Here is a 72,089-nt window from a genome sequence, read left to right as displayed (position 1 = left end):
GTATTTAAGTACAAACCCTTCTGCTCAGGTTCAAGAGTGCTACTTACTGAGCCACAGCAGCACACAGCCAGGAATATGAACTGAGAGGGTGGCATGAAGGAGATTCTCAGTATCAGGAAAGGATTTTCTATGTTTTCCATCCTGGTGACACCTGACCTCAAACTGGTAACGATTGTCACTAATATATCTAATGGAGCACTCAGGAAAAAACACAGTTAGGATGTGGAGCAAGCTGACACAGGAAATACCTGAGGCAAAAAAAAAATTAATTTGAGGAATACTTGTAAATGAATATAATAATATAGCATTTATAATTAATATAATAATAATTATACAGACATGCTTGACAGAGAAAGAAATAGAAGGACGTGTCTGTAGGTCAGGTAGCATCTGTGAAAAAATTAATACAGTTAATGTTTCAGGTTGAAAATTCTTCAAGGGTCTTCAACGTGAAACATAAGCTTGTTGCTGTGTTATAAGTAGTTGCTATTGTTACTATATGTAGTTGCTATTAGGAAGGGGAAAGTTCTTGGGAAGCTAAAAGGTCTGAAGTTAAATAAGACTTCTTGACCAGATGGACTATACCCCAGAGTTCTGAAAGGGGTAGCTGAAGAGATTGTGGAGGCACTAGTCATGATCTTTCAAGAGTCCATAGACTCTGGAATGGTTCCAGAGGACAGGAAAATTGCAAATGTCATTTTGCTCTTTAAGAAGAGTGGGAGGCAAATAACAGAAAATGAAGGCCAGTTAACCTGACTTCAGTAATTGGTAAGATGTCAGAGTTCATTCTTAAGGATGAGGTTTTGGAGTACTTGGAGGCACATGATAAAATAGGCCCAAGTCAGTATGGTTTCCTTAATGGGAAATTTTGCTTGACAAAACTGTTGGAATTCTTTGAAGATGTTACAGCCAGGATAGACAAAGCAAAGTCAGTGGATGCTGTTTACTTGGATTTCCAGAAGACCTTTTTACAAGGTGCCTTACATGAGGCTGCTAAACAAGATAAAAACCCTTGGTACTGCAGGAAAGATACTAGTATGGGTAGAAGAGTAACTGGCAGGGAGCACAATGGGAATAAAGGGGGCATTTCTGGTAGGATGCTGGTGACTAGTGGTGTTCGGTCAGGGTCAGTGTTGGGACTGATTCTTTTCACATTATATGCCAATCATTTGCATAATGGAATTGATGGCTTTGTGGCCAAGTTTGCAGACAATGTGAAGATAGGTGGAGGGGCAGATAGTGTTGAGAAAACAGGGAATCTGCAGAAGGGTTTAGACAAATTAGGAGAATGGGCAAAGAAATAGCAGATGGAGTACTGTGTAGAGAAGTACTTCGTCATGCCCTTTGGTATAAGGAATAAAGGCATACAGTATTTTTGAAATGGGAAGCAAATTCAGAAACTAGAGGTGCAAAGAAAGAACCTCATGCAGGACTCACTGAAGGTTAACGTGCAGGTTGAGTCAGTGGTAAGGAAGGCAAGTGTAAGGCAAATGGACTCATTCCTCCGAGATGCAGCACAGGGCGTCATAGGAAGTCTTTCCTGCCTGTGGCCATCAAACTTTACAACTCCTCCCTTGGAGGGTCAGACACCCTGAGCCAATAGGCAGGTCCTGGACTTATTTCATAATTTATTGGCATAATTTACATATTATTATTTAACTATTTATTACTATTTTCTATTACTATTCTATTACTATTTACTAATAGTAATATTACTATTACTATTTCTATTACTATTTATTATCTATGGTGCAACTGTAACGAAAACCAATTTCCCCCGGGATCAATAAAGTATGACTATGACTAATGTTAGCATTCATTTCAAGACGGTAGAATGTAAAAGCAAGGATATAATGTTGAGACTTTATAAGGCACTGGTCAGATTGTACTTGGATTATTGTGAACAGTCTTTACCTCTTATCTAAGAAAGGATATGCTGGCATTGGAGTGGGTCCAGAGGAGGTTCATGAGAATGATTGGAATGGAAGTGTTAATTTTTGATAAGCATTTGATGATTCTGGCCATATAGTCACTGAAGTTTAAAAGAATAAGGGGGTATCTCATTGAAACATTAAATTTAGAAGGGCCTAGATAGAGTGGATGTGGAGAGGCTGTTTCCTATGGTGGAAGAGTCTAGGACCGGAGGGCACAGCTTCAGAATAGAATGTCATCCCTTTAGAACAGAGATGAGGAGGAATTTCTTTAGCGAAAGGGTTGTGAATCTGTGGAATTCACTGCTACAGATAACTGTGGAGGTCAGGTCACTGTGTAAATTTAAAGCGGAGGTTGGTCGGTTCTTGACTAGTAAGGGTGTCAAAGGTTATGGAGAGAAGGCAAGTGAATGAGGCTGAGAGGAATAATAGATCAGCCACAAAGGAATGGCAAAGCAGATTTGATCGGGCAAATGACCTAATTCTGCTCCTATATCTTATGATCTTATGGTCTAACAAGCTGTTTCTCTACGCACAGATGTTGAGTATTTGTGACTCTTATTTCAAATTTCCAACACCTTTCAGTTCTTATTTACATTTGTCTGTAGGGTTGGTTCGATGAAAGGCCTAAAAGGAAAGCCAAGCAAGAACCTTGTTGCTCAATTGGTTGAATGTATCATAAAAACGGCATTCCACAATGAAGTGACTTCATGCAGACTGAGTGGATCCACAGTGGTCTTCATAAGGTAGCTTTCAACTTTAGACTGTTGGTAAACAAGAACCATTGAATCAAGGACTGATATATATCTTTTTAAATCTTCACTAACTTCATAGAAAGAGAAAGTTGTAAGGGACAAATATTGGGAAGTAAATCCTATTAAATTGATATTACCATGCCATCTTCTTTTTTCTCTGGCAGCATATCTTACAGTGTGTGATAAATTGTTTGACCATCCTACCTATGCTATTTAAATTGACCCATTCCCTGCTCTTTCCCTGAAGGTCTGTAGACCTCTCCTTTACATACCAAATCTACTCCCGATTTAGTATTGAATCTGCTTTCCTGGTCCTTCCAAGCTTTGCAAGTCATCATAACTTGTTATATAAAGAAAATACCCCACTAGGAATAGGGTTCCCCTGGTCCTCACCTACCACCCCACCAGCCTTTGGGTCCAACATATTATTCTCCGCAACTTCTGCCACCTCCAACGGGATCCCACCACTAAGCACATCTTTCCCTTCCCCCCCTGCTTTCCGCAGGGATCGCTCCCTACGTGACTCCCTTGTCCATTCGTCCCCCCCATCCCTCCCCACTGATCTCCCTCCTGGCACTTATCCTTGTAAGCGGAACAAGTGCTACACATGCCCTTACACTTCCTCCCTTACCACCATTCAGGGCCCCAGACAGTCCTTCCAGGTGAGGCAACACTTCACCTGTGAGTCGGCTGGGGCGATATACTGCGTCCGGTGCTCCCGATGTGGCCTTCTATATATTGGCTAGACCCGACACAGACTGGGAGACCGCTTTGCTGAACATCTACGCTCTGTCCGCCAGAGAAAGCAGGATCTCCCAGTGGCCACACATTTTAATTCCACATCCCATTCCCATTCTGACATGTCTATCCACGGCCTCCTCTACTGTAAAGATGAAGCCACACTCAGGTTGGAGGAACAACACCTTATATTCCGTCTGGGTAGTCTCCAACCTGATGGCATGAACATCGACTTCTCTAACTTCCGCTAATGCCCCACCTCCCCCTCGTACCCCATCCATTATTTATTTTTATACACACATTCTTTCTCTCACTCTCCTTTTTCTCCCTCTGTCCCTCTGACTATACCCTTTGCCTATCCTCTGGATTCCCCCCCCCCTTGTCTTTCTCCCCAGACCTCCTGTCCCATGATCCTCTCATATCCCCTTTGCCAATCACCTGTCCAGCTCTTGGCTCCATCCCTCCCCCTCCTGTCTTCTCCTATCATTTTGGATCTCCCCCTCCCCCTCCCACTTTCAAATCCCTTACTAACTCTTCCTTCAGTTAGTCCTGACGAAGGGTCTCAGCCTGAAACGTCTACTGTACCTCTTCCTAGAGATGCTGCCTGGCCTGCTGCATTCACCAGCAACTTTGATGTGTGTTCCTCCTTGATTTCTTTTTCGTTATTTTTTCCATTAATTCACAATCTTTAATTTGTTTAAAATAATGCTCTCCTATAAAACTACCTCCCCAGGTTTAGTTTAAAATTTTGTTTTAACTTTTTAAGGTGAATATTTTACAAGGCTTGTTCAATACAAGGATTCCTGGTTTCTAACAAGGGGCTTGGCAGGAAACATATAATGTCTACAACTGAACAGAATGGCTTTAGATTCTGTTACTCCAAGTAATGAATAAGTGGATATTAAGGATATTATGTTCTGCATTCACCACAACCTGGAGATAGTTTTGGCTTATGCACTATATGAGTGCAAGTTCTGAGGGTTTGCACATTATGGCACTTGCAAATGACTATCCAGCCTCTATCCACAACTATGATAGATCATTCAAGAAAAAGTATATGTAAGGATGTGGTGCTGGGCCTGGCTAATTTAGCCAGTTGCCATAAAATAAATGGATCATAATAAGTGAGTTTTTTTAGTGTTGATAATCTAATTGCCCAATATCTAATTTTAGAGCCAGCAGCAATGGGAAGATTCTCAATGTATGCATCGGTTGCTCTGATCTGAAATGTGATAAAAGTTCATTCCTCCCATTTTTGGAAGGCAAACATTTGAGACAAGGCTAGATTGCATTGTATCAAATGAAAGATATGACACAATGGAATTATATAATATGCATAGACCCAGCATCAATAATCACAATTCAACTATCAATAATTTTATAAGGGGGGTATTGTCTACCTTTATGCTTGAATCCAAATGTCCCCACACTTACAAATAAAATTAGTGAAGTCCAAAGAGCTGATTATTGACTACAGGAGGAAGAAGGTTAGGGAATGGAAGTGGAGAGGTTCAGTAGCTTTAAATTCCTTGGCGTTAACATGTCAAAGGCTCTGTCCTGGGACCAGCATGTAAGTGTCATCACAAAGAAGACACAACAGCACATCTACTTAGATGATTCTACTATGTAGATTCACATGTCACCAAAATCTTTGACAGAATTCTATAGATACACAGTGGAGTTTATTCTAACTTGTTGCATCAGATTTTGGTATGGAAGCACAGATACCCAGGAATGAAAAAGGATACAGGAAGTAGTGCATACAGCCTAGTCTATCACAGTCAAAGCCCTCCCCAACTTTCGGTACATATATATGGAGCGCTGCCAGGTGAAAGCAGCATCCATCATCAAAGACCCCACTGTCCAGGACATGCTATCTTCTTGCTATTACCATTGGGCAAGAGATACAGAAACCGTAGGTTCCACACCATCAGGTTTCAAGTTCAACTTCAAAATTCAGGTTCAAGTTTAATTATCATTCATTTGTATATGAATATAACCAAATTAAACAGCGTTCTTCTGGGGAGTAGTTGGAAATGCAAGGTTATTACCCTACAAAATTTAGGCAATTGAACTTGCATGGATAACTTCAATCACCACTAATGTGAACTGATTCTATGACCTACAGACTCACTTTCAATGGTTCTTTGCAGCTCACGTTCTTAGTATTATTTTATTCGCATAGTTTGTCCACGTTCTTAGTATTATTTTATTCGCATAGTTTGTCTTTTTTTGCATATTGGTTATCTGTCAGTCTTTGCTGATGTATATTCTGTTGTATGTTTTATAAATTCTATTGCATTTCTTTTTTCCTCTGTGAACAGCTGCAAGAAATTGAATCTCATGGTAGTATATGGTAACATGTAAATACTTTGATAATAAATTTGCTTTGAACTTTTGTCTTTCTCCCACACAAAAACAAAGATCCAGTTCAGACTTTTACAATCATGCCCTACACAGCATCCAGAGAAAGAACACATCAAAATTAACATGCCAACTGCAACATGCGCACCATCTGCCTGTGTGCACTGCAGTGGGGGAGGTAAAGAATTCAAAGAATACTAAAGAAAGAAGACCCAGGGAATTTATTTATTCATTGTTTATGTACTTAGTGATGCAATGTGGAGTGGGACATTCTGGCTCTTTGAGCCATGCTCCTCCAACCTGATTAACATTAACCTAATCACAGGACAATTTACAATGACCAGTTAACTTACCTAGTACGTCTTTGGACTGTGGGAAGAAAGCAGAGCACCTGGGAAAGCCTACATATTCTATGAGGAGGACATACAGACCCCTTACAAACAGCAACAGAATTCACCTCTGAGCATCCAGAATGCCCCAAGCTGCAATAGCATTGCACTAACCTCCACACTACCATGGTGTGAGAAGTTTCAATCCATTTCCCAAAGGTTAAAGTCAAGCTCCAGAAGACAGTAATAATAGATGCTGATGTTATAACTTGCCCCAGCTGCGACACAACTCGCTCAGTAAAGCCAGACATGACTGCTTTCTGACTACATACTCCCAATGAGTGGGTTGTGCTAGTTCAGCCTACAGCACTCTGCAGCCCCTTGTGATCCTATGCGTTGGAACCTCCATATCAGGCTGTGATGCAACTGGTCAAAATCCTCTCCGCTGTACATCTGCAGAAATTTGTAAGGGTTTTTGGTGATATACGTGCCAGCTCTTAATGAAGCAAAGCTGCTGGTATGACTTCTTTGTGATTGCATCAGTGTGTCAGGTCTAGGTAGCATGCAGCAGCATGGTCTCCATTCAGGTCAGCTCTTCTGAACCGAATCTGGCTTCTCCTGCGGACCGACGGCCTGACTTGAATCTCCCAGCATGACAGCCCGGATCGAATCTCCTAGTCTGATGGCCCAGCTCGAATCCCCCAACCCAGCGACCTGGCCTGAATCCCTCTGCCCAACGATCCCCAGCCCAGTTTGACATCCCTGGTCTGATGGGCTGACTCGCCTTCTCCGAACCACCAGCCGGCACTTACAACATCCTGGCCATCTACTCTGAATAATGAGCAGCTCACTGATGCAATGGACCTGCTGTACAGGTAGTTATTGGAGACAAGAATAGTCTTACTGTGTATAAAAACACAGCTGATGAGGGAAAAAGCGCCTTTGGTTCGCCCCGAGAGGCTGCTGTGTGTATATGCACCGACATCTTTCCAGAAGATGGTGCTTGATTCAGGGATTCAAAGATAATGAAATCTGTGATGTGAGAGGCAAATGGGAGAGGGGTAGAGTGGGATTGTTTGGAAATAAGCAGTGGGCAAAGGCACTCAGTTTATGTGTGTACGTATGTAATTGTGTGTACGTACGTGTGTTTGAGGGAGAGAGGCAAAGGAAACAAAGTCTGTACATGTTTAGTGTCACAATAGGCAAAGTGAAGAATCGGGAGCAATGGCATAATTTAATGTGGTTCTCACATTGAAAGCTTTTAACCAAAGCAGCCCACTTGAAAAATTATGAAAATCGCTGATGCAGGCAGGGACGGAGTTGAGGGATATGCAGTCTGTGCAAGAATAAAGAGCTGAATCAGTTTCAGTAGTTGATCCACAAATGAGCTGGGTCCATCCCAAAAGTGAGTCACTGCCAGCTCACTCCTGCACAAAGTTATACAGTTTGTAGCTCTACTTGACTTCACAAAGTTGTCCAGTACATACTTTTTAAAAAATGACTTAAGTTGCTGTACTTAACTTTTGATAATGTTATTGGGAATGATTGTTACAAGTGCCTGTTATTATTCCAGTTATCCTGGCAATTATTGCAAATGATCTCCTACATCAAAGCGTGGCACAGATGTGTTTGACTTCTTTCCCTTCCTGTTCGGGTTAAAGTTTAGTGGAGTCAAGCTGTATTTTCCCTTGCTGCCCACCTTCCACATCTGTTGGATAGCGATAGTTCACTTTGCACAATGTTCAAAGTGAAGCAGCTCATCTTTCCTCATATTGCAACAGCTTCCCTCCTGCTTCATGCTAACAATTTTCTTTTAAGTGAAAAGTTCCCACATGATGCTGAAAGGGTTAGGGTACAAAGTATTTACAGCACTCATTTCCCTCTTCCATGGCTACAATGACAAATTGAGGAACTCAAACTTGAATAGCTAAATAGTCCTACTTTGAAAAGGTATGGTGCCATTGATTGGGTTTTCTTTTTCCAGAGTTTTAAATTACATTCTCAGAAGACTGGTGGAAAGAGATAGCCCCTCGATCTTTGGTGTAGCGACAATCGAAGGATGTTGGGAATTAAGGAAACTACACTGTGTGCCTTTGAAGACATAATGTGTTCATATATAACAGATACCTTTCAAAGGCATTGTGCCATGGTGCAGACAGTTAAGGTTATGTAATGACCAAATTTTAAAACCAAGCAAAGTTCCCTGCAGACTGCTCACATTTCAGTGCCGACCATCAGACACCATATATCTTTTTTATTTGCATGGGTTCCGTAACATCCCCCTGGCATTTTCTGACTGGAGAGGGTTACACAATTAGTGACAGACAGTGTCCTCCTGACTCCAGATGCCCTCCAGGTATGTTACATGCCTAAGGATGGAAGCGAGTCCAGAAACCAATTATTTACAAAGAGGAAACTTTTGTTTTGAACAGGACCTCATGAGGCAGACTGTAACAACTTCAGCCTGCACAAGGGATGGGCAGTAATTTAAACTGTCTCCAAGGAGCCTACCTTTCTCCATCGTCTGCTTCTGCTTATAGATTAACAACTCACGGAGTATTTTGTGTATTTGTTATGAAAGGTAGAGCAAGTAGTTTCTAATAGAAAATTGATCAATATAGAAGTATTGCTCTAGAGCAGTGGACCCAAACCTGGGCTTAAGAAATACTGTGAGCTAAGGGAGGGTCTGAAAATGGACATCAAGATTACAAGGGATCTGTGAAGTTTTAATGATATTGAGATAAATCAGAAAGTTTGCAATAAAAATAAATTTACACAATAGGTTGGACTGAAGTGCTTTTTGTGCTGTATATTTCTATAATTTTATGATTCTAACACAGAAAGAGATCATCAGGAGGCTGGCCCCCCCAGCCACAACAATCCAATCCATTCCTCTCACATCCATCCATCTGCCTTTTGATTAAAGAATACAACCAGATGCTTTATTAATAACACTTTCTGTAGTAAAATTTCTGGCAAACAATGGAGAGGTGAGTGCAGGGGAGGCAGAGTCGAGGCAAGGCCTGTCCACCAAAGCCGACAGTGAGGAAAGACCCAACGTTTGATCAATTGAAGTGCCAGGCTGATTTGGAAGGGTCGGGTATGGGCCGCAATGTGGCGGTGAGGTCCAGGCCCAAAGCATATCGAAGCAACAGTGCCCAGGTCCTAGAACGAGGAACAACCTGATGTTTGGATGATTTAAACGCCGGGCTGGGCCAGATTGAAAAGGCAGGGTGCTGGGACCAGAGGTGAAGCTTGGGCTGGTTCTGCTTACTGCTCTGTGACACTTACTTGGCTCTGCACTGAACGAGGGTTGTGGCCTAGTCCAGCTGCAATGAAGCCTGGCTTCGAGTCTGCAGACTCACTTTCGTTCTGAATGTTATTTGCTTACTTTTATTGTTTGCACCATTTTCTCTCTGCACTTTGAGTGTTCAATGGTCTTCTTTTTAATGGGTTCTTCTGGATTTCTTTGTTTTGTGGCTGCTTGTAAGCAGATGAATCTCAAGGTTGTATAATGTATACATACTTTGATAATAAATGTACATTGAACTTTGACCTTTGCAATTTATTGTAGCCAATGCCTTTGGGATGTGGTGGAAAGTGGAGCAGCAATGGAAAATATTTCTTTAATATTTTAAGCAAGATTACTTTTTTATTTCCATCTTTTACAGTTTCAAAATAACAAAAAAGGAAAAGGGCCGGAAGCAAAACTTTGGGCACCCTGCATGGTCAGTACTTAGAAACACCCCCTTTAACAAGTATCACAGCTTGTAAAAGCTTTCTGTAGCCAGCTAAGAGTCTTTCAATTCTTCTTTGGGGGATTTTCGCCCATTCCTCCTTGCAAAAGTCTTCTAGTTCTGTGAGATTCTTGGGCTGTCTTGTATGCACTGCTCTTTTGAGGTCTATCCACAGATTTTCAATGATGTTTAGGTTGGGGGAATGTGAGAGCCATGGCAAAACCTTCAGCTTGCACCTCTTGAGGTCGTCTATTGTGGATTTTGAGGTGTGCTTTGGATCATTATCCTGTTGTAGAAGCCATCCTCTTTTCACCTTCAGCTTTTTTACAGATGGTGTGATGTTTGCTTCCAGAATTTGCTGATCTTTAATTGAATTCATTCTTCCCTCTGCCAGTGAAATGTTCTCCATGCCACTGGCTGCAACACAAGCCCAAAGCATGATCGATCCACCCCCGTGCTTAACAGTTGGAGAGGTGTTCTTTTCATGAAATTCTGCGCCCTTTTTTCTCCAAATATACCTTTGCCCATTGCGGCCAAAAAGTTCTATTTTAACTTCATCAGTCCACAGGACTTGTTTCCAAAATGCATCAGGCTTGTTTAGACATTCCTTTGCAAACTTCTAATGCTGAATTTTGTGGTGAGGACGCAGGAAGGGTTTTCTTCTGATGACTCTTTCATGAAGGTCATATATGTGCAGGTGTCACTGCACAGTAGAACAGTGCCCCACCACTCCAGAGTCTGCTAAATCTTCCTGAAGGTCTCTTGCAGTCAAACGGGGGTTTTGATTTGCCTTTCTAGCAATCCTATGAGCGGTTCTCTCAGAAAGTTTTCTTGGTCTTCCAGACCTTAACTTGAGCTCCACCATTCCTGTTAACTGCCATTTCTTAATCACATTATGAACTGAGGAAACGGCTACCTGAAAATGCTTTGCTATCTTCTTATAGCCTTCTCCTGCTTTGTGGGCATCAATTATTTTAATTTTCAGAGTGCTAGGCAGCTGCTTAGAGGAGCCCATGGCTGCTGATTGTTGGGACAAGGTTTGAAGAGTCAAGGTATTTATAAAACTTTGAAATTTGCATCACCTGGCCTTTCCTAATGATGACTGTGAATAAGCCATAGCCCTAAAAAGCTAATTAAGGTCTGAGACCTTGTAAAAGTTATCCGAAAGCTCAAATCTCCTGGGGTGCCCAAACATTTGCATGGCGTCCCTTCCTTTTTTTTTCACTCTAAAATTGTACAAAACAAAAATAATACACTAATCTTGCTTAAAATGTTGAAAAGAATGTTTCATCTTTAACTTTATGACTTTTGGAGATCAGTTCACCTTCTACTCACTTCACTATTCATAGTAACAGAAATCTTGATCAAGAGTGCCCAAACTTTTGCATGCCACTGTATATTTAAGTACAGGTGTAATATGTCTGATGTGGTTTTAAGAGTCATTTAATGCCATGCTCAAAGCTTATTAGGCTGTTTCTCATTATTTGTACCATATTTCTAAAATTTGCAACTTAATTCAGTTTGAAAACACTTTTTATTTATGGGTTTATTTCAAATAAATTTATCAATGGAGCATGAAACCACCAGACTTATTCCATTTTGGTTATTCTGGCTGCCGAACATGGTGCTTATTTCTTATTTTCTGTAGTTATGTGCTTAATTACAGTATATCAATTAAATACATCTTTTGTGATTAGCAAGACTGGTGCATGGTTAAGGGAAATAGAAGCAAAGACTGTTTCTCAAAGGTGGAGGACATGTTTCTTGACGTGTCAGTAAACAGATGGAACCACCAGTACCACTAGAAGACCAACTGAAGAAATAAATGGGCAGCCTATTATTTAGATGGGGAGAAAATTCAAAATGCAGAGATGCAAAGCAACTTGGGAGTCCTCGTGCAGGATACCCTAAAGGTTAACCTCCAGGTTGAGTCGGTGGTGAAGAAGGCGAATGCAATGTTGGCATTCATTTCTATGGGTATAGAATATAAGAGCAGGGATGTGATGTTGAGGCTCTATAAGGCACTTGTGAGACCACACTTGGATTATTGTGTGCAGTTTTGGGCTCCTTATTTTAAAAAGTATATACTGACATTGGAGAGGGTTCAGAGAAGATTCATGAGAATGATTCCAGGAATGAAAGGGTTACTATATGAGGAACATCTGGCAGCTCTTGGGCTGTATTCCCTAGAGTTCAGGAGAATGAGGGGATATCTCATAGAAACATTCTGGATGTTAAAAGGCCTGAACAAATTAGATATGGCAAAATTATTTCCCATGGTAGGGGGTTCTAGGGCAAGAGGGCACAACTTTAGGATTGAATGGCGTTCATTTAGAACAGAGATGTGGAGAAATTACTTTAGTCAGAGGGTGGTAAATCTGTGGAATTTGTTGCCATGAGCGGTTGTGGAGGCCAAGTCATTGTGTGCATTTAAGGCAGAGATAGATAGGTTCTTGATTGCTGAGAGTGGGGATGCCTGGAAGAATTGGATCAGCCCATGATTGAATGGTGGAGCAGACTTGATGAGCCAAATGGCCTACTTCTGCTCCTATATCTTATGGTTTTTTGGTCTTATGAAGTGCTAGTATTAGAGGGAATAGTCAAAACTGCAGGTGGAATTGTGTGAGTGGTTGTTGAGGTCGGAGCAAAAGTTCAAAGTTCAAAGTACAAAATAAATATGTCACCATATACTTACCTGAGATTCAGTTTATTCATTTAGAGATACAGTACGCAATAGGCGCTTCCGACCCTTCGAGCCACACTGCCCAGCAACACCCACCAACCCTGATTGACCCTAACCTAATCTCTGGGCAATTTGCAATGACCGGTATGACTTTGAATTGTGGAGGAAACTAGAGGACCTAGAGAAAACCCACACATCCCACAGGGAGGATGTACAGAGGCTCCGTACAGAGGATGCTGAGACTGAATTCTGAACTCCAATGCCCCAAGCTGTAATAGCATCATGTTAACCGCCATGCTGCCGTATTTCTCGCAATTTTCCTTCAGGCATTTGCAACAGAACAAAGAAATACAATAGATCAATGAAAAACTGCACAAAGACTGATAAGCAGCCAATGTGCAAACAAAGACAAACTATGCAAATACAAATAAATAAACAAACAAACAAACAAATCTGAGAACAGGAGTTGTAGAGTCCTTGTAAGTGAGTCCACAGGTTGTGTTTAGTAATCAGTTCAGTGTTGAGGTGAGTGACATTATCGACACTAGTTCAGAAGCCTGACAGTTGAAAGGAAATAACCTGGTGGTGTGGGATCTAAGTACAGGAGCATTGCTCAAAATTACCAGTGCTGCTCAGTTAATTGGTGAAAGTCATTAAAACTACAAAGTGAATCATCAAAGTATTGCCAAGAAACAGGTGACAGTTGTCAACAGTTTTACCAAGAGACCAGTCATATTTACCAGAGCTACCAACAGGTTGTGATTTGGTCAAGTTCCTGAAATACTCTTTCTGCCTCAGCAAGGGTATTATAGGCAAATAGTAATCTGACGTACTAGCCAAAAAAAAATTCAGAAATTGAGGCTAGTTCCTTGCTGCTTGTGTCTGGGCCTATGATGCCTTTACTTTCCAATAAAAATAGGAGAACTGGGTTAACACTTCTGCAAATATACGACACATCACAAGTACTGGTCTAGCCAAACAACTCTCCTGTATCTGCTGAAGTTAGGGAAGGTGTTATATAAGTATTTTTATATGTAAAGAAGAAAAGCATTAATACATTTAAGATTTTAAAACTACTTGGCACAAAGTATTGTCTATTGCAAGACATTAAATTTATTAGACTTCAGTTTAAAATGCAGTAATTATTACAATGTGTCCAATCTGTATTACAAGACTCAGGAACCAAAAGGGTACTCTAGTATCTGCTATCTTAATCATCAGATTGCAATTTATATATAATTCCACTTCCTACTTGATTTAATGGGAAACAGATAGCTCTGACTGAAAAAAAGGTCAGCACTGATTAGTGGATCAGCGATCTCCAACTAGGAAAGGTTAATCCCAGGGATACTTCCATTCAAGACATAAGCATTCTAACCTATGGAGATCACACCCATGTTGGCTTCATTGCTGCACCAAAAAATTTCATTGGGCCAACTTCCAGCTGTCATTGTTTGCCATCCTCCTAGTCCTGGAGATATGCTGAAAAACTATCGTGGCTTCCATTTCATCTAAACGTAATTTGTCAACTGTGACAGAACTAACATCTCATGCTTCCCAGAAGCAACTAATACATCCACCCACCCCTAGCCCCAGCATTACTCCATTCACCTAAAACTTCCAGACATTGAGGATATTTTCCAACTTTTAAACTTTAACAATTGTCGAGTATATTAAAAGGCTGAATAAAAGTTTAGATGAATTCCTTTCAAACTGTTATAAACCAGGTTCATTAGTAAGGAGTTCCCACCAGCTATTCTCTGAAGGTGTGTAGAATACCCCTGGTCAGGTGTCCATTGGTGTAATAGAGTTATATAGCCATAAAATTATATAGAAGAAGAATAGATCCTTTGGCCCACCATGCCCATGCCAAACTTTTTGCTTATCTATTTTGCCTGCATTAGATTGGCATCCTTCAATTCCTTTCCTACCCAAGTGCATGTCTAAATGTCTCTTTAACATAGTGATTTTATCTGACTCTATCACATCTTCTGGCAGTTAGTTCCAGATATCAACCACCCTCTGTATAAGAAAACTTTCCTCTCAGATCTTTAAAACTGTTTCTTTTCACCTCACATCTATGCCCTATCGCTTTTGATAACCCTACTACCCAAAAAAAAAAATACCCTATCCATAGCAACACACACAAAATGCTGCAGAAGCAAAGCAGGTCAGGCAGCATCTATGTAAATCAATAAACAGTCAACGTTTGGGCCGAGACTCTTCTTCAGGACTGGGAAGGAAGGGGAGAAGACTACAGAATAGAACGATTGGCGGAGGGAAAGGAAAATAGTTAGAAGATGATAGGTGAAGCCAGGTGAGCAGGAAAGGTAAAGGGCTGGAGAAGGAGGAATCTGATAGGAGAGGAGAGTGAACCATAGGAGAAAGGGACCATTGGAAGGTGATAGGCAGATGAGAAAAGGTAAGGGGTCAAAGTGGGAATAGAAGAAATAGGGAGGAAGAGGAAATTCTTTTTACCAGAAGGAGAAATTGATATTCATACCATCAGGTTAGAGGATACCCCGATGGAATATAAGGGGTTGTTTCTCCACCCTGAGGCCTCATTGTGGCAAAAGAGGAGGCCATGGACTAACATGCCAGAATGGGAATGGGAATTGCATTTAAAATGTTTGGCTGCCACGAATTTCTGATTTTGCAAGATGGAGCAGAGGTGCTCAATGAAACAGTCCCCCATTTACGACAGGTCTCACCAATATAGAGGAGGCCACATCAGTAGCATTGGACACAATAGTCAACCCCAACAGATTTGCAGGTGAAGTGTTGCCTCACGTGGAAGGACTGTTTGGGCACTGATTGGAGGTGAGGGAAGAGGTGAATGAATACCTGAACCATTTCTCTTATAACTTGGAAAGCGGCCAGAGTGTGAGTGGGCCAGTGAAGGAGTGGAGATTTGAGGCTTTGATTCGAGAGGCTTCGACGAGAAGAGGCGGAGGACAAGCTAGCTTGCAGTTAGTTTTTACAATGTCCCCTGAGACGGTGATGTGCCTCTCATGTGAGATGTGGCAGTCTTGGGGGAACGCCCCTCTCCCGCAGAGTCACATCTGCCAGAAGTGCAAATGGCTGGGCAATCTGGAAGACCGTGTAAGGAATCTGGAGCAGCAGCTGGATGACCTTCGACACATAAGAGAGAATGAGGCAGTCATAGTTGAGAGCTACCGGGAGGTAGTCACACCTAGGCTGTCGGAAGCAGGTCGTTGGGTGACAGTCAGAGAGGGGAAAGCGAAGGTGAGCAGACAGGTAGTGCAGAGCACCCCTGTGGCCATTCCCCTGAATATTAAGTTTACTGTCCTGGATACTGTTGGCGGGGACGACCGACCAGGTGTGAGACACGGTGGCAGGGCCTCCGGCACTGAGTCTGACCCTGTGGTGCAGAAGGGTGGGACGGAGAAGAGCAGAGCTGTCATCATTGGAGACTCTATAGACAGGGGAGTAGACAGGAGATTTTGTGGACATGAAAAGGACACCCGCATGGTTTGTTGCCTCCCGGGTGCCAGGGTCCGGGATGTCTCTGACTGGGTGCACGGCATCCTGGTACGAGAGGGAAAGCAACCAGAAGTCGTGATACATGTTGGGACCAACAACATAGGCAGGAAGAGGGATGAGGTCCTGAAGTGTGAGTTTCAAGAATTAGGCAGAAGGCTGAAGAACAGGACCTCAAGGGTGACGTTCTCAGGATTGCTGCCAGTGCTATGTGACAGAGATGGTAAGAATTGGAGGAGATGGCAGTTGAATGCGTGGCTGAGGAGTTGGTGCAGGGAGCAGGGTTTTAGATTTTTACATCATTGGGATCTCTTCTGGGAAAGGTGGGACCTGTACAGATTGGATGGGTTGCACCTGAACTCGAGGGGGAGAAATATCCTTGCAGGTAGGTTTGCCAGCATGGTTGGGGATGGTTTAAACTAATTTGCGAGGGGGTGGGACCCAGAGCGATAGAGCAGTGAAAGAAGTGCATGGAGTAAAGCCAGATCTAACATACAGAGAGGCTTTGAGGAAAGAGAAGCAGAATAAACGGTGTAAAGACAGTAAGGTAGAAGGGCTGAAATGTGTGTACCTCAATGCAAGAAGCATCAGGAACAAAGGGGATGAACTGAGAGCTTGGATATATACATGGAATTATGATGTAGTGGCCATTACAGAGACTTGGCTGGCACCAGGGCAGGAATGGATTCTCAATATTCCTGGATTTCAGTGCTTTAAAAGGGATAGAGAGGACGGAAAAAGGGGAGGAGGGGTGGCATTACTGGTCAGGGATACCATTACAGCTACAGAAAGGGTGGGTAATGTAGCAGGATCCTCTTTTGAGTCAATATGGGTGGAAGTCAGGAACAGGAAGGGAGCAGTTACTCTACTGGGAGTATTCTATAGGCCCCCTGGTAGCAGCAGAGATACAGAGGAGCAGATTGGGAGGCAGATTTTGGAAAGGTGCAAAAATAACAGGGTTGTTATCATGGGTGACTTTAACTTCCCTAATATTGATTGGCACCTGATTAGTTCCAAGGGTTTAGATGGGGCAGAATTTGTTAAGTGTGTCCAGGATGGATTCCTGTCACAGTATGTGGACAGGCCGACCAGGGGGAATGCCATACTAGATCTAGTACTAGGTAATGAACCGGGCCAGGTCACAGATCTCTCAGTGGGTGAGCATCTGGGGGACAGTGACCACCGCCCCCTGGCCTTTATAATTATCATGGAAAAGGATAGAATCAAAGAGGACAGGAAAATTTTTAATTGGGGAAAGGCAAATTATGAGGCTATAAGGCTAGAACTTGCGGGTGTGAATTGGGATGATGTTTTTGCAGGGAAATGTACTATGGACATGTGGTCGATGTTTAGAGATCTCTTGCGGGATGTAAGGGATAAATTTGTCCCGGTGAGGAAGATAAAGAATGGTAGGGTGAAGGAACCATGGGTGACAAGTGAGGTGGAAAATCTAGTCAGGAGGAAGAAGGTAGCATACATGAGGTTTAGGAAGCAAGGATCAGCTGGGTCTATTGAAGAATATAAGGAAGCAAGAAAGGAGCTTTAGAAAGGGCTGGGAACAGCAAGAAGGGGGCATGAGAAGGCCTTGGCGAGTAGGGTAAAGGAAAACCCCAAGGCATTCTTCAATTATGTGAAGAAAAAAAGGATGACAGGAGTGAAGGTAGGACCGATTAGAGATAAAGGTGGGAAGATGTGCCTGGAGGCTGTGGAAGTGAGCGAGGCCCTCAATGAATACTTCTCTTCGGTATTCACCAATGAGAGGGAACTTGATGATGGTGAGGACAATACGAGTGAGGTTGATGTTCTGGAGTATGTTGATATTAAGGGAGAGGAGGTGTTGGAGTTGTTAAAATATATTAGGACAGATAAGTCCCCGGGGCCTGACAGAATATTCCCCAGGCTGCTCCACGAGGCGAGAGAAGAGATTGCTGAGCCTCTGGCTAGGATCTTCATGTCCTCATTGTCCACGGGAATGGTACTGGAGGATTAGAGGGAGGCGAATGTTATTCCCTTGTTCAAAAAAGGTAGTAGGGATAGTCCGGGTAATTATAGACCAGTGAGCCTTATATTTGTGGTGGGAAAGCTGTTGGAAAAGATTCTTAGAGATAGGATTTATAGGCATTTAGAGAATCATGGTCTGATCAGGGACAGTCAGCATGGCTTTGTGAAGGGCAGATCATGTCTAACAAGACTGATAGAGTTCTTTGAGGAGGTGACCAGGCATATAGATGAGGGTAGTGCAGTGGATGTGATCTATATGGATTTTAGTAAGGCATTTGACAAGGTTCCACACGGTAGGCTTATTCAGAAAGTTAGAAGGCATGGGAGCCAGGGAAGTTTGGCCAGGTGGATTCAGAATTGGCTTGCCTGCAGAAGGCAGAGGGTGGTGGTGGAGGGAGTACATTCAGATTGGAGGATTTTGACTAGTGGTGTCCCACAAGGATCTGTTCTGGGACCTCTACTTTTCATGATTTTTATTAACGACCTGGATGTGGGGGTAGAAGGGTGGGTTGGCAAGTTTGCAGACGACACAAAGGTTGGTGGTGTTGTAGATAGTGTAGATGATTGTCAAAGATTGCAGAGAGACATTGATAGGATGCAGAAGTGGGCTGAGAAGTGGCAGATGGAGTTCAACCCGGAGAAGTGTGAGGTGGTACACTTTGGAAGGACAAACTCCAAGGCAGAGTACAAAGTAAATGGCAGGATACTTGGTAGTGTGGAGGAGCAGAGGGATCTTGGGGTACATGTCCACAGATCCCTGAAAGTTGCCTCACAGGTGGATAGGGTAGTTAAGAAAGCTTATGGAGTGTTAGCTTTCATAACTCGAGGGATAGAGTTTAAGAGTCGCGATGTAATGATGCAGCTCTATAAAACTCTGGTTAGGCCACACTTGGAGTATTGTGTCCAGTTCTGGTCACCTCACTATAGGAAGGATGTGGAAGCATTGGAAAGGGTACAGAGGAGATTTACCAGGATGCTGCCTGGTTTAGAAAGTATGCATTATGATCAGCGATTACGGGAGCTAGGGCTTTACTCTTTGGAGAGAAGGAGGATGAGAGGAGACATGATAGAGGTGTACAAGATAATAAGAGGAATAGATAGAGTGGATAGCCAGCGCCTCTTCCCCAGGGCACCACTGCTCAATACAAGAGGACATGGCTTTAAGGTAAGGGGTGGGAAGTTCAAGGGGGATATTAGAAGGAGGTTTTTTACTCAGAGAGTGGTTGGTGCGTGGAATGCACTGCCTGAGTCAGTGGTGGAGGCAGATACACTAGTGAAGTTTAAGAGAGTACTAGACAGGTATATGGAGGAATCTAAGGTGGGGGCTTATATGGGAGGCAGGGTTTGAGGGTCGGCACAACATTGTGGACCGAAGGGCCTGTACTGTGCTGTACTATTCTATGTTCTATGTTCTATGTTTACAAACTTTTATCAGGACTTCCCTTAGCCTCCTTTGCTCGAGGAAAGCAAATTCGATCTTCCTCCTTAATAAACCTGATTCGGATTCTGATCTCTGCATTCTCTCCACCACAAATGCATCTTTCTTATTATGCGCTGACCAGAATTGCACACAACATGACATCCCAACATTTATATTCTATATTCAAGCATGCTAAACATCATTACTACCTTATCTCCCTGTTATGCCCCCTTCAATAAACTATGTACTTGAACTCTAAGGTCGCTCTGTTTATCAAGCTTTCTTAGTGCCCTGCCATTTATAGTGTATGTCTTACTCCTTCTTGACTTCCCAAAGTGCACCATCTTGCACTTAAATTCCATTTGTCAATGTTCCACTCAAATATCCATCTGCTTCCTCGCTATCCACAATAATTCCAACCTTCGTTGCATCTGCAACCTTTAAAATCATACTTCACACATTCACATCCAAATTGTTAATAAATATCACAAAAAAAAGAACTGAGCCCTATAGTCACGGACTTTCAATCAGAAAAGTATCTTTCCACCACTATCCTCTGCCTCCTGTCTTAACCAAGCCAAATTTTGGATCTAAGTAGGCATCTCACCTGAGATCATATGTGTCTTAATCTTCAGAATCAGCCTATTATTCAGGACCTTGTCAAATGGCTTACAAATGGGTGAAACCCATCTTCCTTCAGTGTTCTTGCCGCAGGATAATGGTTAGCTAATTTGAATAATAGCAACAGTTTCTCAACTTTGTGACATATTTAACTGAGAAACATCAACCTTTTTTGATTTAAATGTTTTCACTATTTTATCGTAAGCACCTCATATTCATTTTTGAATGCTATTTCCTGTCTTAGAAGATGATTCTAGAAAGCTGGACCAAGAATACTGGCTCACTCTTCTGTGTTTCTATCATTTGGGCGAGACGTTAAACAAACCTAATTTTTCAAGTCTACATGCCCAGAAATTCATCCCTATTCACTAGCGTTAACATCAAATATAAGTCACTTTCAAAAATTGGATACAGTTGACAGAACTGAATTCTGCAGCAAGAGCCAAATGTACAGCAGTATATGAGATGTTTAGGGTCATTGATTCGGCATTGAAATATTAGACAATGTTTCATGACGTTATTATCTCAGTGCTATTTGTGGGAGCTCTGTGTGTCCAAATTGGCTGCAACATTTCCCATAGCACCAAAGGTTATGCTTCAAATTATCTTAGAATTCTGATATCCTAAAAATGTGGAAATTTTTAAATATAATTGGCAGTTCTTCCTTTCATACACTCACTGGTCACAGAACTGTTGCTCACTGGAACTTTTTTTTGTTTCTCACACCATTCTCTGTAAAATCTAGAAACTGTTATGTTTGAAAATCGCAGGAGATCAGCTGTTTCTGAGATACTCAAACCACCCCATCTGGTACAAACAATCATTCCACAGTCAAAGTCATTTAGATTACAGTTCTTCCCCATTCTGATGTTTGGTCTCAACAACTGAATCTCTTGACCGCATCTGCATGATTTTACGCTTTGAGTTGCTGCCACGTGATTGGCTGATTTGATATTAGCATTAATGAGCAGGTGTACCTAATAAAGTGGCCACTGAATACAAATATGAGAATGACATACGTGTATCTGCTCCTAAATGACCATTAAATGTCAATCAGTAAATTAGGAAGTTTAGATATAAGTTGACCTTCCGATGAAAGGTTGACATTGTGGTTCTGCCTCCACAGACGCTGCCTGACAGCTGAGATTCATAGTTCTTTTTTTGTAGCTTGGATTTACGTTTATGTCAATGGTTGTTGGAGAACAGACAGTGAATATTTGAATAAATCAAACAACTTTTCAGTGGAGGACCTGAGATAAGAGGATCAGTTTTGTTTCACTCTGCCACAAATCTAAGGCAGACGTAATGCACTGAGTGGTCTCACACAGAGTTATGAACTTCAATGGTATTAAAGCCACAGGGAACAACTGTACTTAGGTTCTATTCCAACATCTGTCCTGGCCTGTCCCAAATATTACAAGGAATTTTGGCCCCTTTCCCTTTCCTTTTGGCAGGGCTCTTTCTGTGTATATCCTTGTGGAGTATGTCACTGATGACAAATGAACACTCGCTGATGAGTTCAGATTGCAAGAGGGTCTTTGTAAGAAGTTAAGTTTTCCCACTGGTACAATGAAAACCTAAGGGGCAGAACGGGAGAATTTATGTTCCCGTGTCTGGCTTTAGTCTCGTGTTTGAACGGTTGACCTGCAAGCAACCTGTAATGGAAAGATAAATTCATTCTTTATTTTATAGGATTCAAAACTATTACAGAGTAGAAGACAACAATTGCTCTGCAGGTAAACAGATATCTGATAAAAGGGTTCCCTTAAAAGAATAAAGAACCAGGTTAAGACATCTCTGTGCAGCTTGACAGATGGCAATGATTTGGAAGTATCCACCAGACACAGATGGCCTTGTGATCCATGATGGCTAAGCTTTCAGGAAACCCTTTTATGTGATTCAGCATTGGTGTCATTGTCATGGTTTTTGCTTTGTTGGCTAATTCAATCAAACTGATAATCCCCGACTGTTCATCTCTACATCAAAGGAAAATTTTCCCAAGACACAAGAATCTCATGGCCCTTATTATTTGTTGTCTTATTGTTGATAATTTCAAATCAAAATCACTTGTGGGCTAATCCCACTTCTATAACTTCCAACATCTTTTTCTTCAGTACATTGTTTATCCCTCAATAAATCTTCAAAGCAGTTTAGTCTATATTGTTTGAAACGTTGATGCTTGCTGTTCGTTGCTGGCTACCCCCTAAAATGAAGGTTTAGAATGAACAAATTTGGCTTGCTTAGGGTCACATATAGGCCAGACTGGGTAAGGATGTCAAATTTCCTTTCCTTGGATAATCTATATAAGATAGCATGCAGAAATGTAGCTTCCAGTTTATGGAGGATTAGTTTTATGTTTGTTTTGTTTGGCGTTTGGGTAGAGGTAGAACGTAAAGACTACCAAATCCTGTTAAGACGCACAATTTTATGTAGCAGACATTGTTTGAATGCTTTCATAAGGAACCTAAGACTTCCATTGAGCTTTAAGGAGGCTAACCGAGAGCTTAATTGCCAAAAGGACACAAGGTTCCCAAGGTTTGCAAGGGAAAGAGATTTTTTGGTAGAAGTGCCTTTGAAAATCATATTTTTAAAAGTGAATGCTTGACCCTTCACTGGAATGTTCGGGAATGTTGTTTATGTTTCACTGCTAGTGCATATCTTCTCTTTGACATTGAAGCGTAACTTTTTTTTACCCATTATTTTCACCAATGACACTAAAGGGTTTTCAATGGGGACATGCTTGCATTGGAAACAGTTCCTTTGCTTGATTCCTGGAAAAAACAGAACTGTTGATGTTTGAAGAAAAGATGAGCAGGTTGTGTTTATATTTATTGGAGTATAAATCTTATAAAAATAAGATTTTGAGGGGGTTTTGTTGAGGTGGATGCTGAGAAGATCCTGTAGTGGGGCCAACTACAGTGTGGGGTATAACTCCAGAATAAAGCATTTTCCAGTTCGGATGTTGAGGAGGGGTTTTTTTAAAATCATGAGTTGTGATTCTTATCCTCCTGTTAATTGTGTTTTTACATCCTTTGGAATTCCGTATCTGAGACATCTGTGCAGGCCATGTCACTGAATATATTCAAGGTGAAGACTGAAGGACATTTACAATGCAAGGAAGTCAAGGGGTATGAAGAAAGCAGGAAAGAAGTGTTAGGGGCAAGAATAGAGCAGCGCTGACCTAATGAATGTCACAGCTGCTTTGTTCCTGGTCCTCTGCCATCATGTTGTCATTCTCACACTCCTGTTTCTTATGTTCTTAAGTTCTTTGAATTCTTGATACAGAGGCAATGGATGGTGTAAGGTGGGATTGCAGGTAGTTTGCCAGAGAGATACTTCATGCTTTCGAATTATGCTTGAGTACACATCTCCAGTGTCACTTTCCTACACTAATCCAGATCTCTTGACTTATGTTTGTACTTTATATCCTAAATTCAAATTTTTGGATTACACTCAATGACTGAAGCTTTACAACCTCCCAAAGATTTTTCTCATTTCAGTCTGGACTGACAGGATCCTTATTTTGAGCCTCTGACCCTTGATTTTAATCATGCTGCTCAGGGGAAACATAATGTCTGCGTCTACTTTGGGTTTTGTCTGTTTTGATGTTATCAACTTCTATTCTTCTAAACAGGCCCAGTCCTTCAAATGCAATTTCTCCATTCCCATCCTTAAACATTCCACAGCCCATGAAAGACTTCTTTTTAATAGTGGAATAGGGATTCCTCAGCTTCATGAACTGGTGAGTACTATCACCAGGTATCCCAACGTTTTCTGAATCCATGAGAGAAACATTACTCCACATTGACTGTAGCTGATCAAGAAAGTACCCCCTCACTATTAATTTCTTGTGGGGCAATATGGGAATCTGACACTTTTGCATGACGAATAATTTTAAATGAGAGATCTTTTTGGCTGTTTGGCTCCATCCTCTCACCATGGGACCTAGAGGTTCAATGGCACAGTAGCTCTGACTTTTCAGGGTTGGATCAGCACTGAGGCAAGATCAGTCCATCACTGAAAAGGGTCATCCCATCCTGAATTTCTACTGTGGTACTCACCACAGAAACATACCATGTAACCTTCATCAGAAGACTAGATGGCTCCAAAATAAGGCTTTATGTTTGGAGGCAGAAGAGATGGCAGATGCTGGAATCTGGATTCCAGTCCAGATGAAAATACCAATTGTCCATCTCCTTCCATATATGCTGCCTGAGCTTCTGATATTATTCCAGCATCTTGCTTATTGCGAAGGCTTTATATTTCAGGGATAGTTATGCCCTCCTATTTTAAACTATACTGTCATAGAAACAAAAAGGTATTCATTCTAATGTTTGACCTAACACCAGGGATGAGTAATCCACTAGTTTAAAGTACAGTTAGTGAGGATAATCAGCTCCCTGTCAATATGGGAGATCCTGCAGCTAAATTCACACCTCTTGCACATAATTGAGTTGTGATTTGTTATGCTTGTGCCCAGGACTCTGACTCCAAAGGAACTTGCTGCTGACCATCTTTCGCGATGACGTTCAGAATGTGCTTCCAATTTCTACCGTATGAATTCAAGTCCAGCAGCTGAACAACATGGAAGTTAAAAAAGCACACAACACAAAAGTTACAATCAAACAGTGTAATTAATGAATAATTGCAATTTGCTTTATTTTAAAAAAATTATTGATAGTCATATGTAAAATAAATTCTTTTGAATACATGTAAAATACTATACAAAAGAAAACTTTATTTCCCCTTGCAACATGGGATTTAAACCTAAATATAATTGGTTCTAGTTGAATGATATTAACAGCTCTGAAAAGCAACACTGAAACACCTGTAAGAATTCCATAGCAAAATGGTAGATTCAATCTTAGATTAAATAATCTTGCTACTTTAATAACATTGATGTGAAAACAGAATATTGGTAGATGCAAAATTATTAGAATTTCTCCTATTATTCTGAAATCTGTGATACCTGCTTTAAAAATAAGTCTGAAATTCAATACATATATTCCTTTAATAATTACAACGGCGACTTTAATATTTATGGTGATGGTGGGTGGTAAGATGAGGGATGTAGAGACAATAGAGGGAATGGGAAAGCCAGGGGATGATAACTTCCATTTGACTTACTTAGCATACCAGCAGTAATTATATCCACAAAGCAAATGGAATAAAGTGTATAGTATATCGTGGTGTCTCATTCCCCAGATCCTGCTTTCTGAGAAAATCCACTGCAAACAATAAGTGTAATAACTTATTTAATACATGACTTTATATGATTGGCATTTGTGTCATCTGTGATCTCAAACAACTTTTCATCTGATCTGCATCTCTCTTCTTTTCCAGCATTAGCAGAAACTCTTGTGGTTGCGTTCATCTCTTCCAACTGTAATTTCTTTAAACTTGGATATGGCAAGCAGTCACTTAGTTATTCTGAATATTGAGTGGTAATGGATTGGTGTCCAGTTGATTCAAAGTTCCCTTATTTGCATGGATCTTGCTTGTGCCTCTTATAACCATAGATATTCCAAACCACTTTAGAACCATGCACAGACTCCGGCGCAACATAACACACACAGTATCCCTTATAATGCAACTATAATCTCCCAGTAACCTTTATATAGACTGACATTTCGCATCTTGCATCTTAACATTGCATCATCAACAGCACTATTACAGGAAATAACTAGCAGAATGACTGGGATAAAAATAATCCCATTCACTGGATACAGATCAAGATAAACTTCAACAGCAAATTTCAAGCAATTCGTCATCTGGACTCCTTTAAAAAGATAATTTTCTGGCAAACTCTCACTGCTATCCATAGTTCCCTGTATAATTCTCTCCAAAATTACCTCATCATTTTATTTTTCCACAGTCACTATAATGTGTGGTTTAAGAAGAGGAATTAACATAATTTATCTATGTTACATCTGCTGTTCTAAGCATTATTCACTAATAGTACATACTTCATTATGCTTCATGTGGGCTTTAAACCCTCGAGGTGTCGGAATATTTAAAATACATCTTGATAATTGTAGCAAACTCTTAAAAGAACAAAAAATTGCTACATGTGTTAGCACAACCAGAAAATTAGACTCAGCACCCAAAGTAGAGACAAGAACTAGCTTGAATTTTCTCTTCGAAAGAAATCTCAGGCTTTGGATTATAGAACTGTACATAAAATCCTGAACATGTTTACATTTAGCAATCACTAACATGTTTTGTGACATTATAAGACATTTTTCTCCTTTGGTACTGATACTGAGAAAATTTCTGTTAATATATGGCATGGTCTATGTCACAATTTCTCTTTTCTCAACCTGATTTCTGATCCTTTCATCCAATATATGTAAGTATTATGACAATTCGACTCTCTAATGTGTACAAGTGTTTCACCTAGTGCACTTTGATCAGCAGCAATGAAGCTCTGTTAAGTGTAAACATGTGCAAATATGTGCTGCCAATGAAATATTTGATCTCACCTTACTGCCATTTGGGTAAAAGTACAGTTCACAGCACATTTTGACAGTCTGTATTTTGGTTCCATGATTTTCTGTTCATTGGGCAAAAATCAAAAATCAAAATCCTGAAATGTACTTTCAAAGTCCAGGAAGTGCTTAACTGGAAAGTCTCACTGAAGTTAACGGGTGAAAACTTGGCCTTTGCCAGCATGAGCTTCAGCAAAATGGCAGTCTGTTTCCACTCTGCAACTCAATTATAGGGAAGAAAATTTGGAGTATGAAAATGTTACTGAATAAAAGGCTTATAATTCACAAGTTACTGCCTCATCCAATTGTTGTCACTTATGGTTTGCATTTTTTACTGACTGAATCAACTTGTGAGATTAAATATATTGGACTGTGCTGAGAACAGCATGATCTAATATTGTAACCACAGTTCAGTTTCACGGATTGATTAAGAGTTGATAGTGACAAAAACTATCAGCTTCATCTCCTCTTGATAGATCAACTTCATTTATTCCCCCGTCGCATCTCCCGCACCCTTTCTTTCGCCAACGTATGTTACAAGGGACTTCTGCTGAAATTTTGTTTGAAAGTCAGCAACAAATACATGATCAAAGGTGAACTGATATTATTTAACTACTAAATTTCCAGATGTTAAACTAGCCCTAGTGCTAGTTGGACGCATTGCAACAATGAATTGCCTGATTGACTGGTGCCGCCAATTATGATGTCTCCATAGAATCAAAAACATGATCAACAATTATGCCTTCAGCGCTGGTGTGATACAACCTTACATCTCCCTGTAGCTCTATCCCTACATGTGTATCTGATTCACTATTAAACTGAGCTTTAGTCTGCTTCACTGACCCATCAGTTAGTGCATTCCAGATCACAACCTGCTGTAAATCAATGTTTCCACATCAGTTTGGTTCTGTTACTAATAACCTTAAAGCTGTGGTCATAGACTTTCCTGTCAGTTTAAAGTATTTCCCCATTTCCACTATCAAAATCTTTTTATTAGCTTGAACACTTCTTTTAAATCTTGTCACTACTGTCTCTTCTCCAAATTCATTTTCTCTGATCTCTTTCAATAACCTTACTAAACTTTCATTAACTCGCTTCTGCACTCAAACTCAGGTTTTGGCATTTTGCTGGTGCTTAGATTGGATATGGTACCTCAGACCTAACCAGTAAAAATTTGACAAATGTTTCTTGCTTTAGTAAAATTAAGGGTCCTATATATTTTCTATCAGTCTAAATATGGCGCCAAAGAACACAGAATACTTTGTGTTTCTGCATTCCCTTCTGAACAGGACTACTTGTAAAATACTGCAGATTGTGGAAATCTGAAATAAAGTCTGAAAGTAAACAGAAAATCAGGTACTACATAGAAAGATAGAAACAGAATGAACATTTCACTTGATGGAATCTGAACAGAATTAGAAAAGCTTTGATGTGAACACAAGACAAGGTGGGGAAAAGAGTGGAAGATAAATGACAAATATGGTGAATGTAGAAGATGAAAGAGGGTGCTAAAGAGATTCATTATGATATAACTAAAAATGGTTTGGAGGACAATGAATAGGAGAAATTGAGAAAATAAAGATACATTTAACTTTGGAAATGAAAGTGCCAGAAGGTAATTATCTATTAATTATCTGAAATCACTGAATATTCAATGAGTCCTGAATATGAGACATTGCTCCTCAAGCTTACGTTTAGCTGCATTACAACAGTGTAAAAGATCAAGGACAAGAAGATCAGCATTTACTTTACTTATTTCCTGATTTTCTTTACCAAATTCATCACTTCATAGCTTCAGGCATTATGTAGAATTTCCCCTCCCGTCAAGCCATTTCTCCAGGTGCTCTGCCTTCTTCCAAAATCTACTGCAGAATATTCTTCTGTTGTTCATTTTTCATAAAAATACACAAATTAGCAACAAGTTGACTGGACCATTAGTGAGTAGCCCTCACTTTAACTTCACGCACTGCATCTTTCAACTTCTGTGTTTTGAAACAGATTTTTAAATATCATGAATCACATCACACTTTGAAGAAAGGAATCCGATACACAAGCTTAGATTGTTTTAGATAAACTATTCAACAAACTTCCTAAAACTTACTCGGTGATTAATTGAAAATGGCCTTTTGACTTTTCACCTTTCCTTGAGATATAAATGTTTAGTCTCAGTTTTCTCAATGATAGATGTGGTCTTATCTATTTGAATTGGATTAGTGGTTTTGTCTGTAATGTAATGAGAGATAAAAGGGACTTCGAGTCTGCATGAAAATGGTGGATAGATGAACTGGAGAGATATTCTTCATGGTGGATTTGAGTGGAGGAGCAGATTTGAGGGGCTGTGGGACTTGTCTGTATTATTAAGTTTATAGCTATTAGTGAAATGTTTGAAGTGTGTAACATTGTGTGACTTTGGCGAATGGCATCTCTGCAGATGAAACCAATAGGTTTAATGTGGGAAAAGACATGACTAATGACTGTTCTTTTGCAGCCCGCTGGAGAAATGATGAAAGATGGTGACTACTCCTGCTCTCCCAGAGGCAACACTGCAAGTCAATAAATGCAGGCTTGCATGCATCCCAAAATGTTTTAAAGTGCTGGGACAGGCCCTATGGACTAAATGGCTTCCACTTGTGCAGAAAGGTTATATGTATAGATTTATAGTTCACATAATCCAACCAATATCATTGTAGGTCATTTCCAACAGTGGGAGCTCAAGTGAAGACCTATCAACAACTTCGTGGAGGGGCACTGGGATGAGAAATAAATACCAGACCTGTTAGTGATACCCACACCCTGAGAATTACAAATTGTAATGGAAAATAAAGACTGCGGGCCAATGCTGCCTGCTGCAAGGTTTTTAATTTATTTGAAAATGGTAACCTGTCAAGGATTCGCTGAAGTGAAAATGCCGTGACTCTTGGACCTATCTTCTTTGCACTTTTGCATTAAGCGAGAAAGGATTCTTGTTAAAGAAAAGCTGCTTTAACAAATCCTGCATTATTTACATGATATGGTCCTATAAAGCACCTTGTTTCACACAGTCTCAGGGCTGTAGCACAATCCCAATGCATTCAGATTTTCTGGCAGATGTGGAGCCTCGATTTGGCTTCTTTCCAAATTTTGCAGGAAAGTCCTTTAGCACAGTCACAGCGCTGGAAAAGCTCTAAGCCATGTGAACCTTTCCTCTTCTGCTTTGTACATACTTCTCCTTGACGAAGAACAGGCTTGCAAATCTTGGTCCAAAAGTGGCGGGCGCAACAGAATCCTTCTGCACAATCAGAAGAACGTAAACAAGAGTCTCCTTCGTGACCTATGCAATGAAAAGGACTTGAAATTACATATTTCTCTCCGCATTGGAAAAAGTGTGCCACCAAGGTCCATGGTGGTAACATGTTCAGACAATAACATGTACTGAACTGATGAAGACGCTACAGGGAGGTGGAGTCTTACTGGAGCAGAGAGAGTTGAAGAGTTTTTTGGAGTGAATTCCAAAGTTTGGGGTCTCAGAAACTGAAGGATACCAATATTGAGATTTAGGAACTTTAGAGGGTAGAATTGAAGAATTGCTTGTAGGATGTGTACCTGACCAAAGGGAAGGTAGGGCAAACTAATTGTACTCTTTGTACAATGTTATAGAAAATGAAACAGCTCTTGACTGTAAAGAGTTGTAAGTCAATACCTTTTTGTTTAGAAGCCTAAATCTTTGCTAGCTATTGCCTTAAAGCATCGAGAAGCAACATCAGCAGAATGTCATTTTATGAACAGCCACATGAAAGAGCAGGCCTGCCCTCGATAATTTACACCAATTCATGATTTTTTTTTGTATGAGGTCTATTGAGTCCCATATTGAACACACTAGTCGACAAATTGTAGTTGGTGAAAACTTAATCCAATTTTAAAACACAAATCCTTCCACTGGCATTGAGAACTATCTGCTGATTGTTTTATGAAAAAAAAATACCGTAAAAGTGAACAGGTCCTTCAGAAACAATCCGAATTCATGATTATGGAAGTGATGTGAAGAATTTGAATTCATATTTCTAATTAACTGGGGCAAAGGGAGTGTTCTAACACATGCTGAAGTATGACAAAGCAACCTAGATTACCCTGATGTTCATCAAATTGAGCTTATCTTTCATGCCTATATCCTAAATGACTATAATTTATGTGTTTACTATGAAAAGCAAAGTTAGCAATTATGCTGCTAAGTATTCCTGGAAATGTCATTATATAACCTCCAGCGGTTGCCTTAGTCAGTCCAAGAGCTTATGTTCCATTCATTCCACTAATAACCAGTTGACTAAAATCATCAACAACAGTGAAGAATAGCAGTTTCCTTCCATGTCCCTGCGTGATTTCTTTCTGCTACTAAATTACTATGATCTAAAGATGCCAAAAATAATCTCAGAGGAGTAATGGATGTACAGAAATTAGGCCAAAGATGAAGTGAAAACTTTTGTCGAACTGGATATCCAGAAGATCTTGCAACTAAAGTGGGGGATGTAGCTGGAGAAAATGATCAGATCAAGGATAGATCCCTGAAGATTCTAGATGGGTGAGAACTCTTTTACTTCAATTGTTACTGGAGGACATGGGCTATTATCTATCAATGGCAAAAAGGTCTTGGATGAACCTTACTCCAGCTGACTGTGTCAAGGAATAGAGAGAAGACGAAAAGGAGTAATGGAGCATGGTCACGTTCACTGGATGTGTGGTGTATTTGCATATATTTATGTAAGCATGGTTAGATAATGTAAGTACAACACGTGAAGATTTCCTCACTGTTAGAAAAAGAACCACTATTCAAAGACTTCATATCCTTTAAAAGTTATTATGAGTAGAATTTATCCACATTTTAATGGAAACCAAGATCCAGTTTAGGATATATGACAACAGGACAGGAAAACAGGAAAATAGGAATGTACAGGTCCACTTCACCATTTAACACAATTATGGCCGATCATTCATTTCAGTGCCATGCTCCCGCTTTCTCCCACATCCCCTGATCCCTTTAGCATTAAGAAATACATCCATCTCCTTCTTGAATATATTTAATGAAGTGAATAAATTTTAAAAAGGGCAAGAGATAAAGGCTGTGGTGAAGACAACCCGAGGCCTCTCTTCCCTGTTGGGAAGCTATAAGTATTTTGTGTGCGAATTAGTATTTGCCTGAAAGCACAGTGCAATGGACAGGAAATTTGTCCCAGAGACAACTTCATGTGAAGCATGTAAAAACCCACCAGGTGAAACAAAGAACTCAGAAATATGTATTATCTTATTTAGAGGGGTAACATCAGTTTGGGATATTTACTGGAGTAGCCTTGTTAAACTCCCCCTAGTGAACTTTTGCAAAATCACCCTCTGAAATATGGTAAAAATTATCTGCCATCGCTCCACAATTTTGCTAGTCTGCTCTTCTGTCAGCATGTCGAATGATAAAACATCATTCATAGGCTGAAAAACTTTATTTGCTGGATTTTATTGGTAGTGAATGTGATAAGCCTTGTGACCAGAAATCAAAGTATATTTCTAATTTGCACCCTTTTCGTTGTAGAAGAGGAATTCCCCATCTGAGTTCTAATTATAACTAGACTGGTCTGGAATGGAAATAACTAATGCATTATTTTACAGTTCCACTAGAACTTTAGCCAACACATTAAAATTTTTGACTCATTTTCTTCAAGTATACAAGTTATTCCCAACAGTCTGGTATGGCCCTATATGTGACTGCTAAAGTTTATAAAATAATGGTGAGTAAGCACTTATTCTGGTGTTATATGGAGCAGCCACCCAAATATAAGTTGTGGGGTTGATTATTAAGTGATCTAATTCACTGCAAAATATTATAAAAATCCACAAGTAGCCGTTGTTTTAAATCAACTTTAAGCATCGTTTCAGTCTCTCACCAGTTGTGGTGGTAAACTACAAAGACTTCGTGGGCAGCATATTCCTGGGATGGAACTTGCTGCTAACTTCATGGTGCATTCACAATACATACACTGCCTATACAGGTACTGTAACTCTCAAAATGAAGTAGTAGAGGATTTGATTCCCCATAAACAAAATACTAAAATTTCCCTTGGTATCCAGATCTTGATAGCATGGTTAACACTCCTCGGTAAGGTCAGATGTGACACTTGGCCACATGTTCCTGATAAAATTTGAGGCTGATAAAGAATTTAGTAATCATAATGATGTCACTTACCTTTCTCACGTGATGGTTTAGCCTGGGTGTTGCCCACAATCTGCCAGTATGTGCCCTTGGATCCACGGTGAGTGACCTTTTTCGAATGCTCTTGTATATCCCCAGTGGAGGTTCTGTGTTGAGTGCCATCAAGAAGAGCAACACAGATCCCTGAGAGAAAGGGTGACAATGGCAAAAAGATTACCACACAGCCAGAAGCTAGTCACCGTTAACCCCGTGGCAAAATCTCAAGGCATGGGAGCACATAGGAGCTCTGTGTGAGTGGCGCAGTGAAACGTTGAGTGAGTTCACCATTTCAGAAAGTACCCAACAGCTTGCACCACTGAACTCCTCCTGCAGCATGTGCTGTCTATGTATAGCCCTCATTACGAGCTTGGAACCACCAGAATGGAAGAACTTTACCTCATCCTAAGATACGTCATGTAGAGAAACACACTTGTGCATGCATAGAAACAGGTAGAAATGTTTGTGTGTGTGTGTGTGTATACATACATGTATGTTTGTGCTTATAAATGCACAAATAATTCCAGAGATGAATACTTGTGTCTGATCTGTTATCCATTAACATTTCAAGATCAGTCCATTGCTGGGCAACTTCCCGGTACCTGGAATCCTACTTCTCAACATTCATTTACTATTTCTTTGGGCAGCATAAAATTCTCTTATATTCATTCATGTCTCCTTTCATTACTATTATACTAATGGCTATTATTTTCTGCTCAAGTGAATGCATTTACTTAGCAACTCAGTGCCTAATTTAGTTTTTTAATGAGCCTAGTAATTTCCCTGCTTCTTTTCTGGCCCACAAAGTATTCTTGTGCCAAATGAATCACTCCATCCATTTGTAATTCAGTTATCCTTTCAGCCACCTTGGTATCTTTATAGTGATTTAAGTTGCTTGCTATGATAGTCTAGGTATCAGAAGAATACAGGAGTGCAGTGCAGAGATCCTTGCTGCTTGTAGACCATGTTCAAGGTTCAAGATCTTAGTCTTCAAGCACACTTTTCCTCAATCAACAAAGGCTGCAAGAAAGATATCACAAACATAAAAAATCCTCTTAATGCACTGAAAGGATAACCAAAAAATGTCAACACCCTGATCCTGGGTCCCAGAACCCTGTCTGGGTTCAAAAGAGTAGAGATCTGAAATAGAAAATGCCACTGTTTTAAAGGGTTAAATTATGAAGAAATGTCTCTTGGAATGGCATATATATGTTTAACAGGTGTGTTGGGTAGGAGATGGTTTTCTTGTTAGTAGTTTCAAAGTGACTGGAGGATTTAATTAGACCATCACAAAAAAAATCCATTCCTTTGTTGAGGTAATTAAGAACAGGGATAATATTAGAATTAGAATCAGGCCTTCCAGGAATGAAATTTAAAGACAATTGGAAAATTGTGATTAAAATCTGGAATTCTCTCCATAACTTGTGGATTCTGCGCAAAGTAAATTGTTGGAACTGAAGGTGACCTGTTCTGTTATTAGTTTCATATTATTCTCAGATGTCTTCAGTTGTCACAGTCCAGCCCTCTTCCCTGCTAAATAATGGCTCAGATCTCCCTACGCTCTTGAAGGAGATACCTGTACCAGTTATTAGTCTTAGTGGATTGTCCAGCCATGCTAGCCTTTATAGATCATATTACTATAGGACAGAGAAGACCATTTACTATGCACTATGTTGAGAGTCCTTTATACTGGAGCCAAAGTCCATTCCTAACTTTAAATTTCAGATACCAGTTTTCTTTTCTCTGTGTGTTCATCGTATACCATTATACCACACCATTCCACCAAAAACTGAGGTGCGGAGACTGAAGTCAAAGATGATGACAAAAAACTGTTCAGTCTTCATCAGGATCAGCTCTTTTCTGACTGGTTGCTTTCAAGGATTGGTTTATTACTCAGGGGCTAATATGATGAATAGTTGTATTGATAAGTCTGCTACTGTAGAATGGATATGTCCATGCAGCACCATGGTCCATCTGTCTTGATAGAGATATTACCTGGCTCATGGGGTGAATATCATATTGGAGTTTGCATAAGTGATTCTTGATGAGATCACCTTCTTCTGAAGGATAAGGGATGAAGGCAGGAGTCAGACAACACAGTGGGGGTTCCCTTACAAACACCTTGAGCAGGGTTGTCTGCTGGACCTAAAGAACCACTTCTTTCATCCTTCTACATCCATCTCTGGTGCTGTGGTCACTGTGAGTCTTGCAGCTGGAGCAGTAACCACTTGCGGAAGGGTATTGGCTTCAACTGCAACAAATCATCAATCTGGATAAAATCCAACAAACTTTTAAGCAAGGAAATTGGTTCAACCAACATTCCCCAAGTGATCTCCAGCTTAAACATGCTGTGCAAGTTAAATATCCATTTATTATAAACTGATGCTTATGGTAACTGAAGGAAGTCAGGAAGTGCAAGAGTGTGAGATTTCTTCAAGCTCAACACTTTAACACGACTTCATTGCTTTTTTTTGGGATGTAGTTTCCAATGGGACTATAATAGAGCACCATGAGGCACAGGTGTGAAAAGATCATTCTTGTAATTTCCTTCTGAGAACTATAATGTGGTCAGTTGCTGATATTGCTATAGTATGTCTATAGTAAACCCAGTTTTTACTCATTTTATGTAGGGTAACTGTTTTGCCCTCCTCCAGTGGACTGTGTAATTGCTAGAGACAGAGCATCTTGGAATTTGTAGCAGAGAAATGGAACAAAGTGATACGTCTGTTCATTGGAAAGCTGCATGCACCATTCATCATGTGCACAATCTCTGAGCCAAACCATCCTTGGTGATCATTTGCAGTCCTTATGATTCAGCACAGAGCTTAGCAAGCATTCAATAATTTTAATTTTTGTTTAAGGATTTATATTTTTACTAACAACTTAATGATTTAATTTTTATTTTTGGTTAATTGCTTTTGAATTGTTTGACAATGTATATAGACCTTGGTTCATCTCGCCCACCTGGCATCATGGATCCAGTTTGTGTTTTGCCGTAGTTACAGTCTGCAGTGCAATGTAAACCCTAGCACCGGAGGACAGCCACAGACAGGGCAAGCCCAGTCCAGCAAGGCACTCTGATGGTGTGCCGGATGGAAACACTGCAGAAATGGGATAAGGAACCTGCTTGGTGATGTCAATTGCCGCTTCTCAAGCCAGGGAGTTTCTTCCGCACAGTCCTGCTGTGGACGTTTGCACAGCTGGATTCAGAACTTTGGGCTCACATTGACTTAAATATTCGTGCTTGTCTGTAGCAATTCTCTCTGATTGTTTCAGGAAGCGAACAATGCAGGTTACCATGTCTGAAGGGCTGGTGGAAAAGGACACACATCACTGAATGTAATTTACTCTGAGCTTGATGCAACTGGTGTATGGCAGCACTGTTGTCAATGTATCCCAGCTGAGAATAACCCAGCAAAGGAAACTTTGGTAAATACACCGTTTGGTTTTTGGAAATGAAAATGGGTGGAAATTACTTAAACTGCCTGATTTTCTGTTTCTCTTCCTCATGACCAATTCTTTTCAGAACAAATCCTGAAACATTGGGTTCTTATATCAAACATCCAGTAGAATGGCAGCTGTTCATCACGTTCTGCTTCTAGCATCAGCGGGCTCGCCACAGATCTGATTTATTGGCATGCAGTGTAACAGTGAATTCCCACACCATAGCCACAGAATGTTTTAAAGTTACACCACATTCTTTGTATGTTTCACATCCAGTGCTACAGAACGGACAGGCTGGAACGTGTTGCAAGATGCCAGTACATCTACATTGACACTTATTTCCCTAACTTCACAGTTATGTGCCTGAAATTCTGGGACATTATCTCAAGGATGGAGTTCCCAAACTCACTGGGCAAGCTCTGTGAGCAATTTCACAGCAGTGTCTGCCTTTGGCCTCTTTAATGGGGTCTAAAGCTGTGCCCTAACCCTCTGCAGTTCTCCAGCAGATAGGTGTTGTTCTTTTTAACCTACCTGCAGTCTGAATGGAGTGGATCTGTCATGGGGAAACAATAACTCCCAAGTAATTCACATTTATTGCTTTGCTTTTATGGGCTAACTCATTACAAGTATATCTTAAATGATAAAAATTCTAAATGTTTTGTGTTTTTTTTCAGTAATTTTAATTTTTGTTGAGGAATTTATATTTCTACTAATAATTTAATGATTTTTTAAATTTTTTTGTTTAGTTGCTTTTGAATTGTTTGAAAATGTTTCTGAATGTTTTGTATATAAACCTTGTTTCATCTCACCCACCTAAAAGCATGGCATCACCCAAACCCATTGATTTTGGATCCGGATTTTAATTATTGACAGGTTAATATCTCTGGACAACAAAATGTAATCAGGTCGTATGTTGGTGGCTGTCAGCAGGTTCTAGCCTAATCTGTTCGAGCTGGCAAATCACATGATAAGGCCCGAACCAAAGGGTTAACCTCCTATGTATGGACAGCACAGGGAAAAGTTCTGATACCAGATTCATTCAAATTCTGTGAAGACATCTCTGTGACTACATAAAACAACTAAGTGAGTGGGGCCTGAGGGTGATTCAGGTCCCAAGCCTGAAATTGTGTTGCCCCAAATGCAGCAAGGCGATCAGGTTACTAGGTGTAAACAGAGTTTAAACAAAGGATTTTACAGATCCTTAGGACTGTCTCATTAACAGACATCCCAGATTTCTATACTTCATCCAGGCCAGCCTTAAAAACTTCAGCAAGATCTCAAAGGGGTTCTGCCCACACATCAGTATCTCCCATCTATTCAGACAACAAGGTAATAAAGAGGAATTCTGCTTCAGTGATATTGGTTTAGAGACAATTGTTAGCCAGACAAATTGTTCTATGCAAACTTTCAAGTTCAATTGGTTGGAACTACAGCAGCTCCAATAATCCATCCCCTCAAACTACAGTGCTGCTTCTGTTCAGAACCTGCACCAATGCAGTACACTCTCAGTACAGCACCTCCATTAGTGCAGTGTTTGCCTTAGTACAGCAGCTATAACAGTGCTGCATCTGCAACAATGCAGCACTCCTTCAGTGCAGGACATCCAGCAATGTAGCACTGAAAGGTCAGACCACCTGTTTTACACTTCTGCGTCCCCACTCCATGCCTTTGAGCAGTTAATGGCTCTGTGTCATTATTTATCTAATACAGGTGCTCCTGAAATTATAAATGCTTGACTTGTGGGCACCCCATACATGCGAACAAGTATCCGGGAAACCAGTGCCAGCTGCACTGGAGCTGCGTGCATCTTCTGCCAGGGCGGAGCACCTTCTCTCCCCACCCATCACAGAGCTGCAACAATCAGGTTGCCCCAAGCAGAGTTTGGAGAGCCAAGCAGCCACCGAGCCATAGGAACCGGCTGGCGGCCACGCTTCTGACACCTGCTGACTCTCCTGTCGCAGTCATTCTATTTGTTTCCAACATACAAATGGCTCAGTTTGGGAGCAGTTCTCAGTAGAGGAGCCCTGTTGTAACCTGGGGGCTTCCTGTAGCATGACTGATAAAGCAGTGATATCAAAGTGCACACACCATTACTGCAGTAATTCCCAGGGCAACACATGGAGTCTCTGTGGCATCGTTTCTTCCTTCGTCTGCAGGAGAGGCAAGTTGGGTAGCCTTGGTGGTGAGAGTGGTGACAGTAACCACTTGGTACACATTCCTTATCGCTACTGCATGCTTGTTTCTGAAGGACAGAAAATAAAATCACAGTGTATACAATTAAGATTTGATTAACAATAGTAACAATAAGTGAAACAAATGCTGTAGATGGTTCTGTGGAGGGGGTGGGGAATATGAGAGCATGGTGATAGTGGGTGGGACCAAAGATTGTTCAAAATCCACTCAGCACCTTGCCCTGAAGGGGAGAGTATCAGGTTTTGATGCACTGTTGGTTGTAAAGAGTGGCTGCACTCAGTAAAATCCCTCGCGTTATTGAACGCTTGTGAAAGATAGCTTTGTCTGAAATCATTTTCACACAGATATCCTCTTCTTATCTCATTCACAATGTCATGTCCCCTTGTACAATGTCCCCTTGCTCCACAGTAACCATCACAGATTTTGCTTCACTATTTGCTGTTGGGTATGAGACGGTGGAGAGAACAGGAGGATAATTAACACAATAGCACACTAATTGGAAGGGTCATAGCAGACCAGTGTAAAACTCCCAAGGTAACATTGTAACTATGTAAACTACAGTGACATTTCTGCATGCTGAGTTGGAAAAGCTTAAATGTCTTTTTGCAATGAGTATATATTACATTCATAAATCTAGCTATTACAATATATAAAAATGTTAGTAACTCAATGTTTTCCCAGTCAACTTTAATACGATAATTTCTTATGTCGGCATGCTGCAATCTTACCTATCAATGACTGCTCTGCAGTGCCATTACTGCTGGGAGGGTGTAATTACAATTTATAAGTTTAAAAAGGAAGGATTTCAAGATTGAAATATATTTATCACATGCATATTGAAACATACAGTGAAATGCATCATTTGTGCATTTTGTATTGTATTATATTGACTTTTTTATTGTTTGCATTGAGATAAGTCCTTCCATGGCCTCAGGATCACATTCCAGAGCAGTTTGTAACCAATGAAGTAAAGAAATATTTTGGAATTGTTATCTCTGTCAGAATGTAGCCGTTTAGTGACCAGTTAGGTCCCTCAGACCAAACTAATACCAGAGCATCTGTCAGTGTGCATTTTGACATGGAGAAGTACAGGTAAATTTCATAATAAATACAAGAAAACATATTTATAAAATGTATAAATTAAAGACATAGGTATAATTTCAAAACAGATCAATAATCACACCAGTTCTGGTCCAATTACCCCCTGTATTTAATTCAATATCTAAATAGCACACAATAATTTGCATACATCATTAAGCTAGACATTATATAATAAATTCATTTTTCATACTGCATTTTTAAAATAGTGTATATATTTATTTTTTGAAGAAATCTGGAAAAATATTTTTAATTTTAGCTGTAATACTGCAAAAGGTCAAGCAGCATCTGTAGAGGCAAGGAGCTGTCTGACATTTCATGTTGACACCTTGTGTCAGAATGCATCCATTGCCTCCACAAATGCTGACTGACTCACCAAGTTCCTCTGGCAGTTTGCTTTTTGCTCCTGATTCCAACATCTGCAGTCTCTTTTAAAAGGACGATTTTAAAGGGAAGCCAGATAAAATGTTTTTCTGTTTTAGTTACCATGTTCCAAATCCCAGGCTGCCCCAAAGCAATGACATCAGAGATCAGCTAGCATACAGTATAAAACATGAGTAATGACTATAATATTACAATCTGATTGAAGGATTAAAAGAGAAATCATAAATGAATTTATTACTCACTTCTCATAGCACAATGATTAGATTATCATTTTATAATCACTGTCATGTATCTGTGATTCTTTATTAAGAGGCTACACAGAGAATCCCCTGGAGATCCACAGCAAAATCCATGCTATCTTTTAATTAAGTTTGGGTCTGTATAGTTACAATGCTGTCGGGAGTAATGTTATCTATTTATAGTCAGCAGTGTGGATCTTGGGTCTACTGTACTACTTCTGCCCCTGAGTTAAAAGGCTATGACTTCGTGCTTTATGTACAAGACTTGAGCGTGTATTCCAGACTAACATCACAGTGCAGGAGGTGCTATTATACTCAGATGGCTATTATATAAAGTTGCTGAAAATGAAAAGAAAATTGAAAAAGTAAGTTGTGATTAGGACACAAGTAAGTAGAAATTAGATTTGGTACATCATAACAGCACTGCATACAACACAAGTTCTACAAAATAAATGCAAAATATCCTGAAAGCAAGTGTGCAATGATGTTAACGTAGCTTCCATCTCAAACAGCTGCGTTCAACAGCCTCACTCCACTTAAATAATACATTGCTTTCCCACTCTCCTTACATAAGAATTTGCTACTTTATAATCCATATGACTCTGTTTGTCCATTCACTTAATTGGTTTACACTCCTAGCAAATCTTTTACTCAGAATTTAGAAAGAGTATTACTTGATCTAAAATTGGCATTACATGAAATTGAATTCAAGCTATGATCCATGTTGTTATAGAACACAGAAGAGTACAACACAAAATCAGCCCCTTGGGCCCATGATGTCTGTGCCAAGCATGGTACCAATTTCAACTAATCCCTTTTGCTGCACATATATCTCCATTGTTTGCTTATCTGTGTGCCTATCTAAAAGCACCTTAAATGCCACTATCATATCTGCTTCCACTAACAACCCTGTCAGCACATTCTAGGTACCACCACTCTCTGGGTGAGAAAATCTTGCCAGGTACAACCCCTTTAAACTTTCCACCTCTCTATTTAAAGCCTTCTAGTATTCAATACTTCTACTCTAGGATAAAAAGATTCTGGCCATCTATCCTATCTATGCTTCTCATAATTTTATAAGCTTCAATATTGCATTCAATATTTACCCAGTCAATTCGTATTTCAACCCCTAGCTCTCAGGACCTCTGCACTTCTGTTGACTGAGCAATCACAATCAGTAGGTGCAGTGATACTGTAACTGAGCTTTTGCCGTGTACTTGGAAAAGATCATCAGTTCTTAAAGGTACAATCACAATAGCAGACAGACACTAGGGGAGGAGAAGGTCTTTGCAATGGTGCACTTCTGCACCTTCAACCCCCAGAACCGATCATGGTGCCAAAAAATACTTCTTGTTTTAATTAATCACATCCTTCTAAAGGCATTTGTTAGTTTGAATTCAGACTGAGCACTTGAGAATGTGAATGACTTGTCTCCAGTGAGTTTGGGATCTACTTTATAAGGTGTTTCAGCGTCCACAGAGTAATCCCAGAAAGGATTCTTGACTAAATACAACAGAAGGTCATGCATTTGTTTGCTTTTGACTGTTCAATGAACAGGCATTTTCATGTTCTTGGGAGCAAGGGATGAAATAGGAACAGCATAATGCCTGACGTCACTGCATGATCTTCAGCTGGATGTAATCATTTGGAACCTAGCCTGACATGTTTATTTCATTTGGAATTGCTGCAATTTTATTCAGAAATGATTGCAAATATAATCTACTTGATGTAATCCTGATTTGGAACACATAACACTCTTTCTAAATTCTTAGTAAAAGGGTTGCTAAGGGATATAAACAGGTTAGCCTCTCAACGTTCAACCCTACGTCCTGTTGTGAGAGATGGAACTGGGTAAGGCTGGCCAACAGGGCTCTGGTGAGGCTGTATAGGCTAATCCCCTGTACAGTGAATGCAATGGATTGCAGAAGCTTTGCTGAACTCCAACCATACCATTGACTTCAGAGGATGATGGAGATGGGAGGTCATCGATGGCGTCTGCTTCAGTGGAAGCTAAGGGTCCAAGTAAGTAAATATAAACAGGTTAAGTGAGTGAAGAAAACCAAGTTATCTGGATTAAAGTGTGGAGAAATTTTGATGCAGGAAGAGAGGGAAATAAATGTAATATTGAAGTGATGTGAGACTGTTGTGAATGCTGCTGTTCTGAGAGAAGTTTGCATCACACAGAAGGTTGGCAGGCACGACAAGTAATGGAGAAGGTAAACGGGATGATAGCAAATGGACTACAAAAGTGAATCAGTTTTGTTATAAATGTACAGGAATTAGCTGAGATCATGCCTGATATATTGTGCATAGTTTTAGTCTCCTTAGTTAAGGAAGGATATACTTGCCTTGGAGGCAATACAAAGAAATCCACTTAATTGATGCCAGGTATGAAGGAGTTATTATATAAGGGATGAACAAGCAGATGGCCATACTACATGAGTTTAGAAGAATGGACAGTAATATTATTGAAAATAAGATCCCCAGCAGCTTGATAGGATATATTCTGAGAAATATTTCCTATGGTGATTAACCTAGTACTGGGAAGTACGGCCTCAGGACAAGAAATTGGTCTTTCAAGATTAAAGAGAAGGAGTTTCTTCTGTCAGAGATATGTGACTCTTTGGACTTCTCTACTTCATGAGGTAGGATGGGCTGAGTCGTTAAGTATTTTCTGGATTACGGGGAAAGCCAGGGCATTGAGGATCGAACATGAAAATGAGTTGAGTCTTTGATCTTACTGAAGGCATGTAGGGATGTTTATTCTGCTTCTAGTTCTCATGCTCTGAGTAGACTGTTAAACTGAGATCCCTGTCTATCTCTTAAATAAAGGCAAGTTTTCCTGGCACATAAAAAAGATGTATACTTATTCATGTATGGGAAGTGGACATCACTGGGATATATTGTCTAACCCTAATTGTTCCTGAAATGAAGAGGTTCTGAGTCAACCACATTCTTAGTTCCGAGATCATATGTAGATCAGATCAAATAAGAATAGCAGATTTCTTTCTCTTAAGAGTATTAGTGAACTAATTATATGCTTGCAATAATTTAGCACTTTCAAGACAATTGAAACTGAGACTAATTGAATTTTAATTCCAAGTTCAGTTAATTATAATTTTAGTGGAACTGAAATTTGGGAAAAGAGTTCACAGCTCCTAGAGACAAGCATAATAATGAACAACATGATTTACAAATAAAAAGTATAAAATATGCACATATTAAATTTGTAAAAAACTCAAATTCTGGAAGTTTGCAATATTGGGAATATTGTTCTGCCCACATCGCCAGTATTATTCAATAATATTCCCTTGACAATATAAGAGTTCCCTTGGACAATTTTTACATATGTATCATTGTACTCAGCATTGAAAGAGGTTTGCAGCAAAAATATCAGATTCTGAACTGAGGCTTTGGCAAAAAGGTGACTGATGATTCAAGGGTTTTTCTGTTTGTGTTCTCTTACTGATTAATTGGCTGAGACACAACATGATCCACACAAGAGCAAGTCTCCTATTCACAACCCCCTTACTAGTTTCAATGGGATAATGTTCCCATTGTGAGCAAACTGTTCCTCTTGTAAATAACACTCTTCTTTGGATTAGTTTATTCTCAATAATCTAAAGTGCTATCATACTCAAGAATATTGCACAACATCCTAAAGACTCGCTTCTTTTTACATTATTTTATGTTCAACAAGTAAGTCTTTCTTTCCTGAGGTTATGAAATTTAACATGCTAGCTCGTTAATCCTACTGGCAACATACTGAGCATGCTTTGAGACTGGTCAGCTGGCTGACCTATTTCCACATCACTGCCAAAGCTGCTCCTTGCCAACGTCAGGGAGGTAGACAAATACACTTGAGGAATGGCTTTCCATCTTCATTTTGCCAAGATGGCCAGTCTCCTCTCCTTGTCTTCTGACATCCAGAACTCATTGTGGAAGAGAAACAGATCGTACGAAGAATCACAAAGTTATAGTTGTACAGCATGGAAACCGGCTCTTTGGCCCAGGTTCTTGGGCATTTAGTGAAATTCTGTCTGCCAGCACCAACGGCCCATTCTCAACTCTGTAAAAGTTGGCACAATCACCTTGTCACCCCAGGTTCTCCATTTTCACCTAAACTGCCAAGGCATATAGACTTGTAGGTTAATTGGACATGAGGTTAATTGCAGGTAAATGATATTAGCTTAGATTGGGATCTTGTTACAATGGACGATTTCGGCCAAAGGACCTGCTTCTCTACTGTATGACTCTATGAAAAGGAAAGGAAAGGTACATCGCATCCGGAATTTCTCCAGTCAGCGGACAATTTCCCTCCACGCCTCTCTGACGTAGTGGGGATTCGCGTACGAGGCAAGTTACAGCAGTGGTTTGCCATTGCCTTCCGCCTGGTGAGTTTCCAAAGAGATCACCAGCTGGTAACCCAGCACGGATGGAAAGCGTGCAGGGGAGCCGGCTGGCTGGATTCAAACCCGGGACCTTTCATCCCGAAGTCCGATGATTCTACCATAAATTACCCCAAGTACAAATGAGATAGGATTGTAGAGATTGGAATGAAAATTAGTAAGGGAATGGCTTTGCTCTGTGAGCTGGCACAGATTTGATGGACTGAATAATGTCTTTCTACACCATAAGGAGTCAGAAGATCACAGGGCAAAACATTCAAAATGCAGGAGAAACTTAGCAGGTCAGGCAGCATCTATGGAGAGGAATAAAAAGTCAACACTTTGTGCTGAAATCCTTCATCGGGATTCATAAGGTCATAAAGTTAAGCTGACCAAGTTGCCTGAGCTAGTCCCATTTGTCTGTGTTTGGCTCATATCCACCTAATCCCTTTTCTCCATGTAACAAATATCTTTAAAATATTGTAATTGTACCTGCCTCTACCACTTCCCCTGGCAGATTGTTCCATATACCCACTCACACTACCCTCTGTGTGATAAAGTTGTCCTTCAGATCTCTTTTAAATCTTTCCTCTCCCACTCGAGACTTCTGCACTAGTTTTAGAATCCCTGACCCTGGGAAAAGACTGTTATCACCTCACACTCCAGTACCTAATAAAGTGGCTACTGAGTGCATGTTTGTTGTTTTCTGCTGCTGTAGCCCATCCACTTCAGGGTTCAACATGTTGTGCCTGCAGAGATGCTGTTTAGCGTAACACCTTTGTAACATGTGTTATTTGAGTTATTGTCGCTTTCCTGTCAGCTGGTACTAGTCTGGCCATTCTCCTCCGATCTTTCTCATTAACAAGGTGTTTTCACCCATAGAACTGCCGCTCAGCGGATTTGTATTGTTTTTGTACCATTTTCTGTGAATTCTAGAGATTGTTGTGCATGAAAATCCCAGGAGATCAGCAGTTTCTGAGGTTCTCAAATCACTCCGTCTAGAACAAGCAATTATTCCATGGCCAGAGTCACTTAGATTATATTTCTTCCATGTTCTGATGGTTGGTCTGAAGAACAAGTGAACCTCTTGACCATGTCTGCCTGCTTTTATTGCTGCCACCTGTTTGACTGATTAGATATTTGCATTATTGAGTAGGTGTACCGGTGTACCTAATAAAAAGGCCACTGAGTTTATCCATGCCCCTCATGATTTTATAAATCTCTTTTAAGTCACCCCTCAACCTCCTATATTCCAGGGGAAAAGTCCCAGCCTTTCCAGTCTCTCCTTATTACTCAATCCCTTCAAGTCCAGCAATGTTCTTGTAAATCCTTTGTGCACCCTCTCCATTTTAATGACATAAGGACTTGGGAAACTGCAACTCAAACACTAATGGTAATAGATAGACAGATAGATAGATATACATTATTTCTGTAATACTCAACAGAACAACCAATAAGATTCATCCACACTGACAAATAGCTAATGAGGGGCTGGGTCGAGGCTCCCTAATTTGATTCCTGATCTAATTTGATGTGTTATGCACTTGTTGCATCATCTGATGTAGAAAAGACCAGAATAAACTGATTTTATTGCCCCAGGCTATCAGCCACTGACCAGCTGGGAAATTTCGAAATGAAAGAATTTAGAAATTTAGAAATGGGTGCCACGGTAGCTTAGCAGTTAGCGCCACACTATCACAGCTCGGGGCATCGGGTTTTGGAGTTCAAGTCCAGTGACGTCTGTGGGGAGTTTGGAGATTCTCTCCATAAACATGGGTTTCCTCCAGGTCTTCTACTATCCAAAGATGTACCAGTTAGTAGTTAATTGGTCATTGTAAATAGTCCTGTGATCAGGCTAGGGTCAGATAGATGGGTTATTGTACAGTGTGGCTTGCTGGGCTGGAAGGGATGTGTTATGCTCCCTCTCTAAATAAATAAATTAGTCTAAGTGATATTTTGGCTCAGCTACCACTAATTAGTTCGAATACTAACAATATTTGATCAAAGAAGTTATTAGACAATAGGTGCTTTTCATAAAACTGCATCTTCAGAAATGAAGATGATGCTGAAGAAAGGCAAATGAAACTTAAGCATATTTTTATCAAAATAAATCAAAGCGATCACGTTTTCATTAAGTTTCTAGAATTTATTTGCAAATAGGTAAGTGCCTCAAAGCAAATGTCAGAACGTACAGTAGTCAGGATTGTTTTTGGAGTGAACAAGCTGGATAGGAGATTTGATAGAGGTTCACACACAAAATGTTGGAGGGACACAGCAGGTCAGGTCAAGCAGCATCTATGGAAGTGAACACAGAGTCGACGTTCTGGACCGTGACCCTTCGTCAGGACTCAGGGTCTCGACCCGAAACATCAACTCCTTGTTCCTTTCCATGGATGCAGTCTGACCTGCTAGGTTTCTACAGCATTTTGTTTGTGTTGCTCTGGATTTCCAACCTGAAGAATCACTTTTGTTTTGGATATAGGGGTACAAGATCACGGGTTTAGGTCAGGGGGATTGCTCGGGGTAGTGGGTGATTGATGATCTGAGGCACAAATTCAATATGTTGGGCAGGTAGGTAGAAAGCACAGGTAGGATGTGAAGAAAATGATCTCGGACTGATTAATCAAAACTTTCAAAAGGGAAGCATGGTGTTAATGTAAGTAGGAGTTTGATGGCCAATGCAGACACTCTACTGCACTTTCCGACTCTGTGACTGGAAAATAGGTAAGCATCTGGGAGAAATTAATTTCAGGGGCTATGGGAAAAGAGTAGGGATATGTGGCATAATAGATGGTCACACAAAGAGTCCCATATGCACTCAGTGGGTCAAAGGAAACCTTCCATACTTTAATCACTTTTGCTTCTTCAAGTCTACTAAAAATGTAGAAAAAATACAATCTGCAACAATAGATGTGAATTATAGAAATATTGGAACAAGAAGAGGCCATTCATAGCCCTTGGTGTCATTCAGTGGGGTGTTGGCCGGTCTGTCACCTTCCTATATCCATCTTATTCAATCAATTGATGATCAAAACGTACCAAACTCAGGCTGACTCCTCAACAGCAACTGTTCCAAACTTCTAACACTTATCAAGTGTAGAAATGCTTCCAAAATTCAGTCATAAAAGATACGCATCTATTATTTTTTTTACTTCAGGCTTACGAATCCAGTGCCAAATATATAAAATGTTTCTTTACTCTATCAGTTCAGCTAAATATCTTGGAAAATTTTAATCAGATCATCACTTAATTCCAGAGAATAAATTAGTTGTTTGTGTAACCTCTCATGGAGTCATAGAAGACTGCAGCACAGAAACAAGCCCTTTGGCCCATCTAGTCCATGCCGAGTCACATTGATCCACACCTAGACCATAACCCTCCATACCCCTCCCATCCATGTGCCTATCGAAATTTCTCTTAAATGCTGAAATCAAACCCACATCCACTACTTCTGCTGGCTGCTCATTCCACCCTCTCACCACCCTCTGTGAAGCAATTTCCTCTCACATGCCCTTTAAATGTTTCACTTTCAACCCTTAACTCATGACGTCTAGTTCTAGTCTAGCCTCCCTGAACTTCAGTGGAAAAAGCTTGCTTGAATTTACCCTATCTATACCCCTCATAATTTTGTATACTTCTATCAAACCTCTTCTCATTTTTTGATGCTTTAGTGAATAAATTCCAAACCTTTCCCTATACCTCAGGTCCTCAAGACCCGGCAACATCCTTGTAAATTTTCTCTGCACTCTTCCAATCTTATTGACATCTTTCCTGTAGGTGGGTGACCAAAACTGCACACAATACTCCAACTTAGGCCTCAACAACGCCTTATACAACTTCAGCATAACATCCCAAATCCTGTAGATAGATTGATAGATAGATAGTTACTTTATTGATCCCAAAGGAAATTACAGTGTCACAGTAGCATTACAAGTGCACAGATATACTGTAAATGTTAGAAGAGAAGTAGAAAGAATAAAAAAAAGTCACCACAGACAGTCTAACAGGAGGCAGTCATCACTTCCCTGGCTATACATTGACTCATTATAGAGCCTAATGGCCAAGGGCAAGAGTGACATCATGTAGCGCTCTTTGGAGTGGCACAATAGTCTTAATCTGTTACTAAAAGTGCTCCTCTGTTCAGCCAAGGTAGTATGCAGAGGGTGGGAAACATTGTCCAGAATTGCCAGGATTTTCTGTAAGGGTCCTTTGTTCTACCACGGCATCCAGTGTGTCCAGTTTGACTTCTATAACGAAGCCAGACTTTCTAATCAGTTTATTGAGCCTGTTGGCATCACCCATGTTGATGCCATTGCCTCAGCACACTACTGCTTATAAGATTACACTGGCAACAACAGACTGTCAGAACATGTGAAATAAATGCCTGTATACTCCAAAAGACCTCAGTCTCCTCAGGAAGTAGAGATGACTCTGGACCTTCTTGTACACAGCCTCTGTATTGGTGCTCTACTCAAGTCTGTCATCCAGGTGCACCCCCAGGTACTTGTAGGTCCTCACCACATCCACTTCCTCACCATCAACAGTAACAGGGAGTAATACAGGCTTAGTCTTCCTAAGGTCCATCCCCATCTCCTTTGCCTTACTGATGATGAGTTGCAGATAATTCAACTTGCACCATTTGGCAAAGTCATTCACCAGGGCCTGTATTCATCTTCCATTCTCCCTTTATACACCCAATTATTGCTGAATCATCAGAGAGTTTCTGCAGATGACATGACTCAGTGTTGTACCTAAAGTCTGAGATATACAGGGTAAACAGGAATTGTTCTCATACTTTGATTTATGAAGGCCAATGTGCCAAAAGCTTTCTTTACAAACCTACGAGGGGTGACTGATAAGTTTGTGGCCTAAGGTAAAAGGAATCAATTTTAGAAAACCTAGCACATTTATTTTTCAACATAGCCCCTCCTACATGTACACACTTAGTCCAGTGGTCATGAAGCATACGGATCCCTTCTTTGTAGAAGTGGTCCACCCCAGGGGTGATTGATAAGTTCGTGGCCTAAGGTAGAAGGAGATAAGTTATTAACTTCAAACTTTCTGCATTATCACTCAAAGAATTGAACTGCACGTGCATGTAACGAGAGTGTCTTGGACCTCCAGGTGGTCCACAGCAGGGGTGATTGATAAGTTCATGGCCTAAGGTAGAAAGAGATGAGTTATACCACTCTCGTTATATGCATGTGCAGTTCAACTATTTGAGTGATAATGCAGAAAGTTTGAAGTTAATAACTCATCTCCTTCTACCACAGGCCACAAACTTAGCAATCACCCCTGCTGTGGACCACTTCTGGAGGTTCAAGACACTGACTTCTACAAAGAAGGGATCCGTATGCTCCACGACTGCTGGACTAAGAGTGTAAATGTAGGAAAAATAAATGTGCTAGGTTTTCTAAAATTGACTCCTTCTACCTTAGGCCAGGTACTTATCAATCACCCCTCGTCTCTAACTATGATGACACGTTCAAGAAAGAATGGATCTGTATTCCCAGATATCCCAGGTATTTATCAATCATCCCTCGTCTCTAACTGTGATGGCACATTCAAGACAGAATGGATCTGTATTCCCAGATATCTCTGTCCTACCACACTCCTCAGTGACCCTGTATAAGTCCTACCCTGGTTTGTTCTTCCAAACTGCAACACCTCACACTCGTCTGCATTAAATTCCATCTGCTAGTTTTCCAGCTTGTCCAGATTCCACTGCAAGCTTTGATAGTCTTCTTCCCTGTCCACTACATTCCCAAACCTGGTGTCACCTACAAATTTGCTGATCCAGTTTACCACATTAGATGGCAAACAAAGGAGCCAGCACCAACCCCTGCTGTACACCACTAGTCACAGGTCTCCAGTCAGAGAAGCAACCACTATCACTCTTTAGTTTCTCCCGCGAAGCCAATGTCTGATTCAATTTACCACCTCATCTTGAATGCCAAGTGATTGAAACTTCTTGGTCAACTTCCCACGCAGGACCTTATCAAAGACCTTGCTGTAGTCCATGTAGACAACATCCACTGCCTAGCCTTCATGAAATTTCTAGGTAGCTTCCTCGAACAGCTCCATAAGATTGGTTAGACGTAACCTACCACACACAAAGCCATGTTCACTATCCCTAATCAATCCCTGTCTATCTAAATTTGTATATATCTGGTCCATTGGAATACCCACTACTGATGTCAGATTACTGGCCTATAATCTCCTGTCTTATTCTTAGAACCTTTATTAAACAATGGAATAACATTAGCTTTACTCCAATCCTCTAGCACTTCACCTGTGGCCAGGGACACTTTAAATATCTCTGCTAGAGCCCCAGCCTCCCTTAGAGTCCCAGGGAACACCCTGTCAGGGCATGGGTATTTATCCACCATAACATGCCTCAAGACAGCAAACACTTCCTCCTCTCTGATCTGTACACAGTCCATGACTTCACTACTGCTTTGCCCCACAACTATAGACTTTGTGTCCATCTCCCAAGTAAGTAGAGATATAAAAATTCCATTGAAGATCTCCCCCATATAGTCTGAAATTGGATCTTAGCGGCAAGATGAGTGACTGTCTTTGCCATCAAGACAGCATTTGATATTTGGCATCAGGATACCCAGCAATACTGAAGTCAACGGGCATCAAAGAGAAAACACTCCAGTAGCTGAAGTCATACATTGCAGAAAGGAAGGTGGTGTGGTCAGTGGAAATCAATTATCCTAACTCCAGGGCACCACCGATGGACTTCCTCACGGTGGTGTCCTAGATCCATCTATCTTGATCTGTTTCATCAATTATCTTCCTTCTCCTGCAATGTCAGATGTAGAAATGTTTGCTGATGACTGCTCAACTCTATTCTCAACTCCTCAGCAAATAATGCAGCCCATGTCTACATGTAGCAAATTCTAAACAACCCTCAAGTAAGGGCTGACAACTGGCAAGTAACATCTAGGCCACAAAAGTGCCAGGCACTGACCATCTCCAACAATAGAGAGTCTATATATCATTTAATATATTACCATCAGCAAGTCCTCCACCATCAATTTCCTGTGGGTCATTGTTGACCAGAAACTCACTTGGATAGTCCATGTAAATACTACGGTTACAAGACAGGATGGAGGCTATATATCTTGCAGGGAGTGATATCTCCTGACACCTCAGTTCTTTTCTATAATCTATAAACCACAAGTTAGGTGCATGTTGGAATACTTCCCACTATCTTGCACAATTATAGATCTAACAATGCTTGTGAAACCCATCACTTGTAATGATCAATAAGCAAAGTGTTTGGAATCAAATGTCCTTGCTTGCTCTCCCAGGGCTGGGTGTGTCTGCACCCGCGCCATCCCCCGCCCCGGCAATCCTTCTCTGCTACCTGTCCTACACCTCTCCTGTGGTACTCCAACCCTCGCCATTCCCAACATCCATTGCGCTTGCCAGATTTACAAAACTTGCTCTCTGTTCAACGATGACAAATACAGTACTGTGCAAAGTTTTAGGCACCCTAGCTACAGGTATATATGTGTGTGCGGTTACGACTTTTGCACAGTACTGTAAATGTTGATAGTGTACCATTCCCCGGGTGAAAAAAAAGTTTCAAATTAATTGGAGGACTTTGGTGAAACGGTTTTTGGAAGTTGTGGATTCTTTTATCGAATTCAGCTTGTGTTGTTGAAATTGGAGCTCAACTCTGAATGCCAAATTTGCTTTTCTTTGAAATGCAATGTATGTTGCATGTATAACATCTTTGGGCAATACGTTTTGCTTCAGTCTGATACAAGTAATTGAGCATTAAGCATAATGGCCTCTCCTGTTGCTATAAAGTGGCTTTCAGTGTGAAGTAGCCATGATGTAAATAGCAAATCCTATCTTCAATCTTATATCAGCATTCATTCTGTAATATACCTCAATCAAAATAGAAGAAGAAAACTCAACATTTGACAGATATTTATACAAAAAAAAGAATAAAATCAACCCTACCCTTACACTATTCTAATGTGGATAAATGTGAAGTTATCCACTTTGGTGGCAAAAATAGGAAAGCAGATTATTATCTGAATGGTGGCTGATTAGGAAAAGGGGAGGTGCAACAAGACCTGGGTGTCATTATACACCAGTCATTGAAAGTGGGCATGCAGGTACAGCAGGTGGTGAAAAAGGCGAATGGTATGCTGGCATTTATAGCGAGAGGATTCGAGTACAGGAGCAGGGAGGTACTACTGCAGTTGTACAAGGCCTTGGTGAGAGCACACCTGGAGTATTGTGTGCAGTTTTGGTCCCCTAATCTGAGGAAAGACATCCTTGCCATAGAGGGAGTACAAAGAAGGTTCACCAGATTGATTCCTGGGATGGCAGGACTTTCATATGAAGAAAGACTGGATGTACTGGGCTTGTACTCGTTGGAATTTAGAAGATTGAGGGGGGATCTGATTGAAACGTATAAAATCCTAAAGGGATTGGACAGGCTAGATGCAGGAAGATTGTTCCCGATGTTGGGGAAGTCCAGAACGAGGGGCCACAGTTTGAGGATAGAGGGGAAGCCTTTTAGGACTGAGATTAGGAAAAACTTCTTCACACAGAGAGTGGTGAATCTATGGAATTCTCTGCCACAGGAAACTGTTGAGGCCAGTTCATTGGCTATATTTAAGAGGGAGTTAGATATGGCCCTTGTGGCTACGGGGGTCAGGGGGTATGGAGGGAAGGCTGGGGCGGGGTTCTGAGTTGGATAATCAGCCATGATCATAATAAATGGTGGTGCCGGCTCGAAGGGCCGAATGGCCTACTCCTGCACCTATTTTCTATGTTTCTATGTTTCTATGAATCCAAATGACAGCCTGGGAATGCCAGATAAGGATGAGAATGCATTTGCTATGATTCCTCAAGAAGTCTGCAAATCTCAGGCATAAAGAGAGGATGGAGACATAAAGTACTGAAGATGCTGGAGTCTGGAGCAACAAGCAATCTGCTGCAGGAACTGAGCAGGTGGAGCATTGCCTACGGGGAGAAAGGAATTATTGATGTTTTGAAAGCCTGGATCAGTCCCTATGATCCCACAAATGATGTTCATCCAGCAGAAGTGAAATCACAGAAGGGGAACATTGAGAAAGGGTCTCACTGAACTCCCGTCAAAGATGGGTGTTCATCCAGCGTATTGTTTGTTACTTAAATATGGATCATCTGGGTGGGTGTACCTGAGAACTGTGCCTCAGGAGAGAAATGGAAGACTTCCTTGGGATGTGGTGTTATGCTGAAGTTTAGAAATTTCATGCAACATGAGAATGAGGGAATCCAGTGCTTGGATCAGGAAGGGCAACTGTGTGCACACTACTCATCCTCGCAGAGTGAAGGTTAATGCATTTGGAATCCATGAGGAGTGCCAAGACCATTATGTGCACCAGCATGCTGAAGCCCTGCCTGCCACAGGTCTGTACCTGTTCAGATATAGGGGAGGAAAGTTATTACTGATGAACAGGAGATGAAACCCACCAACCCCCAGAAGTGATGAGAGTGATTCTAATCTGCAGCTTTGAGATTGCATCATGCGGGGTGTTTCAGAAAGGAGTAATATGGTGGAACAGTAATGCTACAGGGAATCCCAGCTCTTATGGACATGCTGCTTTCCAACTCCAGTGAAATTAATCTTCACCGATAGTATCCTGGTTGCTACATAATCCTTACTTTTCAACCCATGCAGCTTTGAAAGTTAGGAACTTAGATGGTAACCCCCCCTCACAACATTATATCATTTACACAGGTTTTGAAAGCATTGCCTTTAATCTCATTTGTTTTGTTACCTGACTGTCTCTTTGTGTCTTGCTATTTTTGTACACAGAGTAAAACAAATATCATTTCATTTTCTCAGCAAAGCATTTGGCAACTGTGAATATCCCAGATACTTTTTAATCATTCACTGTTGCTGTTTATTCCCTATTTCTCTCATAAATGGTTCCTTTCCTTTGCCTGTTGCTCTCCTAGTCTGACCCATCTGAATTACTCTTCTGTTGTGGCTTTACCTTTCACTCTCTCTCCTCTGTCTTCGAGGAGAAGAACAAAATCAAGGTCCAAATATCTTATATAATTGACAAAAGCCCTTTGCAAATGCTATTCCCTAGAACAATACGTAAAAACATTTACAATATTTTTTCTTTATCATGTGCGTGCTATAAACTTGGCACATCGGAATTCTAATAATTCAAGAGTAAAGTGCAATGCAAGAAAATATAAACTGTCAAATATTTTGGGTTAAGCAAAATAAATAACACAGTAAAGTGAGATCTAATTAAGGAACAGAGTTGATGTGTGCTGCGAAATATCAGGATTGTTTTGTAGATACAATAAAATCAACTTTAACCCTTCAATCACTAGTCATGACTGCATACTGTATAATAGCGAAGTTACACAGTACATCATTACTAGAATGTGGACATACAAGAAGGACATTGAAACATGCAGATTTTTTTCACTAGTGATGATTAGGAGATACTTAATATTAGGCAGCTTAGAGATAGATTCCTGCTAGTGATTGAGAGGTGGAGATAACTGTAAGATTAAATGTTAGCGATCTAACACAGAGAACAAAATAAATATATGTTTTTTGGCTGTAGAATCACTTACAGTAATTAAAACAGATGTTATGCCTCATAATATGATAAAGCAGAACAATGAACATGGAACAGAAACACAGGATTAGGAGTACTGTACTGTGGACAGTAAACAAGCTCAGTTGTACGACGAGACTGTGTTGTAATTTTTATGCAATCATATGCAGATGACACTGTGTTAATTGCAAGTACTGAGGAAGAACTACAAAACTTAATTGATATAGTTGTTGAAGAAAGTGCAAAAATGGGTCTATCTATCAATTGCAAAAAGACAGTGTATGGTGATATCCAAAAAGAAGGAGAATCCTATCTGCAGGCTGAGAATAAACGGGGAAGACATAAAACAAGTACAGAATTTTGCTACTTAGGAAGCTGGGTGACATCAGATGGCAGGTGCAACATGGACATCAAAAGAAGAATAGGGATGGCAAAAGATACCTTTATGAGAATGAAGAGTAAACTGACTAATACTAAACTAGGCATGACAACCCGCCTCAGAGCACTGAAATGTTACATTTATCCAGTTATGTTATATGGCTCAGAATGTTGGACAATATCTAGTAATACGAGGAAACGAATTGAAGCAGCAGCGATGTGGTTTTTGAGGAGGATGCAAAGAATATCATGGACAAAATGAATATCTAACGAGGATGTCATGAACAGAGCAAGCACAAAAAGAGAAATAACGTATGAGATCATGAAAAGGCAATGTGACTTCATTGGACATGTGATTAGGAAAGAGGAGTTAGAATGCACGGTAATTATGGGAAAGATTGAAGGGAAGAAAACAAGAGGAAGGCAAAGACAAATGATGATGGAGACAGCAGCCAGAGAACTGGAAATGAACACCAATGATTTGATCTACTTGACCCGAAACAGGAGTGTGTGGGCCATGGCAGTCAAAGCTCAAATTGGGCATGGCAGCTGATGATGATGATCCTGAAAAACAATGTGCTAAAATAAGATTACTTCCTTGTGTATATATCAGTAAATAAGATATTTTCCTTTCATATTTTAAAAGTGGCCCTACCATCACATTGTAGTACTTCAAACTACATTTCAAGAGAATCAGAATCAAATTTATTACCATTGATTTAGGTGATGTGATATTTATTGTTTTGCAGCAGCAGTACGGTGCAATGACTTAAAATTAATGCAAAGCAGAAGGAATAACGAGTTTAGGATTAGAGTACAATGGCGGTGAAGCCTTCCTACAACTGAGCAGATCTTTGGGGAAATCAGACCTGGAATACTGAGTACTGTTTTTTATTTTCTCGTTTAAGGAAGAATATATTTGCCTCAGAGAAAGGACATGTTTTATAGGATTAATTATTGGGATGGAGAGATGACTGATGAAGAAAGATAGAGCGAAATTGAGAAAACGGAGAGGTAATCATTCTCAAAATATTTGAGGAAGTTTTACAGGTTGCTTTCTGTGTTGGGGGGATATTAAACAAAGAGACATAATTTCAGAACACATAGACACACAATTAAGACTGAGATGACAGACAGAGGATAATGAATGCTTGGAGTTTCCACTCAGGAATTGATTATTTTTATGGCTGATATAAACAGACTTTGGACCACAGAGGAATCAAGATCTGTGCCAGAAAATTTGAACTGAGGTTGTAGATCGGATCGGATGATGTTAAAACTTATTTAAATTGTGGTATGACCTGTTTATTTTATTTTTATGCTTGATCCAATTTCTTCGGCATTCAATGTAAAATTTGACTCACTTTGTAATCATGTCACTTCAATGTAAACAGGCCAGTCTGCTACTTGTTCATAAAGTCATGGTAATGTGATCTTCCCCCATGGCTTGCCATACCTCTCTTCCCTGTAAACTTCCTCTTAAAAGCCAGTGGTACCTTTTAAGAACTCTTAAGTGATGCTCCCTTTGATTTGCTACATTCTTTCTAACCAAGCCAACTTTAAATGCATGTTATTGTTAATTGATATGGATTATAGTGTAATAACCACCTGGATTAACTTTTTGCTTCTCATACCTTCTATCCTCCCCTAAGTACCTTGTTTGGATCTCTCTCACCATTTTTCAATAACATGTTGCTGTTAGTAACATTACCAGAAAACAAAGCACCACTTTCAATATTTACACTGATAGGCACCCAAATCTGAGTCTGCACCATACGCCATGACCCAGACTGTTATTCCATGAGTGGAGATTTCCTCCATCTTTATACTAAAGCCTTTCTTCCCATCGCCCCATTCTTTAGCCACCAACACCATCTCTATTATCGGTAGCTGTCTGAAAGTCAGCCACACTGTTTATAGTATTGGCACCATCCTTGATCTCATAATGAGTTCTGGGGCACATGCACATGTCAAGATAATCAACACCATCCATTTTTACTTCCATAACGTTACCCAACTCCACCCTGCCTGACATTGTCCAGTGGTGGTGTAGTAAATTCAAAAGGGCAGTGGTTTAAAGTGAGAGGGAAGAGTTTTAAAGAGGACCTGAGGGGTGTGCTCCATTTCACTGTAAGTGGTTGATATCTGGAATGTGTTCCCAGTGAAGGCAATGAAATTAGGTACAACTATTACCATTACAAGATATTCGAACAGACACTTACAGTATATAGGCAATGCATAGAAGGATAGGAACCTAATTCAGGCAAATGGGTTTAGAGTAGATGGGCAAATGAATTGAATGGCCATCATGGGCCAAAGAGCCCATTTCTATCCTGTATAACTCTCTGGTTTTGACCCTCATCCACACCTCTACAGTTGGCTATCCCAATGGTTTCTTTCATTCCATCCTTCCTTAACTTACAGTCATTAAAAAATTAGCTCTGGATACCCCTCCTCACACCAAACACATTCACCCATCTCCTTTCACCTTTGACCTGGCTCCCATTCAAGTAACTCCTAAGATTCTCACCTTGTCTTCATATCCCTCTACGATCTTACTAATCGATCCTTATGCTCTTCACTAGCCCAATATTATCCCAAGATAACTGCAAAGCAAACTCTGCAGATAGAGAAAATATGAAACAAAATCAAAAAAAAGTTGGAAATACTCAGGCAGAGTCTAATGGAGAGGAAACAGAATCTATGTTTCAGTTTGATAGTTTTTCACCAGAAGCGGGAAAAATAGAAATCTAACTAGTCTTAAGTTGCAGAGAAGGAGGACCTCTTCCACAGGTGCTGCAAAAGCTGCTGAGTATTACTGGTCCTAGTTAATTCTCCAAGACATCTACACACAATGCTTCCTTCCTTAACCCCAGATAACATTACTTCACCTGTGGCCCATTGCCAGCTGTGCCATCAGCGGCTAAGGTTTCAATCTCTGGACCATTTCCTATACCTTTCTGCCTCTTCCTCTTTCTTTCTGCCATTAAGACACTTTGTAAAAACTCATTTGTTTGGCCAGGCACTTTATTATTTCACCTATGGGGCTTGACAGGTTTTGTGTTGCTTGATTAAACTCCTCTGTTGCACTTTGGAAGAATTCCCTATGGAAAGGGGGCAGTCGCAATGTTGTAAATAATTGTTCTGCATTCAGATTAAATTCTTGACACAAGGTGTCAGCCTTGGCTCAGGGTGGCAGCCTTCTCTGAGTCAGGAGACTATTCACTGAACAGCTTCTCCTGATTTTTAAGGTTATAACACAGGATAACACACAAGTATGTTCGATAAATTTAAGAGAGATTAGACTGAGGAATTGCATGTTATGGGGAACTGGCACAGGAGTTGAGGCCAGAATTAATTAGCTATTGAACAGCAAGGCAAACCTGAGCAGCCTATTACTTCTTGTCTTTTCTCTTAATTCAGTTCTTGTCTTCTTGTACTCTAGAGATATTCTGTATTTTCTGCCTTTTGGCTGAGATGTTAAAACAGAGTTTTATGTCATGGAAGTACAAAGAGAAGATTACCTGACTTTATTCAAAGAAAAACAGATACCCCCCCCCGTGCCATAATCAAATTAAATCCCTCACCCACCATCTACATATACATTATTTTACTTTGTTTTATTGAGATACAGCGCAGAGTAGGCCTTTACGGTCCTTTGAGCCACGCCACCCAGCAATCCCCTGATTTAATCCGAGTTTAATCATGGAACAACTTACAATGGCCAGTTAACCTGCTGACCAGTATGCCCATGGACTATGAGAGCACCAGAGGGAATCGCACGCGGTCACTGGGAGAACGTTAAAAACTCCTTACAGGCATTGGCAGTAATTGTATCTGGGCCGTCTATACTGTAAAGAGTTGTGCGGACCGGCCACTGTGCTACCATGCTCCTATTTGGCTAATCTAATTTATAGGACCACTTTGTTTGAAAATCAGATGTTATATTCCCTGTAATGACCGTGTTTCAACTCACTGGGGCACCTATGTGCGGTTCAAACACAAGCTCTTTCTCTCCCATTCACTCAGTGGTTTAATCCTATAATATAAATGCATATTGAATACTATAGCTGCCACTACGCCATCCTCTCAGTGACTACCTGATAGCTGTGCTACCACAAGGTGCTATAAAATGCAGAATCTGAATAGGTGGCTCTGTCTGCTGAGTTTGCACTTTATTGAATGGACCCTGTCTGGTATATTTTGCAATGTGGTAGGTGAGCTAGATTAGCTGAATTTCTGTAGCACGTTTCATGGCCTGGAGTTGTCCAAAATCATGCTGCAGCTGACAAAGAAATTCTGAAGCAAATATTTGCAAATCAGGAAATGTGGCTCATTTTGCACAGCAGGATTCCAGGTGCAGAAGATCTTCTTTATTAATGCAGGCTGAGGGATATTTACCAGTTAAGGCATTGGGGCAAACTCCAATTTTCCAGAGGGATCTTTAGGTTTGACTGAGGAGCAGTAATGTTGCATTTCCTCTGTATGGCACCAAAGCTTCAGCACATACATCAAGAATTCGGAACCACACTTGGCCTCAGATGTTAGTGCTACCAACTTCTCACACTAAAATGATTTAAATAGTGATACGGATTCGCCAGGTAACCTTTTCATGATTCAAGATTCAAGTTTATTTATCACGTGTACATCCACACAGTGAAATGCGTCGTTTGCGTTGGCAACTAATAAACCCAGGGTGTGCTGGGAGCAGCCTGAAGTGTCGCCACTAATGCTTTCTTATTCTGGCTGAAGAAAATGCACACCCCATCATATACCCGGAGCTCTATTTCTAACCTCACGCTGCACTCTGCACTTCTGATACTAAATCTTCCAGTTCTTAAGAAAATTTCATTGTGGCTTACCAAATACATTAAACTAATAAAAGAGACATCATATTTCGGCGACTTTACAGAGAATTATTTCAGTTAGCTTGGCAAAGGGGATATTCAACCGAACGGGTCCACGTCAGTAATAGTAAGGCTGAAGTTCATTCCTCCTTCACGGTTCTAAAGAGCTCGACTTATATTGTTCTCAGCAGGGCGTTCGAAATTTGTCGGCGTTTTTATTGCTCTAACTTTATCAGTGGGCGGCAGTAAGAGAATTAAATACCGTTTGACTCCGTAAGTTTAAAGTGATTGACTCAGAAGTGGAGACCCGCCAAAGGTACTGGCGTGTGCCTGCCGGCTACTCCGCCTTGATGTTCTCCGTTTAAACTATTAGTTTGCGGTGCATTCAATCCTTAACTTCGCCCGCTTTCTGCCAAAACTTTCTCTACTTAAACCTTCCCCCCACCTCTTCGGACTTGCCATCGGATGAAAATCCATTTCTATCTCCGTGTCATCCCTTGCATCCATCAGAACTCTAGTCAGCCGACCCGTTCCAAGAACAGAGTAAATCGTTCAAAGTCCAGACAGTCGTCAGTCTGGTCTTTCTAAAGATTCCACCGACCCACCGTGGGTTACAGACGCACCAGTAGGTAGATTCACAAGAAAACTCGTTCTGGTGGGAAATGGGACCTTCGCACTCTTTTATCTTTATCTTTGTATCCCTCTCCCTCTCCCCTCCCTCTCCCACTTCCTCTCCCCCTCTCTCACCCTCCCCTCTCCCTCCTCACTCTCTCCCTCTCTCTCTTTCACTCATCAATGTCTCTCCGCTCTCTGCCTCTTTCTCTCGCTGTATCCCCTATTAACTCCGCCGGCCGTCGTCTTTCCCTAACCACTGCACAGAGCAAAGACTGGAGATAACAAGGATGGCTGCGTGAGGGTGAAGTGTCTCAGCCCAATCCCGACAGTTTATCAAACTCAATTTGTGGGCCATCGAGACCCTATCTCAGCTGAACACCCGCTCACCCTCTAAAAATTAATCCCTACCTTACCCACAGCTCGTCGCTGCCTGGCCAGCCCACGGTGCACAAGATGAGCTCACTCACCTGGCTCCCGGCGGCACTTTTCTTATTAACCTTCGCCTGCGGAATCGCGGTGGATCTGTTGACGGGCAGTTGGTCCGGAGACTGCCCACTGACGGGAGTCTTGATGGAATTGACCTTGGATCTGCCGCTGTCAGTCCTTTGGACCCCGAATATGAGCAGCGCGGTCCAGAGAAGGAACCAACCAGAAGGAGACATGGCCAAAAGTCTTGTAGAGAGCGAGAGAGGTGAAGTCTGTGTGAGAGCCAGCGACTCACATTAATAATTCTCCAAATGACAGCACTTTAACAGAGATCTAACTAAATAGAACACGGTTAGGCTCGACAACACGGCGTCTGGTTATCCCAATGGAATCGATTTATCGGTAATAATCTGCAATGATAAAGTCTTGGAATTAGGTCGCCTGTAATTGCTCTGTTTGAAGCCGCAGATTGCTGTCTGCGCCCCTCGAGCTCTCTACCCCTCTATTTATAGACCCTCCTCCGCCCTTCCATGCAGGAGATGACGGGCGGCGTAAGGGGGGTCGGATACGATACAGGCGGGTCTCCCTCCCCTTTCCACCACTGCCGCCACTACAAAACTCCCTCCCTCCTCATCCTTGAGCGATCATCTCCAAAGATTCAAACTAACGGCGTGATAATAAAGGGATTCCTGTGGGAGAGCCGAGAAGGGTGTAAAGGGGTGGGAGGGGCATGTTGTACGGGCAAGTGTGGGTCAGACCCTCCAATTCTGCTCCCCCCTCCCTCAACGATTCATTGCCCCATTTTCACACACTCCAGGAGAACAAGCGCTGCTGTGCGCGGGGATGAAACTGACCACTTGCGGATCGCACCGCGGATTTTTGTTTTCGGAGGCATTCGAGATGGCAGCCTCCTGATTATCAACAGCTAGACGAAGAGGTGACCGTATTTGACCGGCGAGGAGAAATCAGTTTGTCTGATCTGTTCTACCGACAACACCGCCTCGACCGACTCACTACTCACCCTCTGACCCATGAATTTACGATTCCCAGACGCTAGAGAAACCTTCCTCTTCCCTTCACCGTTCCCCTACATGAAGGTGGGAGAAGGGTTAATAGTAAAGTGCAAGAGGCATTTTGCAGGTAAGTTAAAATCGGAGGGACAAAGGAGGGGTTACGCTCTCCATAGTTCGCTTCAAGAGCGATCTCTCTCGCTCTGTTGCTAGATCTTTGCTACCGGTTTTGCGTAGAACGGAGAATCTGACGGTCAACCAGTATTGTCCATACACGGGCTACGTGTGGCAAATCGTCCCTCCAGACATGGCTAACTGCATTCCTTACGAGAAGAACAAAAATATGGGTAACTGTTGCAGGGCGAATGATGTCAGTGCTCGTAGCAGTAAGGTACCAACGTTAACCTTTGTCAATAAGAGGAAATTAGTTGGAATGTGACCGTGATTTTATCTTCTGGGTTACCGAATGGAGCTAGGACCACGAACATAAAACCATGGCCCTTGGCAATCACTGACCTCATTTCCTCTGGTGATTGTTCATCCTTAGAGATCTCAAATCACGCACTTCTATCTCCTTTTCAGGATCCACAAGCCTGTCCTTGCCTTACAAAAGTCTCTCCTTCCTCTCTTGACAATCCGTAAGTCAGTTTCACTACGAACATTCTCGTCACCTTCATTGCACCAATAATGCCCTGTGCCCTAAGCTGCAGAGAGTTGTAAGCTTCGCCTGCTCCACCATGGGCACTAGCATAGCACCCAGGACATCTTCCTCGAAAGGGCCGCGTCCATCATTAAGGACCCCCGTCACCCAGATCATAAGACAAGACCATCATCATGCCTTGTTCTCATTGCTACCATTTCGAAGGAGATACAGGAGCCTGAAGCCACACTGTTAACGTTTTAGGAACAGCTTTTTCCCCTCTACCGGCATATTTCTGAATGGACATTGAACCCATGTACGCTACCTCGCTACTTCTTTTCATTTCCGTTTCTGCACTATTTAATTTAACTTACACTTACTGCGCGCGCGCGCACACACATATTTCTCTATGATCATGCTTTGTGTTATTCTGCTGCCACAAAGGCAACAAATTTCACGGCATATGCCGGCGATATTAAACCTGATTTTGATTCTTTCTTGAAAACAAATATCAACTAGTTCTCCTACATCACCATCCTCATTCGCCTGCCTGAGCTCATTACCTCGTTAAACCAATGATCAAATGTCGACTGCCGTTCCATTTACCGAGGGAGTTATCCCCCGTGATCCTGACTGCACGCTGCAGGGTCTGAGGTATTACCCTTTGAATTGTTTTAAAAATATTGTTAAAATCATTTAACTTCGCATAATAAGTTGTCTAAATTGTTTTCTGTGTGTTAACAGTTTTGAAAATTAAATTACAGATATTTGAGCCGTTTAGTTCAGTTTTAACAGTTTTTGAATGTCTTTAAATGTTAGGGACATCTGAAAAAGGTGTTAAAATCATAGTCAACTTTGCAAAGTTCTGCCCCATCCCTACCTCCTTAGGTTGCTGTCAAAGCTTGTCAGTGTGACCTTTGTGGTAATTCCAGCATGATCGGGTGTTCTCCCGCCCCTCTCGCCCCCTCTCTCCCCCTTAACCCCCTCCCCCACCTCCCCCTTCCCCGCCTCCCCCCTTTCCCCTCCTCATCAGGCAGAAGAAGTACAAACATGCAAGCATGTACCATCAGGCTATCCAGCTGTTGGAAGACTTTTGAACAGACCCCTGGCATGATAAGCTCACAATGGACTTTGCATCTTATTGTGTATTGTACCTGCAGTTCACTTTCTCTACAACTCCAACACTTCATTCCACATTCTGTTATTGTCTTCCTTTGTTCTGCTTCAATACACTGTTGTAATGATCTGTATGGAAGGTGTGCAAACAACATTTACCAATTTACTCTATATTCTGCCTGGTTAGCCTCCACCCTGTTGGCATGAACACTGATTTCTCTAGCTTCCAGTAATTTTTTCTCCCAGCCCCTTCCCTCTTCTTCAATTCCCCACTTTGGCTCCCCTCTTACCTTTCTCCTCTTCTTTTCTGCCTATCACCTCCCCCCAGTGCCCCTCCTCCTTCTCCCACGGTGGACTCTCTTCTCCTGTCAGATGGCTTTTTCTCCAGCACTCTACCTTTTCTAACTCTCACCTCCCAGCTTCACACTTCATCCACCCGCCCCTCCCCAACCCACTTGGATTTACTCCTTCTAGCGTGCACTCGTTCCTCTGCCCTCACCTTCTTCTTCTGACTTCTTGTCCCTTCCTTCCCAGTCCTGATGCCCGAGAGGTTGACTGTTTATTCATTTCCATTGATGCTGCCTGACCTGCTGAGATCCTCCAGAATTTTGTGTGTGTCTTTCAGTCTACCTCAGTATAAACATATTTACCAAATTGTACTAATATGTCAGCAGAATGTACTACTAAACTATAAAGACCAGGACATGAATGTAAAATTAACATCTTCTTTGTGAGGTGCATTCTTTAAATAGAATAGGAACAAATGGAATTTCCAATTCATCATTGACATACAGTAGTTCAGGGTAGTGTGTATGCATATCAGACAAAGATTGTACATCTAAAATTCATACTGAGGAATAAATATTCCTTTGGATTTGTTCCTTCTCCTCTTACTTGATATTGAGGTTTAGTCTCAGAATTTAAGGTTTCAGTTCTTCCATCGTATCAGAGTAATGCAGCATGAAAACAGGCCCTTCGGACCAACAATCCAGTGCTGACTATCAAGCACCCACTTTACTCTAATCCTATACAAATTCTGTTTCATTCTCCTCCCCAGATTCTATTGCTCATTTATACCCTATGGGCAGTTTGGTGGCTGTTCGTCATATTCAATGATGACAGGAGACCTGTACAGGAGAGATTTTAAAGTGGAAAAGCCCTTGCACTGGGGCAGTTCCACTCCCTTTGTCACCAGGTTCGGATATAGCCCAAGTGCGGAGTGAAGCAGGTCGATAGTTCACAGACTTTGATGCAAACAGTGTTAAAGGAAAGAGAAAACCATAAACGCTAGGCCAAACAGAGCTGTTAACTAAAACTCAAATGGAAAACGAAGCCTACTGTCATAGAGGGGGCATTGGGAACGGACCCAAATGCAAGGCACAGACACTGAAGTACTAGGAACAGGAACAGACAAAACTAAATGACGGGACAGGACACAGACCAGGAGTAGGGACAAGAACACAGACTAGGCTAGGGAAGCAGGACCAGGACGAGGACCTGGGAACAAGGAGCCTGGGCATGGACTCCGAGCCAGAGACTGGATAAGGACCCAGAACCTGGGTCTTGACTCGGGCTCAGACTCCAAAACCAGGCGAAGACGTGATGAGGCTCGGGTCCTTGGAGACCAGGCGAAGACGTGACGAGGCTCGGGTTCTTGGAGACCAGGCGAAGACATGATGAGGCGTGGGTTCTTGGAGACCAGGCGAAGACGTGACGAGGCTTGGGTTCTTGGAGACCAGGCGAAGACGGGTTCTTGGAGACCAGACGAAGACGTGACGAGGCTCGGGTTCTTGGAGACCAGGCGTAATTGCTGTATCTCCTGCGCTGCTGAATCCGTGACCTCAGAAGTCTGGGTCCAGTGGTACGAGCCGTCATCATAAACTGGGCTCTTCCTTGGTTGCAGTGGACGACCATGGCTTACTCTGTCATGCCCTTTGCTCTCCGCAAATTGTTGTAGAACTCCCATCCTGGCCATTGGATCTCACTGTTAATCTTATCCACACACTACGCCATAGCTGACCTCACATACCAGAAAAGGCATGTCCCTATTTCACTGTGGTATGAGCCCCACCGGCTACCCTCAGCTGATGAGGTGGCGCATCAGAGTGTGGCCACTGTCGCATGTGCACAGTTACCTGGAGCCACAGGTGAGAGCTGAGTGTCCAGTGGGGATCAAAAGTGAATGAACTGTCCTGGAGTGGACATGGCAAGCCCCTTCACCAGAGGTGCTTCCCCTCCCCGGACATCCCATACACCCCAGGGACAATTTCTGGTGGCCAGTTAACACATCAAACTGTGTGACTTTGGGTTGTGGGAAGAAATTGGAGCAACTGGGGAAACAGACTTGGAGGAAATGTGCAAACTCCATACAGACAGAAATGCATTTTAGGATTGCATTTTGGTTGCTGGATCTAGCTTTTGAGCTGCACCATTGCACCATCTTCTTACAGTTCCTAGGTTTTAAATCAAACCTATAGCATTGATCTCAAAATCTGAAGTATGGGGTACCACTGCTATCTTCACAGCTGCTCACCTGCCCAGGTATTATTACTTTGTTGCTTTTAAGAAAGGTAAACAAAAGTTATGTTTTTAAAGCTGATGACACACATTGTCAGACAATTTCTGTGGGATATAACATTCTTAGCAGTGTGGAGGAACAGAGGGATTTTGGTGGTTCACATCCATAGATCCCTCGAAGTTACCACACAAGCTGATAGGTTTGTTATGGTGTGTTGGCCTTCATTTACTCAGGGGATTGAGTTCAAGAGGCGTAAGGTAATGTTGCAGCTCTATAAAACCCTTCCTGGGTAGTCCACACTGTGGAGTATTGTGTTATTATAGAAAGAATATAGAAGCTTTAAAGAGGCTCAGAGAACATTTACCAGGAAGCTGCCTGGACAAGAGAGCATATCTTATGAAGATAGGTTGAGCGAGCTAGGTCATTCTGTTTGGAGCAAAGGTGGATGAGAGGAGACCTGATAGAGCTGTACAAGATGAAAAGAGGGATACGTAGAGTGACAACCAAAGACTTTTTTCCCCAGGGAAAAGTAGGGAATACACAAGAGCATAATTTTAAGGTGATTGGAGGAAAGCATAAGGGGGATGTCAGAGTAAGTTCCTTACACATTGAGTGGAGGGTGCGTGAAATACACTGCTAGGGGTGGTGTAAAGGAGAATACATTAGTGGGATTTAAGAAACTCTTGGATAGGCATATAGATGATAGAAAATGAAGGGTTTTGTGGGAGGGAAGAGTTAGATTAAGTTAAAAGGTCGTATGACATAATTGGCCTGTACTGTGCTGAAATGTTCTAAGTTTTATGTTCTAAAATATGCAATGAACTATTTTGAATGTGTTATTTTCTCTCTTTCTCTTTTTTCCTTCAACTTGTACTAATGTCATCATGTTTCCTTATTTTGTCATGTATGTTACGTATAATTTATGTTCATTTATGTTCATGTAATTTATGTTTCTTAGTTTTGTAATGTTACTGTGCTGCTGTTTATGGCATGTAACCCCTGGGTATGTATGCCCGTGACAATAAACTTGAACTTGAACAATACTCTCCTGTATCATTAGCAATGTTTGGGAAGGACTTACTGCATTCTAGACAACATAAAAGACTATGGTAGCATTCACAGAACAATGGGTCTCATGCAAGCTTGTTCTCTTGGAGCTCATGGCATATCTTCACGCATTATTTGTGCATTACCACATTTCAGGATAGTAATGGAACACTGCCTACACTATGTGTGGTATGTTCATCTGTGATATCCTTTGTCTTCTCAAGATTCTTCTTCCATGTGACTCTCTGGCTCCCACTGCAGAATCCAAAGAAATTCCTCGAGAAATCAATTATTGTTGGTTGTCACTCTGCCACTTAATCTTTTTGGCAGGCTTTGGTACTTGGATCCATCCTTAAATGAAAGGATGTGCAACCTCTTTCAGAAGATAGAAACATAGAAACATAGAAAACCTACAGCACAATACAGGCCCTTCCGCCCACAAAGCTATGCTGAACATGTCCTTACCTTAGAAGTTACCTAGGTTTACCCATAGCCCTCTACTTTTCTGAGCTTCATGTACCTGTCCAGAAGTCTCTTATAAGGCCCTATTGCATCCACCTCCACCACCGCTGCCGGCAGCCCATTCCACACACTCACCACTCTTTGCATAAAAAACTTATCCCTGACATCCACTGTGTAGCTACCTCCAAGCACCTTAAAACTGTGCCCTCTTATGCTAGCCATTTCAGCCCTGGGAAAAAAGCCTCTGATTATCCACACGATCAATGCCTCTCATCATCTTATACACCTCTAACAGGTCACCTCTCATTCTCCATCACTCCAAGGAGAAAAGGCCAAGTTCACTCTTTCTCATAAGACATGCTCCCTAATCCAGGCAACATTTTTGTAAATCTCCCCTGCAACCTTTCTATGGTTTCCATATTCTTCCTATAGTGAGGTAACCAGAACTGAGGACACTACTCCAAGTGGGGTCTGACCAGGGTCCTATATAGCTGCAACATTACCTCTCAACTCCTAAACTCAATCACATGGTTGATGAAGGCCAATGCACCGTATGCTTTCTTAACCACAGAGTCAATCTACGCAGCAGCTTTGAGTGTCTTATGGACTCGGACCCCAAGATCCCTCTGATCCTCTACACTGCCAAGAGTCTTACCATTAATACTATATTCTGCCATCATATTTGACCTACCAAAATGAACCACCTGACACTTATCTGGGTTGAACTCCATCTGCCACTTCTCATCCCAGTTTTGCATCCTATCGATGTCCCGCCGTAACCTTTGACAGCCCTCCACACTATCCACAACACCTCCAACTTTTGTGTCATCAGCACATTTACTAACCCATCCCTACACTTCCTCATGCAGATCATTTATAAAAATCACGAAGAGTAGGGGTCCCAGAACAGATCCCTGAGGCACATCCCTGGTGACCGACCTCCATGCAGAATATGACCATCTACAACCACTAAGATATTGCTTTCGCTTAGATCATTCATCAGCATTACAAATGAATGCAGGCAAACCAAGTCAAATTTTACAAGTTCTTGTCAGAGAGGTTACAAATTGATGGAGGAATGTAGGATATTACAGCAAATAATCTGGTAGGAGTCATGCTAATGTTCTGTATCTAAAACTGCAAAACATTGTAAAAAGCACCAAATTCCTCAAGTAACACACACAAAATGTTGGAAATTTCAGCATTTTGTGTGTGTTGCTTTGGATTTCTAGCATCTGCAGATTTCCTCGTATTTGTGAAATTCTCAGGTTCCTGAGGCAAAGAGGTATTGATATCTCATATTCAACAGAGCTTAATTATGATACATAACTTCTTTATAAACATAAAACCATAAGACCATAAGACCATAAGATAAAGAAGCAGAATTAAGCCATTCGGCCCATTGAGTCTGCTCTGCCATCTATTTTCCCTCTCATCACCATTATCCTGCCTTCTCCCCATAATCTTTGACACCCTTACTAATCAAGAACCTATCAACCATTGCTTTAAAACTGACCAACAACTTGGCCTCCACAGCCATCTGTGACAATGAATTCCACAATTCTCCACCCTCTGGTAAAGAAATTCCTCCTCAATCTCTGTTCTAAAGGGACATCCTTCTATTCTGAAGTTGTGCCCTCTTGTCCTAGACTCACCTACTGTCAGAAACACCCTCTCCACATCCACTCTGTCTAGGCCTTTCAATATGTGATAGGTTTCAACGAGATCCCCCCCTCATTCTTAAAAACTTCACCGAATGCAGGTGTAAAGCCATCAAATGCTCCTCATTCATGAACCCTTTCATTCCCAGGATAATTCTCCATTGGACCCTCTCCAATGCCAGCACTACCTTCTGAGATATGGAGCAAAAGCTACTCACAATACTCTGAATGTAGACCGACTAATGCCTTATAAAGCCTCAGCATTGTATCCTTGCTTTTATATATTCTTTTATGGTCCTCTTGAAATGAGTGCTAACATTGTGCTTGCCTTCCTTGCTACCAACTCAACCTGCAGATTAACTTCCAGGGAATCCTGCACCAGGAATCCCATGTCCTGCACCTCCAATTTCTGAAATCACTCCCCATTTAGGAAATAGTCTATCCCTTTATTCCTTCTACCAAAGTGCATGACAATACACCATACACGGCCCTCCACTGTATTCCATCTGCCACTTCTTGGATGTTGTTTAACATTTCTCCTAACCTATCCAAGTTCTTCTGCGGACTCCCAGCTTCCTACACAACCACCCACCCACTTATGTTTGTATCATTTGCAAACCTGGCCACAAAACCATCAATTTGTCATCCATACCATGAAGATAGTAGCAGATGCAACACTGACTCCTGCGGAACACCACTAGTCATTGGCAGCCAATCAGTAAAGGGCACCTTCATTCCCATTCCTTGCTTCCTGCCAGTCAGCCAGTCTTTTCTCTAATGCCATGAGCTCTTACCTTGTTTGGCAACCTGATGTGTGTCACCTTTTGAAAATTCAGGGAAACACCATCCATTGACTTTCCTTTATCTGTCCTGCCTGTTCTTTCCGCAAAGCATTCACAGTTGTCAGGCAAAATTCATGTCATGCTGACTTCAGTCTATTTTATTGTGTGCCTCCAGGTACAAAGAAACCTCATCCTTAATATTGGACTCCAACGTCTTACTAACCATTGAAGTCAGGCACACTGGCCTATAATTTCCGACCTTTTGTCTCCCTCCCTTCTTAAAGTGGGTAGTGACATTTATGATTTTCCAGTTCTCTAGAATCATTCTTCTCTTGCCTTTGTTTTACTCTTTATATATATAAAAAACTTTTGGGGTCCTATTTTATAATATTGGATAACCTACCTTCATCTTTCACCTTTTCTCACCTTATTGCTTTTTTAGTTGCCTTCTGTGAACTTTTAAAAGTTTCCTAATCCTTCAGCTTCCCATTCATTTTTGCTATATTTTATGCCCTCTGCTATTTTTTTATGCTGACTTTTTGACTTCCCCTGAAGTTGCCTCATCCTCCCTTTAAAATACTTCTTTGGGATGAACTGATCCTGAGCTGTCTGAATTACTCCCAGAAACCCCAGCCATTGCTGCTCTACCATCATCCTTGCTAGTGTCCCCTTCCAATCAATTTTGGCCAGCTCCTCTCTCATGCCACTATAGTTACCTTTACTCAATTCTAATACAGGTACGTCCAGTTTTAGTTTCTGCCTCCCAAACTACAGAATGAATTCTATCAGTTATGATCACTGCCTCCTAAGGATTCCTTTACTTTAAACTCCCTGATCAATTCTGGTTCATTACACAACACCCTGTACAGAATTGCCTTTTCCCTAGTGGGCTCTATCACAAGCTGCCCTAAAAAGCCATCTTATAGGCATTCTACAAATTCTTTCTGTTGGGATCAAGCACCAACCTGATTTTCCCAATCTACCTGCATATTGAAACCCTCATAACCAACTACCATTGCTTTTTTTACATGCCTTTTTGAGCACTCATTGTAATTTTTATCCCATATCCTAGCTTTTGTTCAGAGACCTGTAAATAGCTCTTATCAGGGTTGTTTTATCCTTGTAGTTTCTTAACTCTGACCATAAGGACGCTACATTTTCTGATCCTCTGTAACTTATTTCTAAGGACAAGACTTTGTTTTTTACCAAGAAAACCACCCCACCCTCTCTGCCCACATGCCTGTTCTTTCAATAAAATGTGTATCCTTGGAAGTTAAGTTCCAAGCTGGGATCTTTTTTCAATCAGCACTCTGTGATGCCCATGTCACACCCGTCAATTTCTACAAGATCATCTATCTTGTTTGATATACTGTGTGCAGTTAAATATAACACCTTTAGTCCTGTATTCATCACCCTTCTCAATTTTGTCTCCATGTTGCATGAAGTTAAATGCTTATCCCTTTC

General features: G+C 41.2%; 1 protein-coding gene across 1 annotated transcript; it reads right to left on the bottom strand.

Moving 5' to 3' along the window:
- Window positions 1–24,768: 24,768 nt before the first annotated feature.
- On the bottom strand, window positions 24,769–61,841 carry dkk2 (dickkopf WNT signaling pathway inhibitor 2). The gene is made up of 4 exons (XM_063045093.1): window positions 61,431–61,841; window positions 38,309–38,462; window positions 32,774–32,923; window positions 24,769–29,878 (listed from the first exon to the last, which is right to left on the bottom strand). The coding sequence occupies exons 1-4, from the start codon at window positions 61,623–61,625 to the stop codon at window positions 29,640–29,642; spliced, it is 738 nt and encodes a 245-aa protein (XP_062901163.1). The 5' UTR covers window positions 61,626–61,841; the 3' UTR covers window positions 24,769–29,639.
- Between the last annotated feature and the right edge of the window lie 10,248 nt (window positions 61,842–72,089).

The sequence above is a fragment of the Mobula hypostoma genome, chromosome 4, assembly GCF_963921235.1.
Source record: "Mobula hypostoma chromosome 4, sMobHyp1.1, whole genome shotgun sequence".
In the NCBI taxonomy this organism is placed as follows: domain Eukaryota; kingdom Metazoa; phylum Chordata; class Chondrichthyes; order Myliobatiformes; family Myliobatidae; genus Mobula; species Mobula hypostoma.
This window is presented reverse-complemented; position numbering and strand designations above follow the sequence as displayed.

Excerpts from the sequence above, each read along its gene's own strand:
- dkk2 (XM_063045093.1), bottom strand. The coding sequence starts at position 61,625 with ATGTCTCCTTCTGGTTGGTTCCTTCTCTGGACCGCGCTGCTCATATTC. Across the intron at positions 38,463-61,430 it reads AAAGTGCCGCCGGGAGCCAG|AAACAAGCATGCAGTAGCGA; the intron begins GTGAGTGAGCTC and ends TCTGTCCTTCAG. Across the intron at positions 32,924-38,308 it reads TGGGAATTACTGCAGTAATG|GGATCTGTGTTGCTCTTCTT; the intron begins GTGTGTGCACTT and ends CCTTTCTCTCAG.